Genomic DNA, 72,089 nt, shown 5'->3' with positions numbered 1-72,089 from the left:
CGGTTGTTGAAACTTTGATTGCACCTAGTTTGATTATTCTTGAGAGCCTTCTTTTCTGACATAAGGGTCACTCAAACTAGATCAAAGTATTGACGGGATCTTTAAAACTGTTTTTATATCTAAAGACAACTTGTGATCATCCATTGTTAACAGACTCCGTTCTGTGTGTGATCGATCATAAGTGGATTCAAGTTTTTGGTATGCAGGTACATAAGAAGGCAATTGAAGATTTGAAGAACATGAAGATTTTTCTTATTGGTTTTTGTATCTCGTGATTTGTGCACACATATTGATCGGTTGGGATCGAACTTAGACCCGATTTATCTTTTAATAGATTTGATCCTATAGTTGTTTAGATCGGAAACTATCATTTGGTGGTATTCTTTAATATCTGAATCTGATATTTTTGAATCCGAATCTAAGTTATTGATTTGGATTGATCTTACCCGACAAAGAAGTTTACTAGTTTAAACAGAAGAGCTTTTTTTAAACTCGACGAATATTTTCTAAAAGATTATTGGAGTAGTTACTAAACAACTTTGTTCCTTTACTGTTTGGAAGATGATCAAAAGGAGTTGAGTGCTTAAGACTTTACATCGGTAAAAAAATTCAAGATAGTGATTTTCTGTCTTGGGATTCATGTGCGTGACTAGTAGGTCGTAGACGCAGGGATACTGAGGGAACTAAGTAACTGGGGGTAGATTACTTGGTCTCAACTATACGAAGTTGGCTTTGTACTTTGTGTAGCGACTTAATTCTGAGAGTATTCAAAACTGGACTAGGTCCCGGGGTTTTTATGCATTTGCGGTTTCCTCGTTAACAAAATCTTGTTGTGTCATTTACTTTACTTCCGTATTATAATTATTTTATTATATTAAAGTAAATTACACTTGTTCGTTAAATCCTAATCACTTGATATTGATTTTATAATTAATCGGTCTTGTACGGTAACTATTGTCAAGTGAGTATCAATTTGTTGTATTGTCTCGACTTTGTCCATAGACGATCACACTTGGTATCGTACTTATAGGTTGAAACGAAAAAGTGTGGTTTATTTGGGTACCCTCGTCATTTGAATTGGTATCAGAGCAGGGAAACATGACAAGATCTAACAATTTGTGTTTGGTGAGATCCAACCTATAAGATTTGAATTTATGGTTGATTCAGTTAACGTACCACAAGATGTGGATATACTGTATTCACAATATACTCTCCAGAAAGCCGATTTATTTTCATACCCTGGTGAACAACTCAACACTATCCATTCATTTGTTGAACATAATCCAAATAATATTAACCATGACGAGTTAATAAGAAATCAAACACTTGTGATGCACGATTCAGATTCATACGACAGTGGCGAGATTACATTTTTCATAAAGCTTGCTGATAATCTAAGAGATAATATATATTATCCATTTATCAAGAAGTTTATCAAAGATACCTTGGTAAAACCTAGGTTTCATGAAAAAACTGTGCTTCAAGAAACTCTTGAAATTCATGAACCTTCTGAAAGGATGATAATCTCATCTATCTTAACAAGTCAGTTTCAAGATGAACCTACTCGTATGTATTTTCGTGAGTCCGAATATAAGAATTCTGACAACTGTCCTAATGTTAGAAATATTTTAGTAGTCAAGACATCTACGTGTAAGATAAGGGTGTGTGACCTAGTATCCAGGATCTCTTGATTAACAGGCGACATCCTGGTTCAAACAGTCTAACCACCTGCAAAAATCAAAAGAGTTTTGTTTCGAAAGATAATCCAATGACTGATACTTAGTTAATTAAAACTGTTGGTAACAGTAGTGAAAAAGATTATCTATCTGAAGAAGACATAGATCGACTTGAATTTAAACAAACTAATGATTTCAGACCATTTAGTTTTTGTTATTGATATTTTGTCTGATTCAAGATCTAGAAAACAACCTCACCAAAAGATGTCATCATATTCCAAGAAAAAACATGGTCAACCAAAGAATACTACTCGATCCACGAATCAAAGGATTTCAAATCACACTAACAACTTTATTCCTTTTCGAATAAAATTATCTAGTTAAATCAGATTCATCAAGTTGTGATTTAAAGGATTGTGAAATCTATTCTTGGAATTGTCCTAGAAAAGGGAATGTCCGAAAACATCGATCATATCTTGTGAAAGCTATTGATTGCTTTGATAGATCTTGTTCCATTTGCAATATTGATCTATTGAAAGATCATTTCAACAACTAGTCTTGTTGATTGAAATTTCCTCATAATTGTGCTCAGTCTTAGATGAAGAAGTTCTCAAAGAGCACAAAGGAACATATGGTATCGAAAAATACTTAAACACCTATCTATATGATGAATAGTCTGCTTATTTTCTAAATATGTACAAGGTATCTTCGTACTTTCTGTATATCAATGTTTCGGAAAAATCTTCATCGATTCTATTTCCGAATTTTAACATGCCTTCACCGTTTTTAATATCAAATAAAATACTAACTTTTTTGGTATTTCGAAAAAAACTTGGAAACCAAGTTTTATTTGATATTTAAAACCTCTTGAAAAAATATTTCTTTATGTACAATAAAACTACGGTCCAAGATGGGTGAAAAACTATTGATATCAACTTTCATCTACAGAAGCTTGAAACTTATCTTCCAACCGAGATTAAGTGCTACTTTTCAAGAGAACATAAGATAAATCAATTATCTCTTGAACTCATGTTTATGCTTATGCGAGATTATGAAATTGCTCGTGATCAGCTAGAAGCTTCTGTAAAGAATGAAGAATGGCTTGAATTATGAAGATGATTGTGGATCTAAATATTTTGAATAGAAGATTCAATAAACTGAAAGAAAAGAGGAAACTCAAAAGTTCGAACACTAAAGAATCTTCGGTGATCAAGCAAAGTACCTCTAAGGATTAAGTTAGCTTGTAATACTTAATCTTAAGAATAGACTAATCAATTGTTGATTTATTTCAATGTTTGTGTAAAGTTTATTCAAAATTATCAATAATATGAATGATTAAGATTTTATTTAAATCTTTTGTTGTTTCGATTACATAGCCTGTGTGAATGAATATCTTTATGCATTGCTTTCGGATTATGAGATGTTGTTTCGGTTTTCACTAACCCTAATTTCCGGTCTCATATTGTGGTGATCTCTTATGATTTGTGTGACTTTTTGATTTAGCGGGAATAAGTTCTAGCCTTTTTAGGTAGGCTTTATCAAAGGATCATGAAGAGATATTGATAAACTCATGTGTGAAAGTCACATTGTTGTTCTTTTGTTTTGCAGGGGAATGACAACTAACATGGGGAAAGTTCTTACTCAACTGATGCTCAATGATAAATCTTTGTGGGGAAAGTGGTTGTGGAAACCAAGGGAAGTATTATGATTTTAATATTTCCTAATATGAAAACTAAGTTAATTCTGATCTTAGTTTGTCATGTCGAAGCGTAAGATACGATTTTTGTGTTAGTTAATCGTTTATCCTGTTAATAAAAGCTTGATTTAATTCCCTATATTATGATTTTGCTTAACGAAATATGGTGCAATTGATATATTCCCATTATGATTGTATGGATTGATTATTGTGTTTTAATTGTTCCGGTTAAGAAAAACTACGTCAATTCTATTTTTGACTTTTTGAATTGGTATTTTCATTATAGTTTGGTACCAATTGTTTTTGCTTAACGAAATAGGGATCATTTGTTTTTGTCTCTTTGATTCCTGATAAGTGTAACTAAGTTAAATCTGTTCTTAGTTCAGGCTTGTCAAATACAGGATTCGATTATTCAAGTCTAGTCGATTCCTTGATAAGAAATACTAGTTAACTAACCTAGTTTTTGTCTTGTCTAAAAGAAAGACTAAGTTATCCTATGAATAATTAGAACCTGATAAGAGAAACTGAGTTAATTCTGATCTCTTTTGAGTCTTATCGAATAAAGCGATTTACATAGATAATCTGGTTGGTTTGTAACCAAGAAATTATTGGTTGATCAATCGGATTAAGGGAAAATTGCTTTGGGAAATTGTTTCCTTGATAACATACTAAATCAAAGATTACTTAAGTAGTTTCGGTTTTACTATTGTTATCTAAAATGGTATGTGAAACCTTCGTGCTTAACTCTTATAGGTTGTACAAGTCGTATGGATTTGTAAGATGCTTTTGGTTTGTTCTTATGTTTATTCGTTTCTTTGTCATTTTTGTGACAAAAAGGGGGAGAAATATATGGAGTAAACAAATGATTTATAATCACTAGTAAGGATATATGTGCTTAAATCGTTATATCTAACGAAAGAGTAAAACATAAACTAAGGGTGAGAAACATATCATCTTGCTGTGTAGTATTTCATACTACAAAAGGGGAATAACAAAGATGTTCGGATTGAATATATACCTAGCTTTCCTTTAGGGATAATAAATCTTTTGCTATTAAAATTTCAACAACGGCATTCATTTTTTAAATATGTACAGGATATTGTGCTGTTGAACTTGGAATCAAGCATATGCAGGTTATTGTGCTGTTGGAACTTGGAATCAAGCGTGTGTATAATGAATTCTTGTAATTTGTTTATCCATATGTATTAAGAGTTTTGTCACTAAAATTTACAAAGGGGGATATTGTTAGAGAACAACTCGATTGAACCCACCAAGCGCTGGTATGTCAAGTTTGGTTGTCATATTTTAGTGACCCAAAACTCATCTAAGAGTCGCTTGATTATGTACTAGAGACAACTTCGTTTAGGTTAGACTAGAAAGTCTAGGAATGTTGAGACATACAAGTATTACTCGAAGACCTGAAGAATGTGAAGAAGCAACGAACTACAACGACGACATCATCTTTCCTCTTGAAGTTAGTAACATTGACTTGAATTGTTTCATTCCTAACTTATCTTTCAAGTCGTGCTATATTGAAAACATAACTGCGAAGATGTGCATGGATATATTACTCTAGTAGTGAAACATGATCACATGATCATAGTATTAGGGAATTAGACTACGAAGTATAACACTTATCTTTTGAGCTTCGTAGATATGACATCGACATAATCTATTGAATGCTGTTATGATTATATGAATGGGTAAAGGTGAAGATTTCATCCTAGGAAACAATGTTTTACATTTGTTTAAAGGAAGTACATTCATGAACTTGTTTTATGAATCGAAAGGGAAATCGCTAGGCTTATTGGTACGGATATTCATTGCAAATCTTTGGATTACCAATATGTGTGAGATGGTAGAACCGATCGTAACTTTGTTATGTATCTTGGTACAACTAATCACAATGCCTGACTTATGATTTGGTATGACAAGTTTTGATTAGTTAGTGTAACCGATCCTAAGTAATCACCTGAAACGATATGATCGATATTTGTAATTGGTGTGACCGATCCTAGTAAATAGTGTGACCGATCACATAGAAGTTGTGTAATCGATCCTTGTAATTGGTGTAACCGGTCCTAGTAATTGGTGTAACCGATCCTAGTGACTGGTGTGACCGATCACAAGCAATACCATGTGTATATGGTAACCAGTCCTGGTAATTGATGTAACCGATCCTGGTAACTGATGTAACCGGTCCTGGTAACTTGTGTGACCGATCACAAGTGCTTCCATATTAAGATATATCCGATCCTACTGATTGGTAGAACCGATTGAACCCATGGATGTGATTTGATATTTGATCAATCACATAGTTGTCTTGGAATACAGATGAACCAATTCTAAACTTGTTTGGAAGTGTGGTATAATCGATTCCAAGATTGTAAATATGAAAGAGGATTTACAAAGAAGAGATGTCAACATTCTTTGAACACGTACATTAACTCTTATTTTTTATTCTTCAAAGATATTCCTTAGTAATCAAGGAAATCCTGTATCGAAATTAATTGAGAATCTTTTAATTAAGGTTTTTGGTTATATATGCTTTTAATGACCATCAATTAAATGCATATCTCTAGAGAATAAAAATTAGTAATGTGCATTTACTAATTGGAGATTTTCTATTGAGATATTTCTGGAAATATTGGACAAAGCATTTACTGGAATTATGAAAACCGAATGGGCATTTATTGCATATCTTGAGAATACTTTCGGTTTTGGAAATTCCTTGGTGTCCAAACATCCTTGGTCTATAAATACCTAAGTTTGCATTTCTAGCAAACTATCCTAAGAGCCGGGAAAACTTCATCTTTTTGTTGTTTCTGGTGGACCCGTCTAATCAGAGAGGAAAGTACCCTAATTAGGCGAAATCTCTTACGACCGCTCGTTTAAATACTTGTGGAATCAATAAGCTCTACGAGTACCGTTGGTGGGAAACTAGATAATTACAATGTTATTAGTTTTCGATTAATTTGATTGACTAACGGTTGCTGAAACTTTCATTGCACCTAGTTTTTTTATTCTTGAGAATCTTCTCTTCTGATATAAGATTCACTCAGACTGGATCGAAGTATCGACGCGATCTTTAGAACTGTTTGTAGATATAAAAGAATCTTGTGATAATCCATTGTTAACAGACTCCGAACTGTGCGTGATTGATCACAAGATATTCAAGTGGTGTTGTGCAGGTTTTTTAATTGAAGATTAAAGAAGATTTGAAGACGAAGAAGATTTCTTATTGGTTCCTCATATGTTTATATTGCACAAAACTTGATCAGCTGGGATCCAAGTAGAATCAGACTTATTTGATTGATTAGTTTCGTGAGATCGGTAACGCCTAATAGTTCTCTTGAGATCTATTTTGATTGTTACAAATCCGAATCTTATTACTTAGGTAATAGAGATTGGATTGATCTAACCAAGCAAAGGAGTTTATTAGCTTAAACGGAAGAACCTTTTCATATGACTTGAGATATCTTATCTTAAAGAATCAACAGAGTGGTTACCAAACAGATTTGTTGTTCCTTTACTGTTTGGAGTACGATCCAAAGGAATTGTTCCAGTGGGTGCACTCAACGAAGTAGGAAGTGCAGGGATACTGAGGAAACTAAGTGAACTAGGGTTAGTTGCTTGGTCTCAACTATACGAAGTTGGTTTAGATTTTGTATAACGACTTAATTATGAGAGTATTCAATTCTTTACTAGGTCCCGGGGTTTTTCTGCACTTGCAGTTTTCCTCGTTAACAAAATCTTGTTGTGTCATTTACTTTTCCTTTTCGCAATTATAATTGTTGTTATTATAATTTAAAGTAAATTACACAAACGTTAACTCCACTTTACTTGATAGTGATCCTATAGAGTTTGGATAAGTCCGGACCTATTATCAAGTAATCACACTTTGGTAGTCGTATTGTCTCGATCACGTATCCATAGACAATCACACAAAATGTGAATACCGATTTGTAATATTGTCTCGACTTTGTCCATAGACAATCACTTTCGTTAAGAGGACTTATAGGTGGATAAATTAAAGATTGTGGTGTATTTGGGTACCCTCGTCTTTTCAGGTACTGAGGGAACTAAGTAACTAGGGTTAGATTACTTTCTCTCAACTAATTAACTTTATACTTTGTGTAGCGGCTTAATTTTGAGAATATTCAAAACTGGACTAGGTCCCGGGGTTTTCTGCATTTGCGGTTTCCTCGTTAACAAAATCTTGCTATGTCATTTACTTTACTTCCGCATTATAATTGTTCTATTATAATAAAGTAAATTACATTTGTATGTTAAATCTTAATCACTTGACATTGATCCTATAGTCAATCAGTGCACCTTTCAAGTGAATATCAAGTTGTTGTATTGTCACGACTTTGTCCATAGATGATCACACTTGGTATAAGACTTATAGGTTGAAACGAAAAAGCGTGGTGTATTTGGGTACCCTCATCATTCCATTATAACTATCTGAGCGCAAAGTAAATAGTGATCAATGATAATAGGTTAGACAAACAGTTATGGCTTTATATCCTGCATCCAAATAGCAAGCAACAACAGAAGCAAGAATAGTACATATCTAGGGTTTCTCTATATTCTTCCATGACGTAAAATTGTGTTTCAGAATTATTTTGGAAGAATGATTTTGTAAGGATATTACTCATACGTATATAAAGGGATTCATTTATTTTTTCCGATTTTATACATGATTAGAGATGGAGTATTGATTTAAAAAATTCCAACCAATTTAAGAATTTTCAATTTAACCAAATTATAACTAACAGAACTCTAGAGAACAAAATATTTCCTAATCTAATTATTTATAAAAATAAAATAAGATCTAAAGAATAAAATAAAATCTTGGATACAATTCTACTTACCTTTTTAGTGGAAATTTTTTATCTCCACCTTAAATGTCAAGTAAACTAGCACACCAAAATTAAAAGCAAAAACCTAGGGTTTTGGCCGGACTAGCTCCGATTTTTTCTCTTTCTCTTTTCTTTCACGTTCTTCTTTTTTCTTCAACGATTTTGCGTCAATTAATGGCGCAAAATCAATCTGTTCCACCTGATCTTCTTGATCGATCACGTAATGCTGTTAGGAATTCTCAGTTTAGGAATCGTTCACGTTCCAAATCAAGGTCAAGGAAATTTTATGTTCCAAAAACAGGAAACCCTAGTTCGGTTGAAACAGGGAATCCCAATAATGGTGCCGGTAATTCCTTGTCAGAGGCAGGAAATTGTTCTTATGCTAATATAGTTAGGAGGCGAACACATGTGATGTCAAGTATTGATGCAGATTCTTTTTCACACCCTCCAGTATGTTCTTCTACAGGTGAGATTGTGATTAAAATTCCAAAAGATGTTATTACATGATCAAAAGAGGTCTAGAAATTCAATCTTGTTGGTCGTTTTGATTTTAAAACCCTAGGTTCGAAGTTTGATGAAGTTAAGCAGATTTTATGTAATCAATGGAAGTTAACCGGACATGTTCAGTTTATTCCACGGATTAAAAGTTATTTTTTTATTAAATTGTCTAACGAAGTTGATCGTAAGAGAGTTAGCTATGAAGGTCCGTGGAAAGTTAAGGAACAACAATTGAAGGTGCTGCCGTGGACGCCTATGTTTGATCCAGAATCATAAAAGGTTACAAGGGCAGCAGTTTGGGTGCGTTTTCCATATCTTCATCTTGAATATTGGGATGAAGAAATTCTTTTTAGAATTGCTCATGGCCTTGGCAAGCCTGTTGCAGTTGATCCGAGAACCCTAAGGCATGAGTATGGGTATTTTGCAGCGGTTCTTATCAACATTGATTTTTTCAAAACCACTTGGTAATATTGTTATTGATGATGAAGATTTATCTGAAGGTATTACCTTTATTATGAGATTATCAATGAGGCTGAATTTTGTGAACATTGTAAATCAATTGGTCACGATGTGGATCATTGTAGAAGTAAAAATTACATAGACTTGAAAAAGAAACATGATGTTGAAAAGGATCCGGAGAAGCGTGCAACTCTTAAAACGGAGATGGATGAGTTAAAAAAAATTGGAAGAAGAAGAAATTTTCCAAAAAGAATGATCCACCAGAGAAGTCGCAGGATAAGAGTGGTGATGATAACATACCGCCGGCTAATGCAAAAGTGAAACCTGATGAGCCATTGATTGTTGGTGTAAGTTTGCAGGCGTGCACACACACTTTCCTAGCCCAGCTACCAGCGCTACAACGGAAGATATAGTCCGTAATGAGGAAGTGAGGAAAACTGAAAATACTTCGCATGAGATACAACCTGTGCATGCTCCGTCTGCTAGCAATAGCGCAGCTGGGTCATTCCAAAATTTACGTGAATAGGAAGAGGATGCTACTACAACAGAGGCTATTAATCTAGATAAGGAGGAAGAGGAACTTTTTATTTTTATGATGAACAAAAGAAGAGGGCGGAGGATTTGGCTTAGGCTGCTGACTTAGCTAAGATTGAACAAGATTTAGCTTTGACAAAATTGCAAAATACGAGAAGATTAATCATGGAGAAGAAAAAACAAGCTGAGATGCAACATGCCGCAACACAAAATACAGTTACCTCTAATGTTGAGATTATAGCCACCGGTGTTCCACCTACCACTCATATTATGGAACCAGCAGGAGATGATGGTTTTAGTTCCCCTACTAGAACAGCAAGAAGGAATTTGCCGGACAATACAATGGAGCCTCTTGAGACTTCTAATATGTTTGAGACCGGCACTGATGAGAATGAAGAAGAATTTGAAAACATTATTATGGAGAACCCGCCAGAACCATTGCAATCATCAAGTACTGCTGATACAGTGGAGACGGAAGCTGAAAAATTGGAGTGGAGTACTGATAAGGATGAGGAAGAACGTTTAAAGAAAGAACTAGCTGAAAAAAAGAAGTTGGATAATTTGGCCAAGAAAGGTGCTTCTAAAAAAAAAGAAAAATACTAAACCTGCGCCCAAGCCGGGAGAGGAAGAAATCCAGATTGGAAGAAGAGGTCGAAGTCTGATGTGTAGGGAGGAGGAAAATGGTTCGGCAAGCCCTTCAAAAGACTTGGTTAATTAATGTGTGTTTTCTACTGGAATGCTCAAGGATTGGCTAAAGATGGTGCAAAGGCCAAGTTGAAGGAGCTATATCATTTGCACAAGCCTGACATCATTTGTATTGCAGAACCTAAAGTTTTTTGCACTACACGTTTTGTTAGGTCTCTAAGATTGGATGATTTTTGTGAGGATATTTTTACTAATGAGGCTGGTGGTGAAAAAGGTAATATTTGGGTTTTGTGGAGAAATTCTTTGGTAAGGCCGATTGTGTTATCTTCTTCTAAGCAGACTATTACCTTGGATTTTGATGGTGATTTCATTACGGCTGTGCATGCTTCTTTTGATCCGGTTACAAGAAAAATGCTTTGGGATTAGTTAGAGCTAGGTTTCATATATATTCCTTGGTTGGTTTTGGGGAATTTTAATTGTGTTTTGCGCTTGGAAGAAAAGAAGGGTGGTAAGCCAATTAAAGAGGTTTATATGAATGAGTTCATAAGTTGGATCTCGGATAATGGACTGGTTGAGGCGGATGCTATTGGGAAAAAATATACTTGGTATAATTGTCGGAGTGGTACTCGTAGAATTGTTTCAAAGCATGATAGAGCGGTTGTAAATGATGCTTGGTATTACAAGTATACGAACTGGAGGTGCAAGGCTTCGCCTAGGATTTGTTCGGATCATTCTCCACTAATTGGATCTGCTTTTGAAAATCCAAGACCGGCTAGAGCTCCTTTTAGAATTCAAAAGATGTGTCTGTCTCATCCTAATTTTATGCAACTGGTGAAGGAGAATTGGAATTTGCGAGTAGTTGGAGCGCCTCCTTTTGTCTTTGTCAGCAAATTAAAAAGGTTGAAAGAGGCGTTGAAGATATGGAACAAAACTTCTTTTGGTGATGTACAATTTCGGTTGAAGCAAGCTGAATTAAAACTTGAAACTGAGAATGATCTTCTTGATTATGACCCGGCGGATGAGTTTCAATTTACAAAGGTGGCGGATGCTAGAAAAGCTGTTGATAATGTGAGAACGGAGTTAACAGTTATGCTTAAGATGAAATCGAGAGTAACTTGGTTGGAGGATGGTGATAAAAACACTCGATTTTTTCACAACAACATTCGCATGAGGAGGAGCCAAAACACTATCTCAGAACTTAAGATTTCCACTAACACTACTTTGTTTTTGCAGGATGAAATAAAAGACTTCATTGTTAATCATTACAAAGACAAATTTAATGGTGGTGATGTTACTATTGATCCAAAGCTATTTGATATTGACCATGAAAGCATCTCAGCCACTGAGAATGCGTTTATGGATGCTATGCCGACTTTGGAAGAGATCAAAGAAGCTGTTTTTGACTTGGGAGCTGATTCTGCGCCTGACCCTGATGGATTTACAGGTTCTTTCTATAGACAGTGTTGGAATATTATTTCTGGTGATCTTTTTAATGCCATTACAAATTGTTGGGAGATGCGGAAAATTCCTAATGGCATAAATTCTAGTTTTATTGTGCTCATTCCAAAGAATAACAAATCTGATGCTATAAAGGACTATATGCCAATTGGATTGAGTAATTTTTTCTTCAAAATCATTACAAAGATTATGTCTACCAGGCTTGGTACGGTGCTGAATAAATTGATTTCTGAAGAGCAAGTGGCATTTATGAAGGGAAGGAACATTCATGAGAATATAGCTTTTGCGTATGAATTGATCAATGAGAACAATACGGAAAGGAAGTATGGAAATGTTAGCCTCAAGCTGGATATTTCACAAGCTTTTGATACAGTTAGTTGGGAGTTCATAGCTGAAGTTTTCTGACAATATGGTTTCTCCGAGAACTGGTGCAGATGGATACTTAGTATTCTTAATTCCACTCGGATTTCTATCATGGTTAATGGTAGCCCTGAAGGCTTCTTTAGTATCACTAGGGGTCTGCGTCAAGGTGATCCTCTTTCATCTTTGATTTTTGTGCTTATTGAAGATGTTTTAAGTTGCATTCTCTCTAAGATATTTACAAGACGAAGCATGCATACTATGGTTAGTAAGAAAGTTGTGGCGCCTACGCATCTTCTTTTTGCAGATGATATTCTTATTTTCTGCAAAGGTAATCTCCATAGTCTACCAAATTTGGTTAATATGCCGGGTATGTACCAGAGAACCTCTGGCCAAAGTGTAAATCGTGCCAAGAGCAAATTTTATTGTGGAGGTGGCACAGGCTCTCGAGCTATTGCTATCTCAAATTTTTTGGGCATGGGAAGAGCTTTATTTCTGGATAGATATTTGGGGATTCAATTGAAGCCTGGTATTGTTCACCACATTCATATTCGTCAAGTGGTGGAGAAGATTATGGACAAGTTAGTCGGCTGGAAGGGTAAGCTTCTTTCTTTTCAAGCTAGGCTCGTGCTTATTAAATCAGTGATTTCTAGTTATGTTATTCATTCCATAGATGTGTAAAAATGTCCATGTACGATGATTAAGCAGGTTGAGAGGGCCATTAGAAATTTTCTTTGGTCTGGAGATGCAAAGAAGCGTAAATATTTTACGGTTATTTATGACAGCATGTGTTGCTCGAGGCGTGAAGGTAGTCTAGGAAATAAGAAATTATTGGATGTTAATAAGGTCATGCTTATGAAGCTGTGGGTTTCTATTCGAGACTCGGACAAGACTTGGGCCGGATTTTTGAGTGCGAAATACTTCAAAATTAATGGCAACCTGATTGATCATAAACTTACCTCTTTGGTGTTTCCGGGAATCAGATTGGTTTACAATTTTTTGCAATGACACACTCGATCAATTATAGGTAATGGTGCTAATACTTCCTTATTCTTTGATAATTGGTGCGGTGATTTTTCGATTGCGCAGAGGCTTGGGATCACTTCAAAAGGCCCTAATGATTTTACGGCTAAGGTTAGTGATATTATTTTTGATGGCGCTTGGTCCATACCTCAAATAACGAGATATTTGATGTTATGTTGCAACATTGATGTTGAGAATTTTCCCCTTATTGCTGGTGGTGAAGATTATAAAATTTGGGATTTGGATAGTAAGGGCATTTTTGAGTCAAATCTGCAAAGGCCGCTATTAAAGCACCAGCTGAAGTTCAGCCTAGTGCGGCTTTGTTCACTAGGCAGGTTGTGCACCCTACCTTGAATGTACAATATTGGAATATTTGGGCCAAACAATATTGTCCAAGTGAAGATAGCATTATTAAGAAGACTGGTAGGAACATGCCTACTATGTGCCGCATGTGCAAGAAGAGTTGCGAGACTATTAGCCATATCACTTGGCATTGCATAGTTGCCAGAAGAATTTGGGCTTAGGCGGCTGGTATTTTCAATCTGCAACCTAATGAAGATCTGGTGGTCTCTTATAAGGCTGCAAAAGGGCGTAACAGGATAATAAAGGACTTGTGGCTAGTTGTAAATATTGCAATTGTCACGGGATTATGGAGGCTACGCAATAAAGTTTTTTTTTGAAGATATGGCAGTTCAATGGCTTGGCTTTAAAGGCAGGATTTATCAGGTAATCCGTGATAACTCAATTAGAATGAAGGGCCATATGTATAACAATGTGGAAGAATTGCGCATCTTAAATTATTTTAAAGTGCTCCATAGATCGTGCAAAATTTCGTCTCCAATTGAGGTTAGTTGGTCACCTCCTAATCAAGATGAAATCATGATTTGTTGTGATGGGGCTTCACTTGGTAATCCAGGCCAGGCCGGTGCTGGTGTTACTTTTTGTGATGCTAATGCGGCGGTGCTTGGAGTTCTTTGTGTTGGCCTTGGATGGCAAACTAAATTATTATGCGGAAGTGTGTGCGATTATTTATGGCGCGATGGTAGCAAAGAGGTGGAATGTTAAAAATATTTGCATTAGTTCAGACTCGATGAGTTGTATTCAAGCTTTCCAAAAGGGTGAGATTCCATGGCAGCTAATGCAGAAGTGGAGAATGGCGAAGACTTTTTACAATAACATCGCTATATTCATAGTTATAGGGAAGTTAATTTTTCAGCTCATGCTTTGGCCAAGCAAGGCTGCTTGTTGGCTGAAGATATTTTTGAGTTTTATGAGGGTAGGCCAGGTTTTATTCTATCTGTAGAATGGCCTGGAGAGGTTTATTTCCGTTTCAAATATGCTAAACTAGTGGACGGTCTCACGGCTAGCCACTTAGTTGGCCCAGTCCCTGTACAATTTTCGCTTTTTTACTTAATTTTATTGACCGAGTAAAAAAAAAAACTAGCACACCAAAAAGTGAAAAATACCCAACGAAAAAAAAAATCCAATAAAAATAAAATAAAACCTAAACTAACCTAATATTTACAAAATCTAACATAAACTAAAAATAACGACTTTTTGGTCCTGGCAGCGGCGCCAAAAACTTGATGTAATTTAAATATTAACAGTAAGTATACGACTATCGATGAGATAATATACAAGAGGGATCGTTCCACTGGGACTAATTAAATCGCTACTTTTAGTTTACAATTAAATTATTGATTTAAAAATATAAAAGAAATGAATATAGTAAATATTAAAATAATAAAATAAATAATTATCCAAACTAAAGAAAACTGGGGTTTTTAGAATCCACCAAGTAAATTATGTAAAATTCTTAAACAATCTTTACTAAATACTCATTTTTATAACGCAAAACTATCGAGACCCAACTGATACATCTCGGAATATATAACTTTTAAATAAACAACCTTTTCTGTAACAAAAAGATATAATCTCCTTCGCTTATAAATGATTGATCACATTTATATAATTTCCTTCGCTTATATTCTCCTTCGCTATTAAATTATTCTATGAGATAATCGGTATTTGAATAACTCTCTAAAAACACTATCACGACATGATTGATCACATTTGTGACTCAAGATTAAAGTATTAAAGTGTTATATGAAAATGGTTAAGGTTATCGTTTAATTGGCTAGTTTCGGCTAACCTTCATGAACATGTCATTATACACGGTTCGGTTACAATTAGTCCTAACCAGAGTGTATATTCTGCTATGCTAATCTCAAGTCAAGTTTTTCATCTAACGGTGATTATTGATTGCTTGATTCCAAAGTTACCTTAGCTTAAATCTAAAGCAAGCCTTGATCTTGAAAATCTATATTAGGAAAACCTCAAACAACTGGGATCTTTGAATCCCTGACACTATTCTTGTGTGTCCTAGTTGTAAACTAGAGTCCTCATATCCTTTAAACTTTTTTAGGTTTAGCGACTAAAAAGACTTCACCTAGGGATTCGTGAAGCCAGGTCCAACTATCTTTATCTTGATAGTTCGTGTATCCTGATCTTGTTTTGATTGTTAAGTTTTGCTCCAACAAACAAGATAGATAGAAATCACAAAGTTTTTTCATCTCAGACTTTGCGATTCCACAAGTTTATACTTGTGAGGTGATTATCTAGGTTGCTCTTTGGGAGTCATAAGACCGGATTTTGAGGTTTGCTAGACTTTGTCTATTGCAATCGATTTCCTACCTCACCTTGATCTTTAATCAGAACGGAAATCACATATAGGCTTATCAGTGGGAGGCAGATTGGTTTAAAGTCTTTAATTAAGTTGAAGCAACTCTTAAGCTGTAAAGGACGTCATCTAAGGGAATCATTTGCGCGGAGTCTTGCTGGGATTCAAGTGGCGTAAGGAGCGCAACTTTAACGGAATCGCTCTGATGGTAGATTCGGTCTCAACTACATTCGAGTCTGAAGTTCTGATAGTAAGTTAGGGGCTTAATACAGTTTGGTGTTCAATATGGACTAGGTCCTAGGGTTTTTCTGCATTTGCGGTTTCCTCATTAACAGAATTTCTGGTGTTCGTGTTATTTCTTTTCCGCATTATATTGTTTATCTTTATAATTGAAATATCATAGGTTTTACGTTGAAATCAATTCAACTAGATAAGTCCATTCCAATTGTTGGATACGACTTGATTGATTCTTGAATATTGATCTTTGGAATCGTCCAAGTACTCTCACGGTATAATCAGGTTCACAGACTTGTCTCTGTTAACATTCTGATTGTGAGAGAAAGAGATATAATCTCTTCATATAATTTATGATTAAGTTTCATTAAGTTGAACTCTCGGAATTGTATTCGAGTTTAGTCCATACAGGTTGCCTAAGAAAAAATTGATAGTGTATTTTGGTACTTCCATATTTTCAAATACAACAATAATTCTCGAAGAATATTTTATTGGAAAATAACTGAGTTCTTACACGATAAGATTGGTTTCATCTCGAAACCCAATGAAGAGGGTTAGCTCCCTGTTATTACAAAGAACGAAAAAACGAAAAAGAAGAAAGAAAAGAAAATTTTAAATCCTAAGCTTATTGCTCTCCCCCTTTTTTCCCTCTGCTTTCACCACTATTTATACACACAATATAAAATTTTCAATATCTTCATATCATAAATGTAGCATATTATATCCATGCATAAACGTAATAAAATATTCCTCACATCGAAAGTATGTGAATTTTTTAGCTAACATTTCTTATTTCCTTTTTTTTTTCTTCATTAAACAAAATATTTTCAAATATCCTTTAATCAAAATTAATATTTTGCAAATGATGTTGTGAATAAATGGGCCTCCGCACTTTTTACATACGTCGTGGCATGTTTACCACATGCTCATCTTAAATAATGGATCCAGTGAAATAATTCTCCATGTTTTTCCTTCAGGCTTAGCGCAGTCAATCACAAGTAACTTCGTTTCCTCCATTTTACTAGCAAAAATCCGCATTTTAGTCCATCGAACTTTATTTCCTAAAAGCTGCAAAAATAACCAAACTTATGAAATATGCACAAATGGAGAACTAATAAATATAAATTTAAGTAGTAAATATGCAAGAATTAAGCACTTATCAGGAATAATATAAGTATACATATGGGGAATAGTTGCAAAAGGCAAGGTATCTAGCATCCCGGGACACCGATAGGAGCCACAAAGTCGAAAACCATAAGGAGGGAAATTTTTCCAACCCTCGGACTCGATTTTAGGTTGGCAAAGCTGAAAAACTGGTTCACCGGAAGTACCATCAGGACAGGCATACTGCCCACCTCTGCGATGGACCGAACCACTACCGTTATGCCCACTCCTATGTTGGACTAGAGCAGAAAGATCAGTTGTGCCCAAATCACCGATAAGCGTAAAGCTAGGAATTATAGCTCGAGGCGCAGCTATCTCAGAAAGTGGTAACAACCTAATGTCGTCAAGTGTGTATTCCCGAAAGTGTTCACTGCCTCTGAACTTCGCTGTCGCAATTGTGCTAACAAGGGCAAGGTTACTTCTCGAAACAAGCTGGTTGAAGAGAACTATAGAACTTCAATATAGACTTGAGGACATGATCAGGAATACGAAATTCACCTGGGAATTTCCTTAAGTAAAATAAAAATAATAACAATAAAAAAAATAGTAAACACACTTACCGTGAAATTGGAAAGGAGACAGGTTATGGTACATCCGAAGTGTTGAATCGCCAGGATTACGGTCCACATCCCAGTTACCGAAATAATTATAGATTTCGTCTCGATATAAGTATGATTTTCCTGGGATAAGCAGCCTCTTCCTGTGAAAAAATCTCCAATCCAAGGGTGACTTGTCCGGCCTTGGGAACTATACACTTCAATGTGGAAGAACTAAGGCAGGGAACAACATCGTATCTCTGGAAAATATTCAGTGCATCGATCTTCTCATGATTCAAATAGTTTGCATATATAGTCTTAGAATTTCTTCATAGAAGCGTAAAATTGATTGTCCATCTGGCCTGGAGAACAATCTATTAGCAATAGACAATCACATATAAGTTTCGGAAGCGGAAAAGCAATGGTCTTGAGATGGAATATAGAAATTAAAAAATCTCCAGCCAATAGACCCCTGACCTCCAAAACCAAATCAGCAACTGGGCAACAAAGACTGGAATTCCTAATATGCTGATATTGAGTGAGCAAATAAAAGAAAGGGGCAGCAATCTGAGAACCCATTTTCTGATAAAGGCAGAAGTTCTGTTTTTGCAAAATTAGACGACGATGTTTAATCTAGAAAATTTCAAAGAGCTTTTTATTATACTAAGCAATAGTAAATGGAAAGGAGAAGGGCATTGCCGGTAAAACGGTAAATAACTCTCACGCCTCTCCACGCATTAAAGACATGTATAGTGGTAACCCACTACTTGGTATTCCAAAGGAGGTGAACAATACTCCAAAAATCGAATATTGTGTTAATAATTAGAACTGGAATAAAATAATATTTTAAAATATTATTTGAGGATCACGAGAATGATTAGCTCGATTAAAGGGAAAAAACAGCTCTATAACAAAGCATAATATGTAAGTTACAGAAAGCAACTAAGTATTTATGGCATCATGAAACACCTAGCCTGACATGACTAGACAAACTACAAGATCATTAGAAAGATCTGATTCACTTTGAAAAGATACTTCGCTTTTGGGAAGGAAAAGGGGATATGCGTACAACAGGAAAAACCCGAAAATATCCAAAATGAACCTTAAAAAGGAGAATCAAACAACTAAGTGAGATACCAAAGTATCCCATCAAAAGTCAGCAAAATAAGCTGATAGAGGTCGGTACAGATAACGCTATGAGCTATCTACACCTATGAGCTATCCATGCAAAAAACGAATTAGAGTTTTAAAAAAGTAGTCAACAGACTTACTTTAACTAAACTGGTGGTAAATATGTAGATGACACATATAACATCTACCTCAGAACTGACAGCCGAAGAGTAATGCAACTGAGACGTGAAATATGACTCAAGGTCGGATGTCGAAGACCTCAATCAGATCCCCAAAGATCAAGCCACAGGTTGCTGAACAAAATAGAGACACGAAGATAGACGCGGAAGACCTAAGTCCAGATGCGAAGCTAAGAAGAATCTCGACGATGTCAGCCGATTGGAGACCTGGAAAGATGGATGTTATCGATGAAGAATTGTCCCAGATCCGAACAAGTGCAAGGCGAAAAAATATTATTAGATCCCAACCGTCACGTGCTTAGTTATTTTACATGTGATCTCCATATCTATACAATGTATAAATAGCCAGAAAACCTAAGAATGTAGAAAGAACTATTTGATTAATATAAATGAGACGTCAAATATTTATCTCTCCTCTCCGATTAGCTTCTAACGGCCTTATATTAAAAACCGACTTAGAACATAATCAAAAAGCCTAACTTGACATCTTCAGAAATCGATCCAGAGATCAGAGACTAGAGTGGTAAAATTTGATTGAGTTCTCAAATCAAGGACTACGATCATCAATTTGTGAAGGTATGCTTTTCGGTAGAGTTGTCGCATCTTCAGTCGGCATTTTTGGGCCATCACATCCGCCAATTCTAATTTGATGTTCTTAATAAAATATTTTATTTTTCATATCTTGACGGTTAATTAACGCTAGTGAGCTTCACGTCTAATACGATTAAGCAACTACTAACAACAAAAGATTAACAATTAACAAAAATTGCTAGATATGAGGTTTTAAATATTACTTCAGACTTCCAGTAAGCATCAATCTAGCCATGAGATTTTGTAAATATATGTAAACAAAAAAACCTATGGACAGGAATTGCCCATGATATAAGCTCTCGTTATTATATGTTTGAGTGGCTTGTGCTTGGTTAGTCATCAAATTCCTAGCTGAATAGAAATCAGTCCAATCTAAAAAAGGTACTTGATCAGTTTTCTCTTGTATATCGAACCACCAGATGTCTATCAATCAGTTTTCATAAGTGGTTAATGATTAATTAAACTCCACTGAGCAATTACGCTTCGATAATTGAAATACAAAGTAATCCATAATCTTGTTTAGATACCTAAAACACACATAAATGTTCATTAATATAATTAATTAAGATAAGATATTTTGATATACAAATACACGATATTAGAAATAAGAAGATAAAACTAGATAAGATATTAGATGCATTAAACACATAAATATTCATTAATGTAATTAAAATAACATACTTTGATACACAATCAATAATACAAAAAGAAGAAAAAAATAGATAAGATATGTTGAACAATTATTCTTTCTTTTCTCATACAATAATGACAAAGCTATACTAATTATAATTAACTAATCTCAACTTTCCACTTAGCATTGTCAAAACAAAAAATCACGAACAACATAATTTGTTTATGTTATTTTATTTTTAATCTTTGCCGTTATAGCTGCCAAAAGATGGAGAAAGCACCCACAAATGCTTGCTTCAGTCATCCATGAAGGAATTCCATATTACACTTGGCTACTTGCTCAACTTAGCTTTAGCTAACAAGCAATCCCATGAAAACATCACCCCACCAAATATTATAGCTGGCAGAGAGTTTTTTTTTTTTTTTTTTAGTAAAGGGAGAATTTTATGGAAAGAGGGAGGAATATCGCTTCCCAGTTAAAAATCGAAAAACTTACAGCCCGTTTGGTACAAATTTTAAAAACAGTTTCCAAAAATAGTTTTTCAATGTTTTAAAAACATACCCTTTTTTTCTTGTTTTTATTTTTTTAAAATTGTTTGGTATGACTCCTCCAAGAGATAGTGATACTGACCATGACTCACTTGCAGTCATTCCCTCCGTCTCTTACTTTGTTCTGGAAAACAGAAGAAGGAAACAGAAAAAGAAAAAAGAGAAAACACAGAAAACAATAATTTGTTGTTTTCATTTTTTTTGTTTTCAAAAACAGAAAAAAAATAGAAAACATTTTCTGAAAATGTCCCTACCAAACGCGTTTTCTCCTGTTTTCTGTTTTTTCTGTTTTTAAAAACAGAAAACTGTTTTTGAAAACTATACCAAACAAACATCCCAGTTAAAAATTGAAAAACTTAATGTATGTTCCCTATCGGATTAGTTTTGAAGATTGAGATATATGAAAGTATTAGCATCCTAACATACTAGATAAATAATTTGAGATTTCTCCTCGGATATTCTAGAATTTTTCTCAATCCAAATAAACCATAGAGCAACAACATGGATTAGAGGTCAGACCATTTAATCATCTTCAGATAGGCCTTTCAATGGATATCCGTTATCCGTTAGCCGTATCTGATTATCCGGTTTCCGTTAGGTTTAGTTCTGTTATATCCGTTAGCCGTTAGCCGTAACCGATAACTTAACGGATATTTTTGTGTTAACGTAACGACACCGGTTTAGGCGTTTCCGTTAGCCTTATTTCCGTTACCCGCTAACATATATACCCATTCATCCATTTATCCTTTAGCCCATACATATTTTCATTCACATCGAAGAGAAACTAAGAAAACACCTTACCTATCCAGTCCTCGTTCATGTCTTCTTCTCCTCATCTTTTATGAATCTTATTCTTCTGCTCATTAGTTCGTCCGAGACTCTTAGTTACCAACATCATCTCTTCATCTCTTTTCTAGGGTCTTTCTTAAATTATATTTTGAGTTCAATTTTGATTTTAAAATTTAATTTAGGGTTTCAGAAGTGATTTGTAAAATTAGAATTTGATGGAGAGTTTAGTTTGATTTAGTGAAGAGTTTGGTTTGATTTTGTTTACGAGAATACAGATTTTGAATTATTGAAATTGATTTTGAATAAAGCAAGAAGAACAAGCTGCTATTTGCTGTTCATATGGGTTTGATTGATGAATATATGACGAGGTTGAGTAGAAATTAGGGATGGGTTTGTATCCAAGTTGATTTTACAACAAGAAATTGAGCCAAGAAAAGGCAATAAATTGGATGGATGAGTTTGGGTTGAATCAAATATGGATCAATTTCACAGAGAGGATGGTTCTGCTGTTGTGGTTAATTAATAGCAAGGATGATTCAAATGGGTCTAGTGATGTGAGAGAATGATTATGTGGTATTGTTGATTGCAGATGTAGTTCTGTGAAATGGAAGTGTTGATGATCTGAGATGGCACTGGTACTCAGTGAAGATGGTGGTGTAGCTGTTAGATTTTTTAACGGAAATTATCAGAAAATTATCCGTTATCCGATAAGTCCAACGTAACGGTAATGATTTTGAATTTCATAATTCCGTCGGTACTTAACAGATATCGGTTAACCGCTAACTTTAATGGCAACGGTAGCGGCAGAGCCATTATTTGTTACGTTAAGTGCCGTTGACAGCCCTACTTCAAGTGTTTTGAGAGGGTGAAATGATTGCATCAAATTATGAATTGTAGCAGGACAATTACCATGTATACCATGAGATGCACATAAGAGCAAATTCTTCCCGAGAATGAACAATCAAAGAACAAATGCCCAACATTTTCCTCAACAATACTGCGTAGTATGCATTTGTTGATATGATGGTATCCCAATTCCACAAACTTATGAGTTGTAAACTTGTGAGTTGTAAACTTGTAATAATTCTATTGTGTGCAACAACCCATAATAAAAACAACTAGTTTTTGTGGGTATTTTTTCATTCCAAATAGCCTTCTGTGGAAATTGAAGGTGATCAATATTGTACCTTGATTAAGAACAGAATACAATGAACTAGTAGAAAACTACGATATCAAAAGACTTAAAGGCCTAGATAAATAAAGCTCCCACGTTGAACGGTTAGGAAACCCTCACTTCTTATTGGCCGAAATAAGACTTTTGTGGTTTTTGTGAAATGAGAATTTTGGCAATGACACTTTCCAATGCATAATTGGTTTGAAAAAGAATCAAAAAAAAACACAACTTACCATGTTTGGAGTTCTATGGGAGTCCAGGTTTAATTCGGAAATCATTAACCTGCCACATGAGGACTCAAAACCATATCAGGATTTCAAAACCCAAAAACTTTTATTACAAAAAAGATAAAAAATAAATTTACAACAAATAAATATATAGGCAAATTTATTTTTTTTAGTAAAGCACACGATACCAACAAAAAAAAATGTAAAAGTTTTAGGCATTACAAAAAACGCAAAACAAACAATAAAAAAAACTCTGCCATATGGACGGTAGAGTTATCTTGCCCCCTTACGACGGCATTAGCCACACTATCCGTTTCGGCTCCCTCGATTTTGTTCCTCACGAGGCTCGCTGGTAGGCTAGCACGGCAACCTGTTCAACTAATGTAGTAGTACGCTGCTTAGAGCTTAGCTTGTTAGGCTTCATATTAGTTAATTATGTAATAATATTAACAATTAAAAAAAAATCATAGGCCATATGCGTGTTATTTTACACCATAACACCGTACAAACGATTTCAGTTGTTGTTTTATAAAATTTCTTAGGTTTTTTTATCCGACGATTATAATCTTTATGTCTCATAAAAACTAGAATACAATGTTGGTATTGTACCGAAGCTTTGTGTTATAGGGAGACTATCGATTTTCATTAATTTTATAATAAAAAGATCTATGCTGGTGGATATAATAGAAAGACACGGGCCTCTATCTATTTTCATCATCATCTTATTTAGAGAAAAAAAATAGCAAAATGGTGCAGGCTACTACCAATTTTCGTTGTCATTTTATTTAGAAGAAATATAGTAACAAAACGACACGGAAAACTATCAATTTTGAATATTCATTTTATTAAAAAGAAAAGGAGTTTCGCTGGAAGGTTTAACAAAAAGGTACGAACAACTATCAATTTTCGTCATTTTTTTTTGAAACAAAAAGTAACAGAAAAACACGGGCAATTTTATTTAGGAAAAGAAAAATAACAAAAACGCATGGGCAACTATTAATTTTCATCACCATTTTATTTAGAAGATCACCATTTTATTAAGAAGAAAAAGAGAAAAAGACACGAGCAACTATCAATTTTGAATTGTTATTTTATTAAGACGGAATGAGCTTCGCGAGGGTATAACAAAAAAAACACAGAAAACACACAGACAACTATCGATTTTCATCATCATGGGAAATTATCAATTTTGATCTTAAAGAAGCCTTTGATCTGTATAGATTCATAAGGTGAAGTTAAGCATTCCCGTTGCATAACACATGTACAAATCTAGTCATATGGTTACTAGAGAGAATGTGCAACCGAGAATGGTCCCTTCGCAAACATTTGATTAAAAACATTCCGCAAAATGAAAATTTGTCACATGGACGCAAAGATTAAGCACAAAAATTATTAATTGGATGCATGTACAGAGACTGACGAAGTTGTTTGTCTGAACTCTAAAGTCAATTTTAGATATTCTCTAAACCGACTTAGCATCGAGTGTCTTTGATGAATGTCTTTTATGGGTTATGGAACAAGTTTCTGAAATGAAATTACTTATTATGTTGTATTCATAAACCTGCGAACTGTGGGAGATATCCCTCTTTATCCATAGACCAAAATCGTGAAATAGGAAATAGAAAGCGTCGTTTGTGTATGTGAACTTATAAGATCGATTTTAGTCATTCTAACATCCGGATGGGCTTTAACTTAAGCTAAAAACTTTAAGAGAATTTGTATATATCATGGTTTAGTATTCAATGAGATATCATTATCTGAATGCGATGAAAATCTAAAAAATTTTACTGAAATTTCGTTATTTACCATGTAATACAAGAAAACCCTAGTGTCTATATTAGAGCATGATTCGTGCTATAATGGCACCAACAACTACGTATGAGTTTTTATCCCATTAAATAATTGAAAAAATTAATTAATACAAAGTTTCTATTTTTTACGCTAAGTAAGAGAAAAGTTTATTATAAATAACAGTGGTTTTTCACATAAAGAAATAAAAGAACATTTGTTTTTGCATTGCGAGACTGCTTTTGAGGTATGAAATTACTTTTTTCATGGCTTTGGTATTAAATGGGTGCATAATGGTGTTATGGAACAGAAGAAACAAAAATAGAATTAAGGAAATCTTGTTTCTGTTTCCTGTTGCAATACGGTGGAGCTTGTGGAAAAAGAGAAATGATAGACTTCATAACCACGTGAAGAGAAGCATTAATCAAATCATCATTTCTGTTAAGTGCTTGTTGTTTAATTGGGATATGCAAACTGACATCTTTCATGGTTATAATTTGTTAACTTTAATATGTAATTGCGATCATGTTATTCACACATTCATATAACTTTATTTTCGTCTTTGCCACTATTTTGGTGATTTCGACTCTTTTAATAAACTTTTCCATTTTCAGTCAATAAAGAAAAAAATAAAAAATAATTAGAATGTAATGTAAATGGGCCAACTGACCGGAGGGCCGAAGGGAGGGAGTCCCTTTTATGACCAATTTCTTATAAAATGGAACCTCACCCAAATATGCAATTTGATAAAAAGAATGAAAATGGTTTGGTAGTTTGCACTTGATAGTACCAAAATGCCCCTCCCTTTTAGTCCAAGTATTATAACTCCTTGTGTAACATATTTTTTCAGGAGTATAATTGAAAAACAAATTATAATATAACATATATAAAAATCCGTGTCTTGGAACTTTATAAATTTTATCTCGTTGGAAAGATTTTAAAGAGATCTACGAAATGAGTACAAACAACAATATCAAATTTAGAGTTTTTACAAAAAATTCGGACGTGTTTATCATTTTGGGCACAAATTTCGAAAATTGAATGCATAGACATTATGCAAACCACCACAAAAAATGTAGAACAGATTATGTAGCCATATTTTTGTAGTTATGAATCATCTAATTTTCCGTCGCAACTAATAAAACGATGTACTTCCTCTATTTCAGGAAAAGTGATACTTTCACTTTAGGCGCAATTTTCGAAAATAGAATACATAACCATTATGCAAACCACCACAAAGGATGCATAACACATTATGCAACCACAATTTGGTTTATGCATCAACTAATTTTTCGTTTTAGGGAAAGTGATACTTTCATTTTGTTTCAGGAAAAGTGATATTTTCACTCCGTTTCAGAAAAAATGATACTTTCACCTTTTCAATTAGCCTATTTTTAGGCAAAAACGAAACTGTGAATTATCTCTTTTTCTAAAACGGAGGTAATATATTCCTAGAAATATCATTCCAAAAAAAAAATGTAACGAATTACGGAGGCACCACAAAGGATATGCATAACAGTTTATGCAATCGTATTTTGGTTCATGCATCCACTAATTTGGTTATGCAACCACTATAACGACGTATATGCCTCAAAAATAATATTCCATATAACACAATATGCAATCAGCGGTGTTTCGTTTTTCTACGGTCGACCCTCCCCACCGTGACAGTGGTGTTCTAGTATTATTGATTCAAAAGTGTGTTTACTGCCCAATACGGATCATTCTATACAATCCCCCGCAGAGAAAGTTCATCAGTCACGAAATATACAATTTTGGAGAAATTAAGACAAAAGGTTGGACGAGAAGCGATGAACAGTGTCGGAAATAACATTTCACCGTTCAAGAGGAGAAAGCGAGGAAAATGGATATCATTGTTTTGGTCCACTAAGTAAGCGCCACCACACATCATGGAGATGATTTCTTACTGATCCGTGCATGCATGATGATGGATTTTTATATACAGGAAATGGGCTATATAGCCAAAAACACAAGTTTTCTGGGCCATATGGACTGGTAGAAGTTTCGTCTGGGTCAAATGGACAGTTCAACTTTTCAATTGAAACTGACCCAATTACCCTTTTGTAACTGCACGTTCTCCGTCTCCTCAACAAAACCACGTTCTCCTTCTCTCTTCAGATGAAAACCGCCAACATCCTTCTTCTTCATCTTCTCACAAACTAGAAGAGGAACAAATTCGTCCACTGTTTCCCTACACCAAAAACCATCATAAATCGATTTCCTCCACCGTCTCCTAACCATCAACAATAGCAGATTCATCAGAAACCATCCAAAAATAACTGCATGACCTGTTATGCATTGTTTAGAGTATCTGCATAACTTGTTATAAATATAAGAAGTGTTATTGTTTTTGTTAAGAATTCCCTGCGGCACTTATTGTTTTAATGCATAACATCTTATGCAAATCCAACATTGACAGCATGACAAGTTATGCATTGTTTAGGTTATCTGCATAAGTAGTTATGCATATAAAAGGGTTTTTACGCCTTCCCTGCGTCACTTATTGTTTTAATGCATAACATCTAAAAAAACATTATGAAGCCAAAATAAATAATGCATGAATCATTATGCACATATATAAAAATTAACTGTATGATTTGTTATGCATTGTTTAGAGTATTTGCATAACTTGTTATGCATAACTGGTTATGCAGTAAAAACAGCTATGCATAACGTTATGCATAACTGCTTATGCAGTAAGAGCAGCTATGCATAACTGCGTAACTTGTTATGCATAACTGGTTATGCAGTAAAAGCAACTATGCATAACTGCTTAGCTTATTATGCATAACTGTTTATGCAGTAAAAGCAACTATGCTGAACTGCGTAGCTTATTATGCATAACTGGTTATGCAGTAAAAGCAAACATGGTGAACTGCATAACTTATTATGCATAACTGCTTATGCAGTTAAAATACAAACATTGTTTAACTTCATAACATCTTATGCAGATACAAAAATAACTGCATGACCTTTTATGCATTATTTAGAGTATTTGCATAACTTGTTATGCATATAAAAAGCCTTATTATATTGGTTAAGCATACCCTGCATCACACATTGTTTAACTGCATAACATCTTATGCAGATCCAACATTGACTGCATGACAAGTTATGCATTGTTTAGAGTATCTGCATAACCTGTTATGCATATAAAGTTATGCCTTCCCTGATGAGTGTTATTAAATCATGTTGCAGTTTTAGGAGAACTTTAGATATGAGTACAGTGCAATGGAGTTGGAACTCTGTGAAATCGAAACTAAAAGATTGAATCGAAAAGATCTGCATTGATCGTAAATTCAAAAACAAGCTTAAAATATCTAAAAATCCATTCGAAAACCTAAATTAAACTCTGTAACTTAAAATAATAGATCATAATCTTAAAGAAACTAAAACCTAGAATCGAATCAAGATTAAACAAGATCAGAATCAAAGTTAAACAAGATCAGAATCAAAGATAAAACGAACGAACCTGAGCTTGAATTTCAGATTATCTTTGCTGAGTAAATTGAATCTCTCAATCAGCTCCTTCGCAATGTGATAAAGTGCATAACAAGTTATGCAGTACAAAAATATGCAAAAAAAATATGCATAACTAGTTATGCAGTACAAAGAAAATGTGCATAACAAGTTATGCAGTACAAAAAAAAATGTGCATAACCAGTTATGCAGATGCATAACTTGTTATGTGGCACAAAAATAAATGTGCATAACTAGTTATGCAGTACAAAGAAAATGTGCATAACTAGTTATGCAGTACATAGCTGAGATATCATCATCAGACATTGTCAAGGTCAATCCCAATGCTACACCAAGAGCTGCAAGGTGGGACTTTGCAGCAATGAAGAAAGCAATGCTCAAGAAGCATATTTCAAGCTTAGAGGTACTTGTTTTATGAACCTTAAGAATGAATGTATATTTCAAGCATATGAAAGCAAACATGCAGAACTGCATAACTTATTATGCATAACTTGATTAACTGCATAAAATACGAACATTGTTTAACTGCATAACATCTTATGCAGATCCAAAAATAACTGCATGACCTGTTATGCATTGTTTAGAGTATCTGCATAACTTGTTATGCATATAAGAAGTGTTATTGTTTTTGTTAAGCATTCCCTGCGTCACTTATTGTTTTAATGCATAACATCTTATGCAGATCCAACATTGACAGCATGACAAGTTATGCATTGTTTAGGTTATCTGCATAAGTAGTTATGCAGTTAAAATGCAAACATTCAAATTTTACAGTGAAAAACTGAAGGGAATGTACAATTAAACAATCAACATAAGACTAAAAGATATATACTATAAAAATGAAGAGAAATACTTTAAAAAATCAAATCATATCTATCCTGCATAACATCTTAGGCAGATCCAAAATTAACTGCATGATTTGTTATGCATTGTTTAGAGTATCTGCATAACTTGTTATGCATAGCTGGTTATGCAGTAAAAACAGCTATGCATAACTGCGTAACTTGTTATGCATAACTGGTTATGCAGTAAAAGCAACTATGCATAACTGCGTAGCTTATTATGCATAACTGCTTATGCAGTAAAAGCAACTATGCTGAACTGCGTAGCTTATTATGCATAACTGGTTATGCAGTAAAAGAAAACATGGTGAACTGCATAACTTATTATGCATAACTGCTTATGCAGTTAAAATACAAACATTGTTTAACTGCATAACATCTTACTGCATTCATACAACCCATACTCCAACATCTCTTCCACTCTCTCAACAACCATTATAATCTCGCTACAGCAACATCTCCTAACGCAGATGTTCTCCTCCCTGGAATCCAGATTTGCTCATCACGAATAAACGAACATCTGTGTACAATGCCCTATAAATTAACTAAAACCAAAAATGGTTTGCATCTGTGTACCATCAAAGTACCATTTTGGCACAATGTACCACCAAAGAAGCTGTCATAAATTACTATGTACTTCTACGACTACGAGTACTGCTCTAAACAGTTCCATATAATACTTTCTCCTTCAGCAAGTTACTATGTACTTACTAGCAAAGTTCTATTTCCCTTAAGCCTCTAACACTCAACCAAGTTATCATCAGTAAATACCCAAAAAAACAAGAACCAATCAATCAATCCAGAGTTCATCACCAATATTGAAAGTAACATAAGCATCAACAACTGCATGCATAATCTGTGGTTGTGTAAGGTATTTTTGATTCCAATTGCTCACAATAACATCTCTAGGTCTTTCAATAACATCTCCGTGGTTGTGTAACGTAAAGAAGAAATCCTAATAATAACCTAAACCCAAAATTGGTTTGCATCTGTGTATATTGCATTGAAAATAAGATTACTAAACCCTAGAAAACATGATTCGAGACAAATCCAAATAATGTCACATAATCAGCTAAACCCTGGATATTCCAAATCAACAACTAAAATCAAAAATTAACAAAGATTAATCTTCAAATTCATAAAAAATCATCAACAACTAAAAATTACTTCAAAATCGACAGAGAAACTTCAATTGGACAAAAACCAAATCAAAATTATTTCAATTGAAATTTACCGTTCGACGCTATTAGATGAAACTTCGATTCAACAGTTGAAACTCCAATTGAAACTTCGATTCAACAAACTATTCAAAAATCATTAATCACCATGATTGATCAACCAGATCTGAAAAAGACACGAGCTCTGAAACTTTGATCGAATTCTGCAGGTGAGGAATAAACGAGCTCTGCCGGGACGGGGAGGTTTTGAAAAGAGAAATAAATTCTCTTTGAAAAGAAGAGTTTAGAAGGTTAGGGGTATTTTAGGTAAGACATATTTTTTTATTTTAATTTTCCTGGGCCAAATATCCAAATTGGCTATATAAATAGTATATTTCTGATGTTTGGCTATATAAACAGTATCAAAAGCTAAGAATCTATTTCACCCAGGAATTTTGTGTTTTGGTCTTTTTGACCAATTTTGTGTTTTATATATGCACACCCACAAAAATGTGTACGCCCGATTTACGTATACATCCCGCTTTTCTTCCGAGCTCTATTTATAGCTCATACTTCGACATGCAAACTTCATCACCATAACCTTCAAGAGATACAAGTAAAACCTAAATTATTCAGTACTGAGAGAGTTTAGTGGTAGAGATAACTAAGTTTTTTTCTCTATCTCACTCTTATTGAAGCTAGCTATGGGACTGTTCACAGTTGAGAATCCTTTGGTTCTTACCTTTGGCCTCTTAGGTATATATGGATCATCCATGCTAGTGTCACTAGCCTCTTTCTCTCTCGCTCCCTATCTAGCTAGCTCTTATTTGGTCTTCAATTAATATCATGCACGCGATTTTCTTTAGATTTGTTGTTCATGAGCATTTTAATTGTTAGTTCTTCTTGTTATCATCATCTTCATGCATGCATTTTTGATATCTATATGACTCATTTCTATGAAACTGTTCTTCATTAAGTTTAATCAAATTCAAGTTAAAATTTCAAAAATGTCCAACACAATTATTTAACTAAAACACAATAGAGAGTCGATCTCCAATTAATCAGTAAGTTGATCATCATCATAATTTCTTCCTACGATCATTTTTGTTTTTAAGTTTTTTGTATTAATGAGATACCAAGATATGTTAATTTGTATTTGTTTTGCCAAAACAAGAAAATAAGGCGAACCTTTACCCTTACATGATGCACATAATGGGATCACACGTAATAAATTTTATATACGAGGACCCCCGCACTATAATTGCCATTGCCACATAAATGTTAATGATTAATTATTATTTTATTTTATTTTTTCTTTTTTGAAGCATGATTAGTTTTATTTATAGCTTCCGAACACATATTTCTTTTTTAAAAATCTAATTTCCTAAATGATGTTTTAGGTAACATCATCTCATTAATGGTGTACCTTGCTCCAATGTAAGTTCTTCTTTCTAACTTGTAAGAAATTATTATTTAATTAGAGATAAATCGATCTAAGACTAATTTTGATAATTAACCGGCGATATTTTTTGGTTGTATTGCAGACCAACATTTTACAGAATTTACAAGAAAAAAACAACTGAAGGGTTTCAATCTTTGCCCTATGTGGTTGCATTATTCAGTTCAATGTTGTGGATATACTATGCATTCCTCAAATCTGATGCAACCTTTCTTATCACCATTAACTCGGTGGGATGCGTCATTGAAACTATCTACCTCGCCATGTACATGGCTTATGCAGCAAGGAAGGCTAGGGTATGTAATAAATAATATGGCTTAACTGTTAGTTAAACTACTACTGTAGGTTCTTTTACATGTTCACGTATCAAATACGTACGCACAGTTAATGAACATAGAAGACTCAAGTTAATGATGAATTTACATACATATACAGGTCCAGACGACCAAGTTTCTCCTGTCCTTGAATGTCGGTGTATTTTGTTTGATTCTTCTTCTCACTCTCTTGTTGGTGAGAGGGCCAAACCGTGTCGTAGTTCTGGGGTGGGTTTGTGTTGGCTTCTCTGTATGTGTTTTTGCCGCTCCTTTAGGCATTATGGTGAGAACAGACACATATATAATCATTTAATAAGTTTTCAAGTGTTCGTCTCAAGAAAATAAAAGTAAAAAACTTTTTAACTAATCATACTTGAAATTTCTTGTCTTACGTACAGCGGAAAGTTATAAAGACAAAAAGTGTAGAGTTTATGCCGTTCTATCTGTCGCTTTTCCTCACATTGAGTGCTGTTGCATGGTTTTCTTATGGCTTACTACTCAAGGACATGTACATTGCTGTAAGCTAATTAATTTCATAACAAAAGTTGGGTTTTCTTTAGTTTTCTACACAATGATTTTGACTGGTGCTTGTTTTGATGTTTTTATGTATAGCTGCCAAACATACTAGGGTTCATTTTTGGGATGGGTCAGATGATCCTATACGTAATCTACAAGGGAGCAAAACCACAAAAAATTGTAGAAAATGAGGCTAATAGTGTAGTCGAGGTCACTAGTGTCGATACGCATGCCACTCTTATTGATGTCATTAACCTGAAGGAGATTCTTTCCGACGGACAAATTATTATTGTCAACCATAACAATATTGAAGATGTTCATGAGCAACTCGCTAAAGAAAAGAACATTGGAGGAGCAATACTGTACCAGCACCAAAATGTTATTGAGATTTAGTTAAGAAGTGTCTCTGGTACATACTGTTTTGTGTATCACACTTCTTTCTTTCTTTCTTTTTTTTTTTGTATCGCACTTTCTTGTAACTCATAAATAATTGGTGCCTCTTTCAAATGCATTTCAATAAATGTTATATGTACATATCTGTCTTCTTGTGACTACCATATCATTAGTTGCGGTAAACAATGAATTTTGATTTATCTATCTGGCTATTGTTGTTATACTTGCATCATCCAAGAAAAATGTTGAAAATCGTCCAACATCATGTAGTAATAAGCTACGGATAGTCCTATCCATGTAAGCTGAGCTTTAAGGTTCATCATGTCCATCTACTTTAACGTTTATCCTGGTTATAAACATTTACTTTTTTTTTGAAGCATGATTATAAACATTTACTAGTATTGAGCATGTATATACGAATTTTTGTTTTTTTTTTTGTGCTAAATTTGTGGTTTAACCTCGATAAATGAATACCCATTTGGCCAGAAAAAAAAAATTCATTATTTATTTATTAAAGAGTATTTTAAAAAAAAGTTACATATATAATTTTGATGTTTCTGAAACAAAAGTTGGTCAATTTGAAGAAGAATTACCTGATGTCATTTCTAACTTTTGCTATAGAAACGTGACGGATGTCAAACATCTTTTAAACTGTCCCTAACGAGAATGATGTAGTTATGGATTCTCCCACGGGTGAAGAAATTATATATCAAATCATAAATAAATGATGAGAATGATCATGAACCAAACGATAAATAGTGTCGTACCATACGTGTCATCAAAAAAGGCATTTCAAGAAGCAATAACTACAAAAAAATAATAATTAGTACAATACGAACAAAATATTCCAGAAATTGTGCACGCATTACCGAAAATTAACATTGTTGATTGGATGAGTTATTTTGGTTTATTTATATATATTCTTCATATGAAAGTTAATGACTATTCATTTCTATTCTCAAATGACTCAAGAAAATTTATTCATTAATATATTTAACGAGGTTATTCATTTGACCCTTTTGCCCAAGTAGGGACCAAAAATTCATTTATCGAGGTTAGACTCCAACATGGCCACATTTCCTTAGCGTCACCCACAAAGAAAAAGTGTACCTATCAAAAAAGTTGTTTTTGTAATTGGCACCTAATATGGAGCATAAAAATAATAATGCTTTGGAGTAAATGGGAGTGATCAAACTAAATAAAACAACTCGATACAATCATATATATACATAGCTAACATGAAATAACCAAATTGTGCACGGCTTACAGGTGCAAATTGATAGTAGAAATGTAGTAAATTTTTTGGACAACAAACCTTCTAGTTGCGAATGGAGAACGAAGAATATTTTAGAAAGTGTGAAGGTTCTTTTGGGTTATATAAATAGTAAAGTAACTTATGTAAATATAAGTTTGCTTAAGGAAGTAGATAAACTTGTTGGATGGGAAAGATGTAAAAGGGGTATTTTTTGTTCTTCTAACACCCAACACAACAGCCTAAAACTCTCTATAAAAGAAGCTCTTGTAAATGGTTGTGATATTGCTGTATATAACTTCCCTTAGCTTTTAATGAAATGTTTGCTTAAAGTTAAACCTATATAAAGTCTACGAGGAAAGGACGTAAAATATGTGAAAAGATATCTAAAAGATCTACAAAATAAGTACGGATATGATTATGAAATCTCAGTTTTCTGCGAAGCAAGATTTGATGTCCTTTCGGTTTAGTTATGTGAAAAAAATATTGCATAATTTTATGCACCATGCACATGCACGTGCATCGCATGGTAATTGGATTCTAACAAATGTTTGTAGGGAAATTTAACTGCTGCAGGGATTAACCCGGAGGTTCTTCCTACTCCTTTTGGTGACGCTGATTACAGGGTGTGGAAACCGAATATGTCAGGTACATTCACCGTTATCTCAGCAAAATCTTTGATACGCAGGAGATATGCTTGTATTGGTGGAGTTAAGCTTTTATGGAGAAGTTATGTCCATCCATCTTTGGCGGCACGCAATTGGAAATTGTTGTGAGAGGCTTGTGCCACTCTTGACAAAGTTAAAAGTAGATTCAAGATTAAAGTTGTCGATATATGTTGTTTGCGCAATGTGGCGGAGGAGAGTCTTATTCATATTCTTTATGAATGCAGCTTTGCAAAGAAAGCATGGGACTGGATTTCAGAAAATTTTGAATTACAGTCACCTCCTAATCTTTCAACGACTTATAAAATGGCTAATGGTAAAAGCCTGTTTATGGGTGAAAACTATTTCTGCTGGTTTTGGTAATTTGGGGTGTGTGAATGAGAAATGAATCTAAACCCTAAACAAATGCACTGCACGGGAGTGCTTGTGATTCGAGAAATCAATCTGCACAATTCTGGCCTAAACCAAGAAATGGCGGTTCCAGACTTGCTTCAGTCACAAAGTGAAGGAGATGGGGTTGATCTTAGGGAGGGAAGCGAAGAAGATGTTGAGATTGTGAAGGTGTTGGTTGTGTATGACTTGTATCAGAAAGCTGGATTGGCTTGCAGAATGTAAGCTATCAGTTCTGGTGTTTGGATACGATTGTATCAACACTTGGTTTATGTTTCGTTGTCTTGTTCTGTCTTGGAAATAGGGAGGAGAACCTATTTATACAAGTCATTGAGCCTAACCCACGTCTCTCATGAGAAGTGGAGAAAGTGGAGTGATGGAGTAGTGGAGTTGCGTGTGTTAGTGTCACACGAAAAGTCTTGCCCACTTCTCCCATCATCACTAACCTTCCATGTCTTCCTGACACGTTCTTGTGATGGCGCGTTGTGCGCTGCACGCTGTAAACCGCCAGACCAGTACCCAGTAAGTATCCCCTAGTTTGTGACATGTTTGATGTCTCGAATGTGTGGATCGTGGGACCCACAAAAGTAGCATGTGATGCTGGATTAAATAACTAAGTTATTTATGAAGTCGATACTTGTGAAGTATCGTGTGTATTTTATGCAGGTAATGCATCGAATATATTCAGCATGTGTGAAGCATCGTTGTTTTAAGGCTTAACGGAGTAAGTCACGGATTAAGCATCTTAAAATAGCATCACGTCCAACCATCTTCGAGTGATCGTTTGGAGGCTGTACAAGTAAGTCCTGACTTGACCGATCACTTTGTGTGGAAGAGTGGTGGACGGTGATCGTGGTGATGCGTCACTGGTCGCCTAACTCATTTCTTAGGTTGTCCGTCCAAGCTGGTGAAGTTGGACGGACGAGATGGCTTGCGACCCACATCTGCGATCGTCGGATTAGGGTTTAGGAGGTGCTCGAACACCAACCTTTAGCTTGGTCGAATCCAAGCATGGGACACGTTTTTGGCAGGGCCGATTGGGCATGCGTCTAGACGGCATGCTGGTGTAGGTGTCTGTACCTCACTGTACCATGAAGATGCGATCTAAGCCACTCAATTTGTCAGGAAAAGAGGAGCGGCTGAGATTGATTTGCGACAGAAATCCCATGTCGCAAAGGAATTGAAGATCGCACGTCGTGCCTACTTCGGGTGCGCGTTTCGAGACGGCCAACCATGGTCGGTCTTGGCCGATCAGTCAGGCGTGCAGTCGGCAGGGCAGTGTACACGTCCGTACCTTACTGTCCCGTGAAGATGCGATCTAAGCCACTCAATTTGTCAGGCAAAGTTGAGTGGTCGAGATCGATTTGCAGTTGAAAACGCGCGGCCATGCCTAGTTTGGGCGCACGAATCGAGACGACCAACCATAGTTGGTTTTGACCGATTAGTCATGTATGTAGGCGGGCCCACGGTGATTGTGTTGACATGCTCTGGGCCCTTTGAATCTACATCTACACCCTCTATCTATACCTGCAAAGATGGATGGTTGAGACTGATTTGCGACACATGTGATGTGCCGCAAACCCTAATTAGGGTTTCACGTCCACGCTGCGTTGGCTGGACGAATTGGCAAGCCACGCTTCTTCTTTGGGGAGGCCGACCATGTGGGGCCCACGTTGGGCCGGTGGTGAACGCGCCAATACCTGCCTGGTGGCTATGGGTCCGATCTAAGCCATCCAATCATGCCGGTGAAATTGGATGGTCGTGATCAATTTGGGACCTTTAGTGGAATTTCCTGCGACCCTCAATTCTTCACGCTGACACAACTTCGGACAATTGTATATTGCAATCTGGTCAGGTTAAGGAAGAGTCGTCCATGCATGTAGGAAGAAGGTCCGCCGGTATACACCACGACGCTTGTTCGACCGGCTTTGGGCTGATCCACGTCGGTGAAGTTGGACGGACGTGATGAACTTGAGACTGCCATAGGCGGCCTTTGTTTGTACGATTCCTCCAAGCTGCTCCATACCAGTCTGGACATCCAACTTCAGGCTGGTGTTCAGTGGTAGTTTGGGAGGCATGATAGGTATTCGACCGACCAGGGCATAAGTAGGCCTGCTGGTGGTCATTAATGTAGTAGCATGCTCCTGATGAGGATCGTCTAGGATGGTTAAATCGTGCGGCCGACTTGTGTGGCCGTGATTGTTTCTGAGACTGATATGGACATTCCAGATTCAAATATGTTTAATAGGGCTAGTATAACACACCGAGAGATGTAGCATGTACGGGTATTTCGTGTATGCTTCATTATTAATACTTGGAGATTCGTGTTACTCTGCTGAGAGCAACACTCAGTCGTCATGTCGCACTAATAATGAGAGTTCTGCATGAAATACTAGTCTAAGCATGCATTAATAATGCTATAAATTCAAAGAGTACGTGGGATTGTTGCCACATGCTCCATTCTAGGTAAATTAGCGAAGTGAAGAAGTATTCATCATTTTATCAGTGGCTTTATCCTTTGCAGGATGTCAACGCATAAATTTGGTTTCACAATTTTATCCCTGAACTAAAATCCATCATCAACATTAAGTCCCTTGCCTAGCACACACTATTGTGGGGTAGGCATTAGATGGTGACATATACAGATAAAACTTATGAGACAAAGTTAGATGTTACCAGGAGAGACGAGTCGTCCTGTCTTTGGAGCATGTCACGTTCAAGAGGCGTCCAGGCGAGCGTTCCCCTAGCATGATGTCGGTCTTTCCTACTTCGATCGAACTTGCTATGCCTGCTTCGGTCGAGAGCCTGCTTCGTGATTGCTCCGCTCGAGCGTGGGGCTGATGTGCCTGCTCAACGGACTGTTGCGCCTGCTTCGCTCGATCGTGGGACTCATCATGCGCCTGCTTGCTCGAACGTGGGCTTGTTATGCCTGCCTTGCTCGAACATGGGCTTGTTATGCCTGCCTTGCTCGAACATGGGACCCGCCGCGTGCCTGCTTTGCTTGGGGCCGGTTGTACCTGCTTCGACCAATCTGGGGCTGATTGTGCCTGATCAAGAGGGACCCGCCGCATGTCGGCTTTGCTTGGTGCCGGCTGTGCCTGCTTCGACCAATCTGGGGCTGGCTGTGCCTGATAAAGCGGGACCCGACGCATGTCGGCTTTTCTTGGGGCCGGCTGTGCCTGCTTCGATCAATCTGGGGATGGCTGTGCCTGCTTTGCTTGGGGACGGATGTGCCTGCTTCGACCAATCTGGGGTTGGTTGTGCCTGATCAAGTGGGACCCGCCGCATGCCGCCTTTGCTTGGGGTCGGTTGTGCCTGATTCGACCAAACACCATACCTGTTGCCTCACCCCCAACACCAGACTTGCCCCTTGAGCAACACCGGCCTTGCTGATTTGACGAACCCCGACCTTGCTGACGGACATCGCTGCTTCGATCGACACCGGTCTTGCTGTCTTGTTTCGCTCGGCCTTGTGACCTTGATCAACACCGGCTTCGTGGACTTGACCAACACCGGCTTTGTTTGCTAACGTGGCTCAATACCAGCCTTGTTTGTTGACGTGGACCAGTACCATCCTTGTGACCTTGATCAGCCTTGACCAATACCGGCCTGACGTGACCCAATACCGTCCTACTTGCGTGACGTGATATCAGTCTTTCTTGCTTGACGGGATATTAGCCTTGCGATCTCGACCAACACCGGCTTTGCGGACTTGACTAACGCCGGCCTCGTTTGCTGACGTGGCCCAATACCAGCCTTGTTTGCTTTGCCCAGCCTGGTGTATTTTAATGTGAATGTATGTCCTGTCGTGCGTGACTACACATCCCATGCGTTTTCATACAAGTACTGACTCTCCCTCTTTTATTTTATTGTAGGATGAACAAAAGGGGTCCTGCTAATATGTCTTCTGGGGATAATGCTGATGCCAAGTCAGGGAGTGTTGACAGCTTCAAATATATGCCGAACATAGATGATGAGTTGTACACCGCGCCCTTTCAACTATCTGAAAATATCCGTTCCACAAGATAACCGTTATCCTATCGTCTTCAAGGTACCAAAGCGCAGATTATTGATGTAGCTTGCGTGTTGAAACGACTCGAGAGGATGTTAAAGTGGCTTCTGGTGCGAACGTTGAACCGGCTCCTGGAGAGAGTGTTGAAGTAGGATTCTGAAGCGAACGTGGGTCCCGGAGAGAGCGTTGAGGCGGCTCTTGAATAGACCATTGAAGCAGCTTCTGCTGGAGGGAGCGTTGAAGTGGATTCCTCTTCAGTTTGATTTACTTTTTTGAATTCCATGCTTCTTGATTGACCATCTCTCTCGTGTTGAAGAAGTCCTTGACTGACGGTGAAGGAACTTCATGCTGAGCCTCAGTCCCCAAGCGTGGTTTACATGGTTTTATCTTGTATGCTTGATGGGTCTTTTGTACGTAATGGTCGTTGATATGGTGAAGCTCTGGATGGTATAAATCGACAACCAACAACAGTTCTTGGCAGCAGTTGTGATCAGAAGAGACTGGCAGGGAGAGGCGTGGTGGCAACTTGTACGAACTTGGCACCCTCTTAAGTCCCAGGTGCAATCTCCTTTGGTAACAGAACTACTTTTTCCACGGGAGACAAATTCTGAAAGCGTCTCTCATTGATGTAGTTACCGTCGATCCAGATATGGAATATCTTGGATGTTGTTTCATTATTGCGGCAGTCGTGCATGTGGTACTAGAGTTGAAGTTGGCAATTTTGGACGCGCAGGATGTTGTATCTCGGTGGCTTTCCTCTTGCTGCTTCAGCGAAACTGGTTCTTTCTAGCAGGGCAGATGCTGTTGTAGATGAGCGTTCAACAGCTTCACGAAGTCTAGAGGATGACGAAAAGCGCAGATTCTCCAACATAGCACGATAGACATGCACCATCGTCTGATAGAGTGACTCGCCCGGATTTTGCTCGACATGACGCGTGGACATCATTATCTTCTTGAGGTGGCTCTCTTGAGGTATCGGCTCCAGTGGAAGATTGTCGTCATAGAGCGTTGATACGTTGCACCGGAATTCTTTAAACCAAATGGTAGTACAGTATAATAAAAATTTTCGAGAGGAGTTCGAAAAGCTATCTTGCTTTCGTCATGCTCGTATATCCTTATCTGGTTGTAGCCGCTACATCCATCCACGGAGAAGAACATGCCATGTCCGCTGGTTGCATCTGCTAACATGTCGATGTTAGGTAGATGAGAATCGTTTTTGGGCGCCATCCGTTCAAGTCTCTGAAATCCATGCAACACCTGATCTGTCCATTTTCCTCGTGTCTGAACTGCAACCGTCTTGGATCCGGGTATGACATGTAGATGATGGTTGACCAATCTAAATCTGGCATTTCTTCATACGTCCAGGAAAACATGTCCTGGTATTCCTTGAGAAGTTGCACAAGTATCGTGTGCTCCTCCACAGACAAGGTCGAACTGATGGAGATAGGCCTAGGATATTCCTCATCCCCGATGTTGACCACTTCGAGCTCATCAGTTGTGGAATTGGTACCGTCCTGCAGCTGTCGTGGAGCATCCGGTACTTCCTCTCGTGGCTCGTCATTGTAGTAGGATTCCGTACGACCTTTCCTTGGTGAACCTTGGATGTCCTGAGAGTCTTGAGAGTAATCACATAGACGCTCCTGTGTCGATAAGGGCCCTATTGAACTCTGAATCCTTGATGCGTGCGATGACATGTAGGTCACGGTTGTGACCTTCCTCTGGTTGATTGCAGCAAAACGTCTCCGCCCGCTGATTCTTCGAGAGGTGTAAAAGTTCGCATAAACTTTCCTAGAGAAACTGCTTTCTGATCCGGCCTCTGGTTCATAGTGAAACTATTGACTTGAGGAGGATTGTTGTGAGGATCAGTCCCCGGTGTAGGAGTCTCCATGTCAGGACCGCTCATATCTGATGTTGCTTCTTTGATCATGTCCATGTAGGCCCGCTCCGCTGAAGTACCTTCTCCGGGTGCGTTGAATGCGTTCCTCGTTGGCTCCAGGGGCTGTTGCGGCTCTTGTGGCAATCGATCAGTTAATGTTTTAAGAAAAATGAGTACCTCTTTCTGAGTTGTAGCCATATCCGTTTGAGTCTTATCAAGAACTTCCTGCCTCTCCATCAAGTCTGCGATGGTAATGGGAGATGGTCCTCCTCTCGTCCCTCCGGCTCCTCGTCCTGACGAAGGAGTGGAATCTTTTGCTCTGGTGACCACCGTAGGCGTTACACTTGAGGAGATGTCGGGATTCGCGGCTGCTCTGGCTCTGATGATGGGAGGCGTTACACTTACTGGAACATCTCATGCTCCGCTGGCGTTGGTGGTAGAAGTGACGGCTCCAAGAGATGTATTAACCACAGTAGCTCCACTGACAGGTACATCAATACCGAGAGTGTTATCCACACTAGCTCCATCAGAATTGATTGCTAATCCAGACCTGAGTTCTACCATCTTGAAATGGATTGATGATTGAATTGGTCCTAAGATCTACCCTTTTCGGAATTCATAAAGTTGAATCGGATTTTGAAGAAATTGACTTTACGACCGAGAGATTAACCTCCCACTGTGGTCGCCAATTGTTTATGGGTGAAAACTATTTCTGTCGGTTTTGGTAATTTGGGGTGTGTGAATGAGAAATGAATCTAAACCCTAAACAAATGCACTGCACGGGAGTGCTTGTGATTCGAGAAATCAATCTGTACAATTATGGCCTAAACCAAGAAATGACGGTTCCAGACTTGCTTCGGTCACAAAGTGAAGGAGATGGGGTTGATCTTAGGGAGGGAAGCGAAGAAGGTGTTGAGATTGTGAAGGTGTTGGATGTGTATGACTTGTATCAGAAAGCTGGATTGGCTTGCAGAATGTAAGCTATCAGTTCTGGTGTTTGGATACGATTGTATCAATACTTGGTTTCTGTTTAGTTGTCTTGTTCTGTCTTGTAAATAGGGAGGAGAACCTATATATACAAGTCATTGAGCCTAACCCACATCTCTCATGGGAAGTGGAGAAAGTGGAGTGATGGAGTAGTGGAGTTGCGTGTGTTAGTGTCACACGAACAGTCTTGCCCACTTCTCCCATCATCACTAACCGTTCATGTCTTCCTGACACGTTCTTGTGATGGCGTGTTGTGCGCTGCACGCTGTAAACCGCCAAATTAATACCCCAGTAAGTATCCCCTAGTTTGTGACATGTTTGATGTCTCGAATGTGTGGATCGTGGGACCCAAAAAAGTTGCATGTGATGCTAGATTAAATAACTAAGTTATTTAGGAAGTCGATACTTGTGAAGTATCGTGTGTATTTTATGCAGGTAATGCATCGAATATATTCAGCATGTGTGAAGCATCGCTGTTTTAAGGCTTAACGGAGTAAGTCACGAATTAAGCATCTTAAAATAGCATCACGTCCATCCATCTTCGAGTGATCTTTTGGAGGCTGTATAGGTAAGTCCTGACTTGACCGATTACTTTGTGTGGAAGAGTGATGGACGGTGATCGTGGTGATGCCCCACTGGTCGCCTAACTCCTATCTTAGGCTGTTCGTCCAAGATGGTGAAGTTGGACGGACAAGATGGCTTGCGACCCATATCTGCGACCGTCGGATTAGGGTTTAGAAAGTGCTCGAACACCAACCTTTAGCTTGGTCGAGTCCAAATATGGGACACGTTTTTGACAGGGCCGATTGGGTATGCGTGTAGACGGCATGCTGGTGTAGGTGTCTGTACCTCATTGTCCCATGGAGATGCGATCTAAGCCACTCAATTTGTCAGGCAAAGAGGAGTGGCTAAGATTGATTTGCGACAGAAATCCCATGTCGCAAAGGAATTGAAGACCTCACGTCGTTCCTACTTCGGGCGCGCGTTTCGAGACGACCAACCATGGTCGGTCTTGGACGATCAGCCAGGCGTTCAGTCGGCAGGCCAGTGTACACGTCCGTACCTTACTGTCCCGTGAAGATGCGATCTAAGCCACTCAATTTGTCCGGCAAAGTTGAGTGGTCGAGATCGATTTGCAGTTGAAAACGCGAGGCTATGCCTAGTTTGGGCGCACGAATCGAGACGATCAACCATAGTTGGTCTTGACCGATTAGTCATGTATGTAGGAGGGCCCACGGTGATTGTATTGACATACTCTGGGCCCTTTGAATCTACATCCACACCCTCTATCTATACCTGTGAAGATAGATGGTTGAAACTGATTTGCGACACATGTGATGTGCTGCAAACCCTAATTAGGGTTTCACGTCCACGCTGCTTTGGCTGGACGAATTAGCAAGCCACGCTTCTCCTTTGGGGAGGCCGACCATGTGGGGCCCATGTTGGGCCGATGGTGAACGCGCCAATACCTTCCTGGTGGTTATGGGTCTGATCTAAGCCATCCAATCATGCCGGTGAAATTGGATGGTCGTGATCAATTTGGGACCTTTAGTGGAATTTCCTGCGACCCTCAATTCTTCACCCTGACACAACTTCGGACAATCGTATATTGCAATATGGTCAGGTTCAGGAAGAGTCGGTCATGCAGGTAGGAAGAAGGTCCGCCGATGTACACCACGGCGCTTGTTCGACCGGCTTTGGGCTGATCCACGCCGTCCAACCACGCCGGTGAAGTTGGACGGATGTGATGAACTTGAGACTGCCATAGGGGGCCTTTGTTTGTACGATTCCTCCAAGCTGCTCCATACCAGTCTGGACATCCAACTTCAGGCTGGTGTTCGGTGGTAGTTTGGGAGGCATGGTAGGTATTCGACCGACCAGGGCATAAGTAGGCCTGCTGGTGGTCATTAATGTAGTAGCCTGCTCCTGCTAAGGATCATCTAGGCTGGTTAAATCGTGTGGCCGACTTGTGTGGTCGTGATTGTTTCTGAGAATGATATGGACAGTCCAGATTCAAATATGTTTAATCGGGCTACTATAACACACCGAGAGATGTAGCATGTACGGGTATTTCGTGTATGCTTCATTATTAACACTTGGAGGTTCGTGTTACTCTGCTGAGAGCAACACACAGTCGTCATGTCGCACTAATAATGTGAGTTCTACAGGAAATACAAGGCTAAGCATGCATTAATAATGCTATAAATTCACAGGGTACATGGGATTGTTGCCACATGCTCCATTCTAGGTAAATTAGCAAAGTGAAGAAGTATTCATCATTTTATTAGTGGCTTTATCCTTTGCAGGATGTCAGCGCATAAATTTGGTTTCACAATTTTAGCCCTGAACTAAAATTCACCATCAACAAAGCCGTATGTACAAGGACTTATGTTGCTTGCAATTTTGGTGGTTTAGTTGGATGGCACGAAATATGCTCACTTACGAGAACCAAAAGGTTAGCTGGATTTTCTTTCAGAAAAAGGTATTCAATCAAATTCACGAGTACTCAAGGCTTTTGAAGAGCTACATGCATAACTCTTTGCATCATTTGTGAGTCTTAATTTTTTTTTCTAGAGTCTCTCATAGAAAGGTAAAGAATTCTGACCTTATTGGAATATATATGGAGAGTACCAGCTCCAAATGTATTGTTACTATGTTGCAATGGAGCTTCACGTGGGAATCCAGGGGTGAGTGGTGCTGGAGTGGTTGCTCATGATGCGGATGCTACAGTTCCTGGAGCAATGTGTATTGGGCTAGGTGTTACAACAAATTATTTGGAGGAACTGTTTGGTATTATTGTTGGTCTGAAATGGGATGTAAAATGAGGAATGAACCATGTTATTATCATAACTGATTCGTTGGGAGCAGTTCAGGCTTATTCTACTTCAGTTGATTCTTTACCCTGGTTTATCCGGCATAGGTGGGTAGTTGTGAGAAGCCTCTACTCATCCATTCATTTTGAGCACACTTATCGTGAAGCTAATTTTATGGCGGATGCTATGGCAAACAGATGATGCCTATCAGATAATGGAGACGGTCTAAGTTATGATGATCGTCCGCATTTTACCAATTCTGTTGAATATTTGTAAATTATTATATATTTAAATATTTTGTAAGATTTTGGGGATTTTTATCCTCTTTTCTTACATTCTTGCTTACATTTTGGATTTACTAAAAAAATGCACATGCATCGCATCCCCGGACAATAGATGCGTGCTTAGTGATGCCATAACATGAGTGTATCTGTTCCAACTAGGATATTGAGTTTTTTATTCATCCTTAAACCATGGATGCAGTATTGTTCATGCATCCAAAACTACATGATTGTAAATTTTTCTTTTGCACAGATCATGGATGAAGTGTTCTTGCTTCCAAATAACATGAGCATATTTTTACATGATCCCAGAGATATATTAGTTGGGAATCTTTTTTACATCCCCAAATCATGGACGCACGATGTTGAGAATCTCATACATGGAAATTTCTACACCACCACTGTTGGGTTATGTTTACTAACTCAAAGCACCACCATATGGCGTGGAATTGAACCTCCCAAGGCTCTACGCACTTGATTCTCTTAGCTGATGTCCTTTACAGCCTAAGATTTGCTCCATCGGAAGTAAAGCCTTTTGATACCAATCTTCCTCTAACATATAAGCCTATTTGATTTCCGTTTTGATCAAAGATCAAGGTGTGGAAATCTGTTTGAAATAGACAAAGCTAGCAAACCTCACAAATCTGGAACTTACGACTCCCGAAGAGAAGCCTAGATTCTTAACCACCTCTCAAGAACAATCTTCGAAAGATCAACTAAGATCACTTTTCAGATATCTATCTTGAGGAACCACAAAGTATAAGACGAAGAGAACTTTGCGGTTTCTATCTATCTTTCCTGAAAGAGATTACGAGAACCTCGATAACATAAAAGCAAGAGCAGGATACACGAACAATCAAGGTAAAGATAGTCGGACCTAGCTTCATGAATCCCTAAAGAGAAGTCTTTTAGTCGTATACTTAATTATGTTTCTCAGATAAAACCTAGGTCAATAGAGGATGACTCTAGAATCAACTAGTACACAAAGTGTCAGGGATTGATTTTCCCAGTTGACAGAGTATCTCTATTTATAGATTTTCCAATACCAGGGTTTGCTCAGAATTCAAGATATGATAACTTGAGAATCAAGAAAATTCTATTCTTGAAAAATGCAGTAGAAGAATATACACTTAGGTCCGGTTACGGGACCATGTATAATGAACGTTCGGTTTGGCAAGTTATCCAAAGAACTAGAAGCAATTTGATATTCATTCAAACACTTAAGAGTTAACCATGATGCAAACACATAAGTGTTTAAGTGATCAATGAAGTCTTAAAAGTGTTTAAGAGAGTTTTAGTAATGCTAAACATATTATGAAAATAAGTCTTTGAGCATATACTAAAATATAAACTGGGACAGTTGGTACAACGGTTCGCCAACCGCATGGCTTGTTCACGAGTCAGGGTGCAATGGTTCGTGAACCGGATTCTCCAACCCTACAAGACTACCGAACTCAGTTGACAACGGTTCGTCAACCGAGTTCGCCAACTGCTAGTCTATTATACCAACTTTGAAAATTCAGTTCACCATGGTTTGTCAACCGTGTTTGTGAACTGTACCCAACTGAACTTGCGGTTTGCGAACTGGTTCTCCAACCTTCTTGTATTTTTATAACTCAGATATCTATGGTTTCCAAACTGATTTTCCAACCTACCCTGATTAGAAATATCTGAAGTTCAATATTTCCCTCTTATGATGTTTGAAACATTCCCAAGTGATAAAATCATTTGCATGGGATATTTTCAATTAATACACAAATTAATTCATAGAACTAATATTGCTAAGGACCGTTGAACATCTTTGCTTAGAATCATATTTCGAGATTTTTCACAAGACAAACTTGACTCGAAAATTCTTCTTTGTAAATCTACTGACGTCATACGACATAGTCTCAATAGATAGAATGGTAAGATAGTGAGTAAAATAGAATGATTCAATCTTTACATACCTGATACATAAGTTCTCCAAATGTCTTCGTTGATCTTCAGTCTTCAAGGGTGATGTCTAATACTCAACTACAAATTCTAACCTAGTCCGAGACTTCACTTAGTAGACTAGAAATCAATATGTAGTTTTGATCACTTAGCATTGACAACAAGCTTGAGATAGCAAAACTTGTGGGTTCAACCGAGCAATGCTCTAACATGAACCAACCTATCAAACTGGTCAGGAGGATGGCTGAAAGCCTTGTTTTTAAACCTACCAATGAATAAAGGAATGCCGAGATATTTTTCATTAAGTACAATTTTTCTAACATTGAGAAATCTTATTAACGAGATGCCAATGTCTGGATGTACTTTTTTGCTAAAGAAACATCCACACTTGTCAAAATTGATAACTTAGCCAGAACAAGCACTAAAGTCGTTGATTAAAGCCATTAAATTGATTGCTTCAGCATGAGTAATTTTTGAAGAGTAATCAATCATTATCAAATGGCATGTGTGATATGCTAGGTGCTTCATTGGTGTCTTTGATGCCATGAATCAAGTGGCAGGACTCAGTGTGTAAAAGATATCTCGAAAAGGACTCCATGACTATTATGAATAGATATGCAGATAATGAATCACCTCGCCTTAGACCCCTTGAAGGTTTATAAGATTTGCAGGGTGATCCATTAAGCAAAATAGATATATTTGTTGTACTGACGCATTTGAAAATTAGATCACACCAACCACTAAGAAAGCTAAACTTTTTAAGGATATCATTAAGAATGTATATTCGATTTTGTCAAAAGATTTTGACATATCAAATTTGAGACTCATTACCCCACATTTATCGTTTATCCTTTTCATTGAATGAACAAGCTCATGCGCAATCACTACATTATCCTGGATATGTCTATTAGGAACAAAAGTAGCTTGATAAGGTGAGATCATTTTTCCTAGCTAAAGTTTCCTTCTATTCATAATGATTTTCGATATTATCTTCTAACTAGTGTTACAAAGTGATATAGGTCTAAAATCAGATGGAGTTGAAGGATTGCAAATATCTAAAGTGATGGATTAACTAAGAGGAATGATCCATTGAATTGGTTATTCTCACCTTATCTCATAATTCTGGCACTAATTCTTTTATAACACCCAAATGACAATGAATTTGAAGCTAACTTTTTGGAGGTATTTTCTGCTTACAAAGCTCTACATTCCTTTCAAAAATGAGCAGGAGACATGTATTCCCACCATCCGCCACTTTAAAAATAAGTTGTTCAAAATTAACGCCAAAAACTAAAAATTGGTAGATGGTGAGTTTGGTATCTTAGAATTCACTAAGTCTTGGTAGGAATGTAAAGTTTTATAATAGGAACATAACACCAGAAAATTAGCTTTAAATCCATTTTGGTCTGAGTGTTGTTAAAAAATTGATGCCAAAATTATGATTTAGTGTGAGAATAACCATGTTCATGGAAGACTTTATATATAATCGGATAAGAATTTTGTAAGTAGATTGATTCATACTGGATTTTACATGGATTATCTTCCATCGAAGTTCTCTTCAACAAGCAAAGAAAATGAGACCTTAAACACAAAGAAGGAGATGGAATCCTTAGAGCTTCTCCAATGGAATGTGTGTGAGGATAAATATCTAAATCCACATAGGATACACGTCAAGTTTCTCTAAAACCCTTCTCCAACCCTAACTTCTTAAAGAATCCTGTTATGGGGGCTTTGAAATCCATTAGAGGGGCTGTTATAATAGGACAAAATCGGTTATTAGATGGTAATGTCAAAAGTCCCTTATCAAATTTTTTCAATAATGACTAATCAACCCTTATATAGTTACGGTTGAAAATTTAGTTTGACGAGTCCAACAGTAAAACATTACGGTTGTTTTTAACGACCGGCTTCTGAAAACCAAAAAGCCAACTGTAACTCACCGAAGCCAATAGTAACTCATGTTTTTGGTTTTTCGAAACCAACCGTAACTCACTAAAACCAATTGTAACGAGTTACAGTTGGCTTCTGAAAACCAAAAAGCCAACCGTATCTGGTTCTAAAATCGATTTTTTTCGAACTTGATTGAGAAAAAAAAAACTTCGATCTCATTTGCAATATATTGATTTTGGGTCGTTGATTAGAATTAGAGATTTTGGGTTTGTTTTTCTTTTTTAGGTTTGATTGATGGAAGGGTTATTGATGATGATTGATTTTGAATTGTCGTTTATAATGATTGATTTTGGGGGTTATTGTTGAATTGTTGTTGATGATGATTGATTTTGGGTTGTTGTTGATGATTAGAATTAAAGAGTTTTTTTTTTTTTTTGGTTTAATTGATGAAAGGGTAACTTAGACATATATTACAGTTTTAGGACACCCCCTAACCAACTAACTAGACATTAGGATCATGGTGAAGTCCCTCTACTGGTTTCTTCTTAAATGAATGTGGAGTGACATGGCTTAATTTTGGGAAGACACTTCCTATCATAGTCATTTTATGTTAGTGAAATAAGTTTATAAAATAAAAATAGAATGATTGTTAACCAATTATTAAATGACACTTAAAAAACAAAAGATTAAAATTGATTTGGGTTGGAGATTAATTTTTCTAGTTCACAATATTTAGGAATTTATATTTATATAAGGGAATTTTTACCAAAAAAAAATCGAGACAATGTTGACACATGAAATAAGCACATCAACCATCGGAGAAACTCTTAACACAGTTTAAAAGAAGGAGATGGTACCATCTGCTTCTCCGATAAATTTCCGCAATTAAAAAGCTGCCGACTGTCTTTGTAGGCATGGACCATACGCGGTGACTAAGGAGATTACTGCCAAAATAGTGTCCCTCAGGATTTTTCCACTCATCCGTTGACAAAATTCTCATTTAAACAGCAAATGTAACTCAACAGTCAGCAAAATGTTGCCCCAGCACGAATAACGTGCGCACTGAATTCAGGTCCAATTGAGGTATTCAATAATTTATTGATGAAATCATGAGAACCATCTTTCATTAAGTTATGACTGTTACACCGCCAAATCATCCGAACTTCTGACAAGATACTTCTATCAGGTAAAAGTTAAAGGCCTACTGTGGCTTGACAAAGTGTATTACTAAAACACTTGTGAACTGATAAAAGTTCACCTGGACGAGAAAATGTCCTCCAAATCTCTGTACATTGTTTTTGATCTTGATTTGAAGTCTGCCGAAGAAGCTAGAGACGAACTTCCACTTCTTTTGCCGCTCCAAAAAAATCGACTAGTCGAAGGATCTTTTGATGTCCCACTGCCATCTTTGCTGAAGCTAGATTTTGCGAGTTCTGATAGTCGTTTAAGCCATGGCTTGTCTGCAGAACCTCCCGAGCTTTTCCTACTCCCCGAGCTTCTATTCTGATCAGTAGAAGAAACAGGGTCCCCTGTTTCACCATTCTGGAGCTGAACTTCAAGTTTCTTAAGCAAGTCTCTAGGGATGAAAATCACCAGTAACCCAAACAGTGTGGTTTTCAAGCCTGACACAAATCTTTTGTCACCGGACCCTAATCGATATATCTGTTTGTATAACGCATGCCATTCACTAATGATTTGAGAAGTAAATCCAATAAGAAACAGGAGTATCATGAAGATTCCAATTCTTGTCTCGCAGCCAAAAGAAAATTCCCTCTGTATAAGAATCAGACATGTAGCAAAAATACCCACTTCGCACAAAACTGAGATGATCTCTACTAACTGAACCCTTTTCTTTATAAAAGGCTTTTTCAGAACAAGGAAGAAAAGCTGAAATGAAGTAATGCATAGTAAAACTAAAGTTGGAGTGCTTGAAGTGTTATTGGCTGAATATAACCCTGCCACAATCCCGATAGCTACCCGCTTCACAGATTCCAGCAAAGTGTAGTAAATCCTAAGAATTCCAAATAATTTTTGAATCAAGGGTGCCTCGGCATCTTCATTTTCGTCATCAGAAGCGATAATGCGGTCACCACGGATGTGGCTACCTCTAGGGCTGCACATGGGCGGGTATGGGCGGGTATAAGCTAAAACCAACCTCGCACCCACAGACTGCGGGTTTTTTTTTTCATAACCAACTCCGCACCCACAAACAGCGGGCGGGTATGGGTTTAAACGGGTTTAAACCCGCTTTATATTCAAGTATTTAGAGTAACTTCTATTCTCCTTGATTAAGTGAGAAAAAAAACCAAAACCCCCAAAATATTCATATCTAGGAAGTTCACAGATGAAGATTAAGTGTTGAATCTGTTGATTTTTCGATTGTTGTCGATTTTCTGGTGAAGATTCGAAGTTGTTGTTGTCGATTTCTGGTGAAGATTTCTGGTAATTGTCATTCGTAGGTGAAGAAGAAGAACTGAGGAGGAAGAAGAGGAGAGGCCGAACAGAGAGAAGAGTGTAGAAAGTGAACGAGGGTTATCAGTTATCCTATCTACTAGTATTAGGGTTTCATAATGGACGATTAGGATTAGTTTTATCTAATGGTATATAATCTGCGGGTTTTTTGGACGGGTATGGGCGGGTATTAGCTTAAACCAACCTCGCACCCACAGACAACGGGTTTTTTTTTTTCATAACCAACCCCGCACCCACAACGGGCGGGTATGGATTAAAACCCCACGGATTTAGCGGGTACGGGTGGGTTTGGGTATTGTGGGTGGGTCTTGTGCAGCCCTAGCTACCTCCAACAAACTGGGAAAGCATGTACTTAGGTGGTCCTCTAAGATCTTCAAACAAGGGGCCTAACATCGTTAAATAGACGGAATTAGATTGGTTTTTCCATGTCCATTGCCCTCTTTTACCAGGACCCAAAGTCACCCTTATGATTTCTTGATACCAATGAAATTTCTGACCTTCTTGATGAACTTCCTTGTACTGAAGTAACTTACCCATTGTTATCCCGACTGAAAGAAACAACAGTAAAACCACAAGTAGAAAACATAGAACTCCCAACAATAAGATACCAACTATCTCTTGCCAAGTTTCTCCTCCTTCAATAAACAAAAGAGTAAGAGAGAGAGAGGAAATAAGAATATTAGCAGCAACAAACCATGGTAAATAAGGCAATATGTACATGCTATGTGATTTCTATAAACGAGTCAGGATAAGAGTCCTGTAGGAATACCTTTAATAAGAAACACCGAGGCTTGACAGATACAGGGCAATGCAAGAATTGTCAGGAAAATCTGAAATCTTGGCAGTACAAGAGCTCCACTATACTTTTTTTCTTCGGAATTCCTCTTCCACTTCAAAAGAATGAGTATTAGACCATGGAGTAGCAACAAGCTGCCACCAAATACTGCTAACCAGAACATGTTTCGCTCAAACTCCCTCCACCTACAGAACAAGGCGCCTTCAATTTTCATATTTCTAGTTACATTGAAACGAAACATGTATTTATCTGGGTTACTTTTCTTGTTCTGGTAAAGTAAAGTAGACAGCTACAGATTGCATGCAATAATGTTTTTGCCAATTTCAGTTTTGAAAAATTCACTTTCTTTTATTAAATACCAAAATAGCAGGCTATGTTAGCCTCGCCTAGCGCCTAGGCGCCCAGAAAAAAAAAATTAAAAAAATTTGCTCGCACTTTTGCGCCTTGGACGTTTTTTTGTCTAGGCGCTCCTTGCACGACTCGTGCGCCTAGGGCGCCTTTCACAACATAGATAGCAGGGACTACATACCCATTTGAGTCATTCAAATCCGTGATATATTCAGCTTCAGGTTTCAAATTCTGGCTCTGCATGTTTAAACTGCATTATATATATAAAGATGTAATTACAGGAAAAGAATGAGAAAGAATGGAAATCTAGAAACAGTTTCTTACAACAAAAAAGGATGTGTATTCCATCGGAGTAAGTGGCAAGCCAGCTATGGAGGGAGCTATGTCCAATTTCGCTTCTCCTGATCTGGGGTTAGCGAATAATCTTGGTTCATATGTTGTTGAGAATTCTGAATGTGGCATGGAACGAGGGCTTGAATCTACCATGACTGACCTCACATATTCACCTTCCCATGGAAGACTAAGATAAGGAATACTCCACTGTAAACCCCTCGTAAATTCATAGTATTCAACAGGCAGTGTCACAGCTAACCATCTTGAGAGTGCAAAAACCTGAATATGACATGCAGTTCTCTGTGCCAAACAAAAAAAAAAAATGGAATGATAAACAAACATTTATCGACTGAAACTACATTGCCAAGTAATAAAGACTCGGATAATCTCTTGATGAAGTTCAGTTATATTACGAAAAGAATCCTAGCAGGATCAGCCAAAGAAGATGATCTTGAGGATCTTTTGATAGAATGAAGACTAGCAGTTGCAACAGTTAATAGCCCCGCAGCTAAAGATGTCAGAGCGAAAACAGCAGTTGCAAAGGCTGAAACCATATATGATACTAAAGGAACGGCATCTGTTAAAGTTTGATCAGAAAACATGCATTAGGAAATGGTGCAACATTCGATAGGTGGAAAGATAGGTGAGGAAATGAAGATTATTTCAGCACTAGCCTCCTTCACAAAATAACGTTACTGAAGAAAGGGAAACATCCTTACAGTGCCTCACGTATAGCATGTTCGATGCTAGATTACTGTTCCCAGCAACATCTCTGGTTGTATTTTCAAGAACACAGATGGATACAAGATTTTCATCTGCATGTATATCCACAGAATATACACTCTGACTTATTGCGCGAAAGCTGGAGACATAAAAAGAGGGTATTAAAAAGAGAGGGAACGATTAACAACATTACCCCTACAGAAAATCACTTATTATCATGAACCTTCATACTTTCAGAGGTGTGAAAAATTTCTTTTTCGAGTAAGATCCAAATACAACAGCACAGGTCCTTTTCCTCATCGAGAACACTAACTAACTCAAGGAAAAAATAAAATTAGTAACTTGCCTCTGAAAATGTCCCCCTGATATAGTTAATGATGATGAGTTGAAGTAAAATACGGGGTCGGAGAACTGTATCAGAAAAGGCACAGTATCTTCTTTTGTTCTCATATTAGATGTCGTACTCAGTTTCACAGAAGGCCTTCGCGAGTCTGGCATTTCAAACACATCCACATTCAGAGGAAGATAAGATGGGTTCGTAACTTACAGAATTTTTTTTCACATCTTTGTATGCTTGATTGGAGAAACTGGAGTTACCGTAAAGGAAAGTGACTGGGCTGATTGGAGAAACTGGAGTTCCTTGCCTGCTTATTATAGAGCTTGATTCAACGCTTATAGTGACAACGGCAACGTCTGGAACGTCTTTTACCTGAAATCAAAAATTCCAAGTTGCTTCTTAAAAGAAGAATAAGTGTATGAAATATAATGCGGGTCAGTAGAAAATAAACATCCCGCAAGAAAGAAAAGAAAAAGGTTAACTCACCAGGAAAATAAACCTACGATTCCCACGGCTTTTCCCATAGAGAGGATGTAGCAAACCCTGGTTTGTGTGAATAAACCTTTGAATTTCTTTTGTTGAGTTGAGAACAGGTTCTGAGAAGTACAAATACACATGAAGGCTCTTGTAATTGTTAGTTGCCTGAACTGTTCGCATTTCATTGTTGAGCTAAAGTTGCATTTCTGGGATATGAATTATCATGTTTGAAAGCACACTCCTTCTATCTGAAGAAGCACTAAAAGCACCAGAATTCAGAAAATATACACAATGATGGCAAGAGAAGTACCAGGCGATATAACAAAACTCACCAAAATGGACAAGAAAACTTGAATTTTTAGTCCTTGTAAAACTATTTCCAGCGCTATCCGTACAGAAATTCTTATCCATTACTAACACGACCCTTCCATACTGAACACTAGTTGATAAGCTCACTAGCAGCGAAAATTTGAGATCTGGTTCTTGGATTTTGAGCGATGATGGTATAACTTGGCCTGGACCATATACAAGAAGCTGCGAAGATGTACAGTAGTGTTTTTATCAGCAGTTTCAATGTTTTCTATCAACTAAAACCAAGCTAATACACAAAAGTGCCGATTCTTTCCGGAACTGAGCAATACACAAAGATTAAGATGAGTATGAAAATAGTTTTACTTCCAATTAGCAACTTAACTCGTTTTTTCTTTGACAAGCACTCACATTACAAGAATTGACAGATGCGCACCCAAAACCACCTCCAAGGGTACATGGTTCAGTGAAAAATATATCTACAGCAACATTCGGCGCATATGTAAAGGGTGATGCAGCTGTTACATATGCAGTAGGGTGAACTGAATCTGCATAGCAAAAGCATATATAAGAGAAACTAAACCCAGTTAGAAAATTGCTAGACATCCAAATGAACATTCAAGTATCTTCAGTAAGTAGTAAGTTTTAATGGAGAATAGAAGAGCAAGTCTTAACCAATGGTCCAATTATAGGTAGCACAGCGCACTCCATGATACCCATTGATACAGACCTCAAACATATGATCTCCATCTTGTAAACCCACATATGAAACTTGTTTAGTTTCACAGTTTGATGAATTTAGATGATCCAACTGCAAACAAGATGTTAAGGAAACCAAAACTCAAACAAAAGTGAATGTAAAATTAAGGAATTGCAAATACCGAAGTGTCAAGTAAGAACAGAAACAAAGGTATGAAGAAGCAAACTTCTAAACCTTGCATTTCATGGTACAATTTCTGCAAACATCTTTACCCTCTAAAACTTCAAACACAAATTTAGCATTGTTTCGTCTTGAGGTAGACAAAGGAGTCTTTACAAGGTTAACAGAGACATTTGAAGCAGCAAAACACTGGGTTCTTAAACAAGCTAGTGTGAGAAACAAATGAAGAACCCATGCCAATTTGATCAAACCCATTTCAGAAAACTCAAAAGAGTATTGGATTCAAAAGACATGAAATTACAGGTTTTTGCTTAAATGAATGAATTAAGAATGAAAAAACAGAGAAAAGTAAAGGTGGGGTACATAATGTACATGTTGGCGGGGTTTTACAATTATCTACGAGCGTTTTCAGAGGAATAAATTCATGGCTTTTGTTTCGAGGGAATTGTATCTATGTGGTTTGATGTTAATTTAAGTCTCTCGTTTGGAAGAACTGGTTTGGTGGCTGCAAATGAAGAATCTGTTCCGGATATGGCACAAGAGACTATCAGTGCATCACAGTCTCTTATTATTCAATTTGTTGATAAGAGAGATGGAGTAATTTTTCTTTTTGCCAAGAGAGTGAGACGCCACGTGAACCCATTGTTTGAATTGAATCTCCCTTCACTGATGTATACCCGTTTGTTTTCTTCTGAGCCTGTATTCAATTAGTCTCCAGCCCGGTAACCATCAGTAAAGTCATATTTTCCTCTCATAGCTAACTGGCTTTCCACTAAAAAAATTTTGAGGTTTTTTCCTAAATGTACCAAACAGCATTTAAAAGATTGAAGAAGTATACTTGGATCTCCTTGAATTCCAACATTGTATCACTTAAATTCCAGCAACTGCCGCATCTGTTCGTGTTCTTATAACTTGCAAGTTTTATAAACTATCAACATGACAAGTAAGTAAACACAATCCTATTAAAACCGGCATAAGCGGATGATTGTTTTTTCATTCTGCCATTGTTTTTGTTCTGTTTGACAAAATCGGTACTACATTGTACAAGTTTCAGGCTGATAATTGCTCTGAAGAAAATATTAAACCACCTGCTGATAAACACTCGGTTACATAATTCACCCTGCCAATAGTAATTTTATTTAACCTTACCAACTAAAGATACTTTAAATGTACTCACAAAAGTACTGGGGCCCTAAGCTTCACGTCAAGATTCTCTGCAACGGCATCAATGAATTCTTCGGTGTTCAAGTATAGGTCTCTTGCTACCCTGTTTTATACCACAAGCACCGTACCATAATCAGAACAAAAGCAAAGTCGTACGCTTTTATAGGCTAGTTAGTAAGTAAAAAGTGTACAGATTAATTTGCACAAGAAAAAGAAATGTCGAAAGGATGTAATATAACGAAGTCTGGGGTTGGGTGATACTGACTTGGGTCCATGAGACAGAAGGGCAAGATCCTTCGTCATTTTCCCTGTTTCAACTGTTTCGATGCATGCTGCCTCTAACTTCGAGACAAAATCCAATAACTTCTCATGATGATCCAGTTTGGCCCTGCAGAAAATTAATTGGTGGTAATAAGCTCAGAGCAAAACATAAAAAATTAATTCATATGTGACAAATAACATCATGCACCAAGCACAACTTAGTATGGTGTGAAAGATAAACATCAAAAAAAAGTACCTATGTTCAAGACCCCTTGTCCATGCAAATATGGATGCAATGCTGTTTGTACTAGTTTCTTGTCCCTTCTGGTGTAACCGAAAATGCCGAGTCACAGTCCCATGAGCAGCCTCAGCTTCTAATGTCTTTCCATCGGAGGATAACTGCAGATGGCAGATACACCACCACCATAAGATTTAAATTCTTTTTCTATTAAAGAAATAAATGAAAGAATATGTAGCGGTACTAACCAATACAGAACTCATCAAGCCAAGAGAACCAAATCCTGCATCCATCAAGAAACAGTTAGGGTCGTGCAGTTAGAGATGCTCTACAAGGTTCTCTGGGGAACTTGTCTTGTATCCGTAGTGGCCACGGAGAGTAGAACAGGTGTTCGAGAAGATACTTTGACTATCAGTATGTCTGCAAGACCTATGCCTAGATGGGTAAGATGTGAAGTTTGAAAGACTAATATCCTGTTGTGTTCTGTTATGGTGTGTTGTGGATACGAAGCCTCTAAACCTTAGGAAAACAATAAAGAAACATTTGTTGTAAAAGCAGTAAAGTCGTATTTGATAATTTTCCAATTCAACTATAATTAAAACCTATAGCAGAAAGCTCTTTTGAATGGGATAAAACGGCAGCACCTTCTAAAAGAAAAGGAAAAAGAAAACGGTTTGCACTTGTTATATCGACCGCTGTATAAACTTGAAAGTAGTTACAAAGCACTCCATAGCTTTAACCCCAAAACACTATCTAAGTGATGTTTACAGCCTATCAAAGAGGTATAGTCAACAAAATCTTCACTGGAACAAATAGTCAAGTGGTAATAGCACAAAGCAGTACCTTGAGCGAGGAAATCACTCTGGACATCTCCATCATAATTTTTGCAAGCCCACACATATCCACCTTCGCTTTTTAGTGCATATGCCACCATGTCATCAATTAGACGATGCTCATACCTGAAACTCAGATTTTTCATCAGCTACTATTAGAGGATAAGTATAATGGAGTTGTGCATCGGAGATGTTAGATGTGTCCTAACCATATGGAATTCTCTTCAAACTTTTCCTTCCAGTTAGTTTCATATACCTCCTGGAAGATATCCTTAAACCTGAAATTTCTCCTATGAAGATTGCATTAGCTTCACGTATTGTGAAATAATAACTGCTAAAAAATTAATGTAGATCATCAAAAGGTACCTTCCATCGTATCTCTTTAGGATAGTGTTTTTGGTGCTCAAGTAGAGAGGCCATTTCTTTGTAAGCGCCATTGCCATTGACGACTCAGCAAAAGCTCGAATTGACTGAAAAATGTTAAACAGCTGTCAATAGATACAGACAAGGGTCCACAAATCGCCTCTCTGGAGAAACTCTAATGAAACAAACCTCGTCAACGTTGTACATTGCCAGAGCAATCCCAGGGCCCTTGAAATCATACACATTAAGCTCTTGCGGACTGCTCCCATCTTCTGGGGCTGAAGATGATTAACAAAGATAGACTATTACTTACCTGACCATTAAAAAGTGTTTTAGATTGGGGATATTACAAATATTTCCTTATCATCTTACCGAAGACCATTTTAAGCTTTCCTGGTCCTTTAACCACCAAATCAGTCGCACGATACTGGTCTCCAAAGGCATGCCTACCAATGCAAATGGCTTTTTTCCAACCTGTGATAACCTTAATAGTAAGTATAAAAACCAAATACTCAGTACTTCAAATCTCTAACATCACAAAAAAAAAAAAAAAAAAAAAAAAAAAAAGCATTACCAGCGACAATCCTAGGGATATTCTGGCACATGATGGGTTCACGAAAAACAGTTCCTGAGGAAACAAAAAAAGAACAGAATTAATCTATATGGACAGAAGGATCATCAAAGATGCGAGGAAAGGAATAAGATAATACAGTCAAACACATGCACCCCAACCAGATTAGTACAATCAGAAATATGTTGAAAGTAACCGTCTTAGATGGCAAAATATACACACCATTCAAAATGTTCCGTATCGTCCCATTGGGGCTTCTCCACATAGCTTTCAGGCCAAACTCTTTGACTCTAGCTTCATCTATTTGATGTCAAATGAGAAAATCAAAACAAAAACCACCTTAATGGTTACCAAATTAAAATAAACACCACGTGTCAGTATCTCACTACATCACAACCAATGCAGTAACATTTTCCGCATGTCGAAGCCGTTGTGGTACAATCTACAATCAGAAAAAAGATGAGGTCTAGATATATTTATATATCTCACCGGGAGTAATTGTTGCACATTTGACAGCTACATTGTACCTGCACCAATTCAACAAGTTCTTCAACTAGAACAAAAGTATAATTTCATCTAAAAGATTTTAACAAACGTCTATCAACAAAGTTCCAAGATGTAGCAGAACTTTTCCTAGTTGTTAGATAAAAGTTTGAGATAAACCATTTTATTCACGATCAACTAAAGAACTCAACATCTCTAATAAATTAAACTGTGTATACACAAACTTTCAAGAAAGGATTTACTTGAGAGTAGCTTCGGCACTTTCAACTGTAACATTATCATCAGTAGCATCACGATTCAGTATACCTAGATCATAGTACTTGATATCCAAATCCAAGTAAGGAAGTATAAGCTGCAAAAATAACATCAACCCAAAAAAACTAAATTAAGAAAAACCCTATAAGACAATCATAAAAGATTTCAAACTCAATTAAAGGCTAACCTTATCTTTGATCATCTTCCAAATTACTCTAGTCATTTCATCACCTACATACAAACATCAAACCACAGAAATTAGTGTTCCCGATATGATGATTTCAAAATTAGGGTTTTGAAGAGGGTTTTCTCTTACCGTCCATTTCAACGATAGGATTCTGAACCTTGATTCTATCCACAGCGGAAGCAGAAACGAAACACCGAATAGATGATTTGCGGAAACAATCTTGGGTTTTATTTTGGTTTCTGAAGAAAACTCCATTGAATGGTGATGAATTCGGGAATCTTTTGGTTGAGAAACTAGGGTTTTTTAAGCTTGGGGAAGAAGAGGTTGAAAGAGTTGCGCCAGCCATGGCGCGCAGACGAAGACTCAACATTTACAGTACTGGCGAGAGTGAGATATTGCGTTTTTCTAACACTTGCGGCTCGGTTAAGGCTGGTTCCTCTGGGCATAGGAAAGGAGCGGATCTGTCACTTTTCTTTTTGCCTGAGTTAATAAAATTTATTAAAAGCAAATTAATTACAAGAAAAGGCTATCAATAAATTCCTCCCATAACAACACAAAATGCAAAGGGTTGTTATGAGCTCTGCTCAGTAAGCATGATGTAAGCGTTCTTTCTTGTGAATGTTTTGATTTTTTCTTCTGATGCAATTTCTAGCTGTCAAAACAATTCAATCTCCTCCCAATTCAATACTCTATTACTTTATATTTGTGGATTTGTAAGTTATTTCATCAAGATTGTTTTCAAAATTTGCACTTCCAAGACAATATTCATCACTACTGAAATCAACAAGAAGAAGAACATCTTTCTTTACCTTCAAGATCAACAAACAAGTAAAATTCAAAGTTTTTACATTACTGATACCATAACAAAAAAAGAACAGGAAAACAAGAACGCATATCATCATTTCTTACAACCCATAGAAAGGCTTGAGGTTCACAACCATCAAACTAAGCAAAATACCTTCAAACTTGTCAACCACAACCACCACATCACCAGTACAAATAACACCACTACTTATCAACATCAAAATACTAGCAGAACAAAAAACAAAGTCGACCGTCAAGAGAAGAAGCAAAAGAAGTTCAACATTACCATCATCCATATCAACAGAAAGAAGGAGAAGAGCAAGTACCGAGAAAGCCATCTTGTTAAAAACTTGTTACTCATCTTCAAAATTAGTCCAAACTCTGAAGATCTGGCTGTTCTCAGTACCCCAGAAGGGACTCCTAACAGTCCTCTCCATCGTAGCTCCAATTCTCCTCCTTTGAATATTGATCACTATACTCAATGCCTGTTGATGCAGGAGATACTGGACTGTGATCTGAAGATGAACTCTCATCATTGTCGCTTCCTTCACTCTCATCACTCTCATCCTCCAGAATCTCTTCATCAGCACTTGTCTCCCCCTCTTGCATGGTTCTGGCAAAGATTGCTGGATGGGCTCTCTCATCATCAAATCTCCTATGCAGCTTCCTGTCAAGATATGCCTCCATTCTTTTTCGATCAGCAACAGTATCTGAGTCATCATCACTAGTGTTCATCTCCCCTATTGGGTACTCAAATCCATTCTCTGACTCTTCATCGGAATCGCTATATGTTGCACTTCCGACACCCTTTGGCCTCTTTGCTCTTGCTGATCTCTCCTCCTCTTTTCGATCTTCTCTCTCAAAGTGCTTTACCTTCCAAACCTTAAATAAAGCATCAAGTCTCTCTTCCTCTCGACTCTGTCGAGCCATCTCTTGTGTTGCTTGTTCTTCAGCCTCTCGCCTCTGTTGAATCCTTATCATTGCACGTCTATCCAATTCCTCCAACAATTATCTTCTCAACCTATCTATCTCCTGATCTTGCAGAGCTAAAAGAAATATTTTTGGCTTGTTCATATCCTGACATTGTTGAAGATGTATCGGCGGGGTGAGAATTCTGGTTGTTTTCAGGGAGGTTTTGATTTCCATTACTCGCCATTCTCCAGATATCTTTTTCTTCTCCTATTTTTTTCTTTTTCTTGGTATAATCTCTCTGATCATCTGATAAAACCATTTTATAGCCTCTTAATTAATACCATTCATAGCTATTTATGTCGTTTGGTTAAGAGTCATGTCCCTAGACCATGCACGCCGGTTCGATACCCCATACACGGTACTCAAATCATCATGACGCTTTGAAAATTAACCCACAAAATCAATTTCCTCTAACCTTTCAGTTCTGGCTTAACTGCATCTCTTTGTCTACTCCGCCTCATTTCACCAAACACAACTCTATATCCACCTCTAGCCTACATGGTTCCACCATTATGAATGAAATTGGTAAGCCACCATGCCTTGTATTTTTTCTTTGGGTTTTAATATTTGAATATGATTTTATGCAGGTTCGGATACTGCAGCACCTGTTAGGAGGCACCATTAGTGTTTGGGGCAGGTCGGGTAGTTACATGAAGTCTCGCAATACCAACCATCTCATCATAAATTCCCAAAACCCTACACCCAAAAATAACCATCTCGTCTACCAAGTAACCTCATCTCATCATTACCACCTTTACTCACCTTTTGCTATTTCACACCATCTTTCATTACACCCCTTCTACCATAATTGCTTTTGGAAGTATCCAAAATTTGCAGCAATCTTCAAAAGCCAACAATAGTCCAAATTTGTATTTTAAATCCTATAAAACTATTTCCCACTTAAAGGAGTATTATTTTTATTGGGTGCCTACCTTTATTGCAAATGTATTATTAACCTACCTATTAAAAACGTTCACACCCATGAGGTTTCAGCAAGGCATCACAGTCATGTGCTCTGCCAATACCACTGATCCATTGCCCAACACCATTGCTAGTGAACATGACCTTCATATACCTATGCTGAACCTTACACAATTTCTTCTCCCTGCTATCAACAGAAAATATAACCTATTGATCAGACTTTCCTTCTTTAAGGTTCAGTCTTCTAGACAGTTTCATATCTCTTTTTCTCGAAACATCTCTATGAATTGTCTTCATTCTCTTCTAATACCTATTGTTAACTGGCATTATAAAATCCATATACAAATTCAAATATTTTATAGCTTTGCTACACCCAATCCAAAGAGGGCAGACAAATACTTATCTCATCAGTTCGCCAATCCATTTATTGATTACATGGAGGAGCCCAAGTCTACTAGTGAAGCTCACTCTTCTACCTCAATTCAACACCTCTCTTCTGAAATGGCTGAGAAGCTTTCTTTACTTAAAAATCTTCCTGCTTCTCTTTTTGAACCTGTCTACATTGATAAAACAGTTGTTCTTGCTGAAAATGATAACAATTGGAAGTGGTGTATGGTGGGTTACATGTGCAGTGAAACTTTAGTACCCACTTCCTCTATAAGATACTACATCTGCTCTCGATGGCCATTATCGCAAACCCCTAATGTTACAAACTTCAATGGCTTGAGAAACAAACTTCTGTTAAGATTCTTAGCTGAAAGTGACTTCATCAGAGTTAATGAACTACGCCCTTGGTTTGCTTGCGTATTCCTAATTGTTATTTTTGTGGTTCCACCAGCTGGTTGGCCTGCTAATGCTCAAATTTCATTTGATGAAGAAATGATGTGGCTCATCTTATGCAATGTTCCTAAAGAAATGTGTTGAATTTGAAGACCTAAAACAGCTCACTCTCAACCTTGGTGAACTACTTGATGCAAAAGATCCTTATGACAGCCATCCTCTCAAAAAATGTCAAAATCTATGTGAGAATCCCAATCAATCGAGCTCTCCCAACTGGTATTCCGCTGCTCATTAGAGGAAGAGAGGAATCTTTTCTCATTGAATGTAGGTATTTCAAAGTGCCAAGGAATTTTTGTCACTCTTGTCGTGTCATTAATCATAAAGATGTGGTCTGTCCTACCTTGCTGGCAAAGCAAAAACTTACTCCCTCCGTTCCACTTTAGATGAGTGTTTAGGGTTATTTTTTTGTTCCACATTACTTGATATTTTTCCCACAAAACTACCAACAATACCCTAACATTTTGTCTTGGAACCATAAATTTTATTTTCAAATACACTAATAACAATTAATGTTTGAAGACTTTTCTCAAGGGTATAACTAGAAAAAAATTATATCTCTCTCCATTTCTTAATTGCGTAAAAACTCCTAAAATATCATCTAGACTGAAACGGAGGGAGTATAAAGGAAGCTGCTTCAAGTGTTAGATACCCACCAGTTTCAAGACTCATGATGCCACATGTTCAAGTTGTTAGCTTCCTGAAATTACTGCAACCATCCATGCAGTTATTTCTCCACCCACTCAAGCTGAAGAAGTACCAGATTCTCAAAGTCAAATGTTAACTTCTCCTGGATTAATGGATAAAGGAAAATCTGCAGCTGTCTTTCAAAATTTCACATTGTCAACTCAGGAGTCTCCTAATAACTTGATCAATATGGGCCCTTTTGGTGGCAGATCTACCTCTCTCAAGATTCATGAAATAGGAGCTACCTAAACCAAGCAACTCATTCCCTTGGTTAATGGACTACCTCTTATTTTGAAGAAAGTCCATAACCAGGATGAAGTCCTGCCAACTCTGAGTCCAATTCCTGAGTCCCTAACTCAGGACCGATCCGCACCAGCAACTCGGCCAGAAGGTTCAAAATGGCGGCTAACCGACCCAACAAGCAGTTATTTCTATGGCAGCTGAGCATGATGCTTTGGCCAATTTGAAGAGAAAAATTAACCCTCGTGTTGAACTCAGAAAAAGAACCAGATCTTCTTCCCCTTTCTTAGGCGACTTGGCTTCTACCCCCCTCAAAATTGATAACTCTGAACCAGATTATTCTACTCTTTGCCCTCCTATCACCAAATTTGGGGACATCTCCACTTTTAATCTATCCCAATGTACTTTCAATACCCATCCCTCTCCTGATGAATATGGAAACTTCATTTTCCCCACCGATGCTGCTTCAAATGACAATGGTGTCCGTAACAATTCCTCTCATAAGGCTGCTAATCTGAACCTGGATGTTACCCAAGGATCTATCTCTGCTGGTGGAAATAAAAATTCTCAATCTAATGGGAATCAAGATTCTTCCAATCAGGTTCCTTCTTCTCCCACTCTCATTATATCCTCCTCTTCTCATCATGCTATTTCTTGTTTCCTTGTTAATAGTGTAAATATTGTTCAATAGAATGTGCGTGGTCTAGGCAAGAAATCTGCTAATAAAGAACTTAGTATCCTCCTTAGGAATGTTAATCCTGACATCATCTTCTTGTTTGAAACTAAAATGCAAAATGATTTTGCTGCTAGAAAATTGAGGAATATGGGTTTCCCCTGTACTGCTCATGTGCCTTGTGTTGGAAGAAGTGGTGGTCTAGTGCTGGCTTGGAAGAAAGAGATTGATCTTAATATTATCTCCACCAGTAATAGGGGCATCTATGTTACTACTAGGTACATCATTCACTCTAAAACTTGCCACATTCATTTTATTTATGGAGAACCTAATACTGCCTTGAGACAAGCTTTCTGGGAGACCCAATGTCAATTACCACCTATACCAATAGATAAACCAACTTTCTTTATAGGTTATTTTAATGCTCTCCTAGGTCCTGAAGATAAAAGTGGGGGTCTAGAGCTTGATGATACTGATTTTGTTAATCTTAGAAACTTCTGCAATGTGTTTGATTTACATGATCCTGGATTTTCTGGTCCTAGATTTACGTGGTCTAATGTGCAACAAGGTCCTGACCTTATTCTTGAAAGATTGGATAGATGCTTTGCTATTTCCCTAGCTAAATCTCTTTGTCCTAAGTTTTGTGCTAATAATCTACCTAGGGGATCTTCTGATCATTGTCGCATGCATATTGGTTTTAATTTTGAAGTTAGTTTCTTGCCAAAACCCTTCCATTTTATGGCCATGTGGGTGGAAGACCCTACATGCAGGGAAATTATAGCTAATTCTTGGTCTGTGAATGTTACTGGTTCTCCTTCTTTTAAACTTAAAGCTAAGCTCCTCAATACTAAGAGAGGTCTTAGGGAATGGAACAAGATTTCTTTTGGTAACCTCCAAACCAACATCAAAACCGCTAGGAATGATCTGTTTGATCTCCAAATTCATAACCGTTCTGATTCCTCATCTACCTCTAGATTAAGAGCTAGACTAGAGTATCTTTATAATCTTGAGGAGCTCTATTGGAAGGATAAATCTAGGGATATTTGGCTCTTGGAAGGATATAGAAACTCTCCTTATTTCCATAGGGTCACTCTCTTTAGGAGAAAAAAGAATGCCATCAGCTGGGTTAAAAATTCTCTAGGAGAAGTGGTCACTGATAGGGATAGTATAAGTACCTCTTTCTTGGATTACTTTAGAAATCTTTATTCCTCCAAACCTCAACAGTTTCAAGATGAAATTTTAGATTGTTTGCCTGTTAAATTCTCCCCTGAATATAACTCTTTGTTAAACCTTCCTCTAACTACTGAGGAAATAAAAAATTCTGTTTTTCAAATGGGTGGTAAAAAAGCTCTTGGCCCTGATGGCTTCACTGGCCTCTTCTACCAAAAAAAATTGGGATATTGTTGGAGAAGCTGTCATAGATATGACACAAACTTGTTTTAGAACTGGCCACCTAGCTAAGGTTTTCAACACCACCAACATTGCTCTAATCCCCAAAGTTCCTTTGGCTGAATTAGTCTCCCAATATAGACCCATTGGCCTATGTAACTTCATCTATAAAATCCTTTCTAAAACCTTGGCCAATAGACTGAAACCCCTTATGGATAACATCATATCTCAAAACCAAAGTGCTTTTGTCCATAAGAGAAGTATTTCTGATAATATCCTGCTTGCTAATGAAGTTGTTTATGTTGTCAACCATCACAATAAGAAGGATGGTACCGCTGCTATCAAACTTGACATGTCTAAAGCTTATGATAAGTTAGAATGGTATTTTCTTAGAAAAGTTTTACTTAAAATGGGCATATCTGAGCACTGGTTAATTTAATCCATCAATATATTTTCATTGTTTCTTATTCTATCTTGTTGAATCGTAGTCCCACTGGTCTTATCAAACCTGAAAGAGGCTTGAGACATGGTGACCCACTATCTCCTTACCTCTATATCATCTGCTCTGAAGATTTGTCAGCTTATATCAACCATTTGACCAGTAAAGGTCTTGTGGAAGGTATCAGAGTTTGTAAAAATGCCCCTTGTGTGACCCGTCTCTTGTTTGTTGATGATTCCCTTTTATTTTCTAAAGCCACTGAAAAAGATTTTCGAAATATCAAGGACTATCTCCAAAAATACTGTCTTGCTTCTGGCTAGGAAATAAATTTTGAAAAATCTGGTATTTTATTCAGTAAGAAGTTGCCTGCTCCTCTTATGAACCATTTGTCTAAAATTTTGGATATTCACAATAGAGATTTAGGGGAGAAATATCTTGGTACCCCTATTGCTTTTCAGGCTTCTAAAATCCAGACTTATATGGGTCTCCTTCAAGCTATTGATGCTAGGATTACATCTTGGCTCCACAAGCTCCTCTCCCAAGCAGCTAGAACTACTTTGATTAAACATGTTGGCCAGGATATCCCTCTTTACCAGATGAGTGCTTTTCTTATCCCCAAGCACCTTTGCAAAAAAAATGGATTTTCACCTCTGTCAATTCTGGTGGGGAGAAACCCTTGATCCTAAGGATGGAAAACTTCACCTGCTAGGATGGGATGCCTTGCGTTCTCCTAAATCTGAAGGGGGCCTTGGCTTTAAGAAAGCTGAGTTTAACAATTTATCTATGTTAGCTAGGAATGCTTGGAAAATTATTGAAAGTCCTGATTGTCTTTTAGGTACAGTTCTGAAATCCATGTATTTTCCTTGAACTGACTTTCTTTATGCCTCCTACCCTGATAATTGTTCCTGGACCTGGCGTTGCCTTTATACCATTAAAGAAATGATTAAACCCTTCATCTCTTGGATTGTTGGAGATGGAAATTTTATAGACCCCTGGTGTGATAAATGGATCCCTACTCTAGGTTCTACAACCCCCAACCCATTGGTCCCTCCTGACCCTTGTGTTAAAGTTTCTTACTTCATTGATAGTTCTACTAGATATTGGGATTTAGTTAAATTAAACACCCATTATGATGATGCTTCTGTTCAGAAGATCATCACCATTCCCTTAAGCCATATATGCACTCCTGATAGGAGGGCTTGGGAGCTCTCAAAGGATGGCAGATTCTGCTTACTTGGGATTAAGAGGGTCTGGACCCTCCCCTAGTAACAAACTTTGGAAGTACATTTGGAAAATTAATGTTCCTCACCGTATTCAGCTGTTTACCTGGAAAGCTGCTAGAAATGTGTTACCTGCTAAGTCTGTTTTACAAACTAGGATGCATATGCACTCCGTCTCTTGTATTAGATGCTCTGATCCTTGTGAATCTGTTATGCATGCTCTTGTTTTGTGTCCCTTTGCTAGTCGTATTTGGAGCATTTCCTCCTTTTGTGATAATACCGTTATGTTCTCTTCTAGCTCTATGATTGATTAGTTGAATTTCTAGTCAATTGATCCTCCCACTAGAATCCATACTGATAATCATTGTCTCTTTGTTGCCATCCTTTGGTCCTTATGGACTAGCAGGAACAACTTAGTCTTTAGAAACCTACAGGAAACTCACTCTACTGTAATTCATAGAGCTAAGGCCATGCTTCTCACTGTTAAAGTTAGAATCCCCAACCCACCTAGCCATACCATCTCTTTTAGTGACCACTGGATTCCCCCTATGCATGGATGGATTAAGTGTAATACTGATGGTGCTTTTGATGACACTACTAAGGATAATGGTGCAGGCTTTGTGATGCGGGACTTTTCCATCAAGGCTTCTTTTTGTGCTTCCATCGTGTTTGAAGTGGATTCTGCTGAAGAAGCTGAGGCTAGAGCTATCTAGGATGGTTTAAAGAAAGCTGTGGAGTTAAAGCTTACGCATATCATATTGGAAAGTGATGCGTAAGACTTGGTTTCTCAATTCTCTGCTGGTATTTTTGATGGGAATCCAAGAACTGATGCTATTTTTAAAGACATTCAATTTTTTGCTTCCTCCCTTAGTGGTTGTATTTTCTCTTTTCAACCTAGAACTTGTAATTCTATTGCTCATGAACTAGACAAATGGGCAAAAACAAACAAGTCGTCTATGTACTGGTCCGCACCTCCTGTTTGGCTTCGGCCTTTTGTTGAGGAAGACCATTAGCCTTGTTGAAGGCCTTTGATTATTAAAAAAAAAAAGGCTATCACAGAGCGAGATCCAAATGGCTCCTAGGAAATTAAACTCCACCATACTATTTTTTTGAATGGGAAATTAAACTCCAGCATGCCATTCCCCAGAACAAAATATGACCTACCCTTAAAAAGTTAGGTATCATTCTCAGCCAGCTGATATGTCCGCTTGGCCAAGTTATCAGCAACAAAATTAACTTCCTCATAGTTTTGCACACGACATCCTCTATTTCTACTTCAAGTCTAACGGTAATTCATCGTCTTGAAAGCCTAAACACAACTCATTGAGTCCGATCTAATAGAGATTTTCTTCACATTCCATCTACGAGCCAATTCCAGGCCAAAAATCACTGCACTAATTTCAGTCATATAATTGGTCTACCATCCAAGCCCAACACATAAGGCTCCAACCACAACGTAAGTATACACCAACTTGGCTTGGGTTTCCCCTTGTTGTACCATCACAACATATCATAAGTTCATCGGGTTCTGGAGCAGCCTTTGCAGACTTTACTGAGAAAACACCTTTCTAATAAAGGTCCCAAATTCTGTAATCATCTCCACCAGCAATAGCTGATAAGTTATCAACATTACTACCTGAAAAGATGAGGGTGCCCAAATACACCACAATCTTTTATTTATCAATCTATAAGTCCTCTACCAAATGTGATAGTCTATGGACAGAGTCGAAACAACACAAAAAATTCGTTTCATACTTTGTTTGATCGTCAACAAATTCGGTTCATACTTTGTTTGATCGTCTATGGATACGAGATCGAGATAATACAACAACAAGGTCACTTGTGTGATTGACTATGGATACAAGATCGAGACGATAAGACAACAAAGTGTGCACTTGATAATAGGTTCAGTAATAACTGAAACTCTATATCGAGATGATACAACAACAAGGTCACTTGTGTGATTGACTATGGATACAAGATCGAGACGATACGACAACAAAGTGTGCACTTTATAATAGGTTCAGTAATAACCGAAACTCTATAGGATCAATATTAAGTGTTACAGAATTAACGTACAAGTGCAATTTACTTTAATTATAATAAAACAATTATAATGCTGAATAGTAAAGTAAATGGCACAACAAGATTTTGTTAACGAGGAAACCGCAAATGTAGAAAAACCCCGGGACCTAGTCAAGTTTACGCTCAGAATTAAGCCGCTATACAAAATCTTATACCAACTTCGTATAGTTGAGACCAAGAAGACTACCCCAAGCTACTTAGTTTCGTCAGTATCCATGCGCCTTCGACTTTTAGGGTCACACACGTGAATAACAAGTCCTTTGGATCGTATTCCAAACAACAAAAGAAGAATCTGTTTGGTAACCACTCTAATCAATCTTGCTAAAGATATTTGATGAGTTGTTGACAATGGCTCTTATATTTAATCTAATAAACTCCTTTTGTCTGGTTAGATCAATCCAAATATTGATTACCGAAATAATCAAATTTTAGATTCACAATCAATCAATATAGATTTCAAAGAGAAACTATAAAGCGATGCTGATCTCACGCAACTAATCAATCAAGTCTATCAAACATAAACTGATTCTAGTTGGATCCCAGCCGATCAAGGTTTGTGCAATAAATCCACAAGATATGAAAAACTAATAAGAATTCTTCTTCGTCTTCAAAACTTCTATTGCCTTCAAATAGTTGCACAACAACACTTGAATCCTCTTATGATCAATCACGCACAGAACAGAGTCTGTTAACAATGGATTATCACAAGATGTCTTTAGATTCGAAGATGGTTCTAAAGATATCGTCGACACTTTGATCTAGTTTGAGTGAGCCTTATATCAGAAGAAAAGGTTCTCAAGAATAAACAAACTAGGTGCAATCAAAGTTACTACAACCGTTAGTCAATCAAATCAATAATCGAAAACTAATAACACTGTAATTATCTAGTTTACCACCAACGGTACTCGTAGAGCTTCTTAATCCCATGGAAGTCTTTAAACGAGCGGTCGTAAGAGATTTCGCCTAATTAAGTTACTTTCCTCTCCGAATAGACAACTCCACCAAAAACTACAAGAAATGAAGTTTGCTTGTCTCTTAGGATGGTTCGCAAGAAATGCAAACTCAAGCATTTATAGACCAAGGTCGTTTGGACAACAAGGAAATTCCAAAACCGAAAATATTCTCAAGATATGTATTAAAGTACCTAAATTCGGTTTTCTAATTTCCAATTAATGTTAACCAACATTTTCGAAAACTCTCATAGAAAAACTTTTATTATCAGTTTAACACATTAACTAATAATGTTTTCAAAAGAATATGCTTTAATTGTTGGTAATTAAAACATATATGATCAAAATCATAATTAAATGCTTTTAAATATTTCGGACCAGGGATCACCTTGAGTATCAAGTAATATCTTTGAACAATAAATGATAAGAGTTATGTACATGTTCAAATATATCGACATCTGGAAGCTTCTCAACTTGACAAACCCAAAACCCTAATTCACACACACCATGAAGAAATATGTGAACCATGGTTATTGGTTTCATACATGGAACCTATTAAACCATCACTTCAAAATATGTTGTGACCGGTTATAACATGATTCCCAATACAGGCCGTAATTGGTTGCACCTTGCTCACAAAGTAGCTTGTGAC

At 37.2% G+C, this 72,089-nt stretch overlaps 3 protein-coding genes across 8 annotated transcripts; 1 reads left to right on the top strand and 2 right to left on the bottom strand.

The window, feature by feature from the left end:
• Positions 1 to 30,995: 30,995 nt before the first annotated feature.
• LOC113293607 (bidirectional sugar transporter SWEET14-like) lies at positions 30,996 to 33,135 on the top strand. The gene is made up of 6 exons (XM_026542195.1): positions 30,996 to 31,142; positions 31,787 to 31,823; positions 31,931 to 32,141; positions 32,281 to 32,442; positions 32,558 to 32,677; positions 32,772 to 33,135. The coding sequence occupies exons 1-6, from the start codon at positions 31,091 to 31,093 to the stop codon at positions 33,066 to 33,068; spliced, it is 879 nt and encodes a 292-aa protein (XP_026397980.1). The 5' UTR covers positions 30,996 to 31,090; the 3' UTR covers positions 33,069 to 33,135.
• A 16,819-nt stretch (positions 33,136 to 49,954) lies between these two features.
• LOC113300070 lies at positions 49,955 to 56,416 on the bottom strand. 5 transcript variants are annotated; one of them, XM_026549226.1, is made up of 15 exons: positions 55,899 to 56,416; positions 55,640 to 55,775; positions 55,376 to 55,512; positions 54,988 to 55,189; positions 54,665 to 54,903; positions 54,439 to 54,550; positions 54,188 to 54,332; positions 53,838 to 53,980; positions 53,532 to 53,695; positions 53,279 to 53,418; positions 53,110 to 53,191; positions 52,967 to 53,022; positions 52,411 to 52,622; positions 51,968 to 52,276; positions 49,955 to 51,274 (listed from the first exon to the last, which is right to left on the bottom strand). In XM_026549226.1, the coding sequence occupies exons 5-15, from the start codon at positions 54,833 to 54,835 to the stop codon at positions 50,424 to 50,426; spliced, it is 2,385 nt and encodes a 794-aa protein (XP_026405011.1). In that variant the 5' UTR covers positions 54,836 to 54,903; positions 54,988 to 55,189; positions 55,376 to 55,512; positions 55,640 to 55,775; positions 55,899 to 56,416; the 3' UTR covers positions 49,955 to 50,423. The 5 variants fall into 5 exon arrangements, with proteins under 5 accessions (XP_026405011.1, XP_026405012.1, XP_026405009.1 ...); XM_026549227.1 differs by lacking the exon at positions 53,110 to 53,191 and having other exon boundaries at positions 52,967 to 53,035; XM_026549224.1 differs by having other exon boundaries at positions 49,956 to 51,274; positions 53,110 to 53,418; positions 54,665 to 54,914; positions 55,899 to 56,415.
• Positions 56,417 to 56,788: 372 nt separating this feature from the next.
• LOC113300069 (isocitrate dehydrogenase [NADP]-like) lies at positions 56,789 to 60,698 on the bottom strand. 2 transcript variants are annotated; one of them, XM_026549220.1, is made up of 15 exons: positions 60,350 to 60,698; positions 60,221 to 60,264; positions 60,021 to 60,130; positions 59,764 to 59,801; positions 59,497 to 59,574; positions 59,278 to 59,331; positions 59,076 to 59,177; positions 58,893 to 58,981; positions 58,707 to 58,810; positions 58,550 to 58,630; positions 58,351 to 58,466; positions 57,756 to 57,790; positions 57,526 to 57,668; positions 57,274 to 57,396; positions 56,789 to 57,111 (listed from the first exon to the last, which is right to left on the bottom strand). In XM_026549220.1, the coding sequence occupies exons 1-15, from the start codon at positions 60,588 to 60,590 to the stop codon at positions 57,018 to 57,020; spliced, it is 1,452 nt and encodes a 483-aa protein (XP_026405005.1). In that variant the 5' UTR covers positions 60,591 to 60,698; the 3' UTR covers positions 56,789 to 57,017. The 2 variants fall into 2 exon arrangements, with proteins under 2 accessions (XP_026405005.1, XP_026405006.1); XM_026549221.1 differs by having other exon boundaries at positions 58,550 to 58,618; positions 60,350 to 60,696.
• Positions 60,699 to 72,089: the final 11,391 nt, after the last annotated feature.

The sequence above is a fragment of the Papaver somniferum genome, chromosome 7, assembly GCF_003573695.1.
Source record: "Papaver somniferum cultivar HN1 chromosome 7, ASM357369v1, whole genome shotgun sequence".
NCBI lineage: Eukaryota > Viridiplantae > Streptophyta > Magnoliopsida > Ranunculales > Papaveraceae > Papaver > Papaver somniferum.
The sequence above is the reverse complement of the archived record's forward strand: the minus strand, read 5'-3'. Positions and strand labels throughout refer to the sequence as shown.

Excerpts from the sequence above, each read along its gene's own strand:
- LOC113300069 (XM_026549220.1), bottom strand. The coding sequence starts at position 60,590 with ATGTTGAGTCTTCGTCTGCGCGCCATGGCTGGCGCAACTCTTTCAACC. Across the intron at positions 60,265-60,349 it reads TCCTATCGTTGAAATGGACG|GTGATGAAATGACTAGAGTA; the intron begins GTAAGAGAAAAC and ends GTTTGTATGTAG. Across the intron at positions 59,802-60,020 it reads AGTGCCGAAGCTACTCTCAA|GTACAATGTAGCTGTCAAAT; the intron begins GTAAATCCTTTC and ends GAATTGGTGCAG.
- LOC113300070 (XM_026549224.1), bottom strand. The coding sequence starts at position 54,835 with ATGCGAACAGTTCAGGCAACTAACAATTACAAGAGCCTTCATGTGTAT. Across the intron at positions 52,277-52,410 it reads CTCGGTGTTTCTTATTAAAG|GAGGAGAAACTTGGCAAGAG; the intron begins GTATTCCTACAG and ends TGTTTATTGAAG. Across the intron at positions 51,275-51,967 it reads GCTTTCCCAGTTTGTTGGAG|GTAGCCACATCCGTGGTGAC; the intron begins GTAGCTAGGGCT and ends GCAGCCCTAGAG.
- LOC113293607 (XM_026542195.1), top strand. The coding sequence starts at position 31,091 with ATGGGACTGTTCACAGTTGAGAATCCTTTGGTTCTTACCTTTGGCCTC. Across the intron at positions 31,824-31,930 it reads ATGGTGTACCTTGCTCCAAT|ACCAACATTTTACAGAATTT; the intron begins GTAAGTTCTTCT and ends GTTGTATTGCAG. Across the intron at positions 32,142-32,280 it reads ATGCAGCAAGGAAGGCTAGG|GTCCAGACGACCAAGTTTCT; the intron begins GTATGTAATAAA and ends ATACATATACAG.